This window comes from Odontesthes bonariensis, chromosome 9 (assembly GCF_027942865.1).
Source record: "Odontesthes bonariensis isolate fOdoBon6 chromosome 9, fOdoBon6.hap1, whole genome shotgun sequence".
Taxonomy (NCBI): Eukaryota; Metazoa; Chordata; class Actinopteri; order Atheriniformes; family Atherinopsidae; genus Odontesthes; species Odontesthes bonariensis.
In genome coordinates, this window is record NC_134514.1 from 20300471 (window position 1) to 20359034 (window position 58564).

The 58564-nt window shown below is 41.3% G+C and overlaps 3 protein-coding genes and 1 long non-coding RNA gene across 6 annotated transcripts; 2 read left to right on the plus strand and 2 right to left on the minus strand.

The window, feature by feature from the left end:
- The first annotated feature begins 1138 nt into the window (after window positions 1–1138).
- LOC142388384 (uncharacterized) lies at window positions 1139–5570 on the plus strand. Its single transcript, XM_075473559.1, has 2 exons — window positions 1139–1315; window positions 2786–5570. Exons 1-2 carry the CDS (start codon window positions 1262–1264, stop codon window positions 4031–4033), a joined length of 1302 nt encoding a protein of 433 aa, XP_075329674.1. The 5' UTR covers window positions 1139–1261; the 3' UTR covers window positions 4034–5570.
- A 4677-nt stretch (window positions 5571–10247) lies between these two features.
- Window positions 10248–13400, minus strand: trappc6bl (trafficking protein particle complex subunit 6B, like). 2 transcript variants are annotated; one of them, XM_075474426.1, is made up of 7 exons: window positions 13304–13400; window positions 12925–13021; window positions 12530–12597; window positions 12313–12430; window positions 12090–12173; window positions 11838–11931; window positions 10248–11649 (listed from the first exon to the last, which is right to left on the minus strand). In XM_075474426.1, exons 2-7 carry the CDS (start codon window positions 13018–13020, stop codon window positions 11618–11620), a joined length of 492 nt encoding a protein of 163 aa, XP_075330541.1. In that variant the 5' UTR covers window position 13021; window positions 13304–13400; the 3' UTR covers window positions 10248–11617. The 2 variants fall into 2 exon arrangements, with proteins under 2 accessions (XP_075330541.1, XP_075330542.1); XM_075474427.1 differs by having other exon boundaries at window positions 13245–13317.
- Window positions 13401–13675: 275 nt separating this feature from the next.
- On the plus strand, window positions 13676–15981 carry bloc1s3 (biogenesis of lysosomal organelles complex-1, subunit 3). 2 transcript variants are annotated; one of them, XM_075474429.1, is made up of 5 exons: window positions 13676–13738; window positions 13963–14094; window positions 14217–14403; window positions 14963–15063; window positions 15323–15981. In XM_075474429.1, the coding sequence occupies exons 2-5, from the start codon at window positions 14020–14022 to the stop codon at window positions 15506–15508; spliced, it is 549 nt and encodes a 182-aa protein (XP_075330544.1). In that variant the 5' UTR covers window positions 13676–13738; window positions 13963–14019; the 3' UTR covers window positions 15509–15981. The 2 variants fall into 2 exon arrangements, with proteins under 2 accessions (XP_075330544.1, XP_075330543.1); XM_075474428.1 differs by having other exon boundaries at window positions 13963–14078.
- A 19451-nt stretch (window positions 15982–35432) lies between these two features.
- On the minus strand, window positions 35433–50422 carry LOC142388861 (uncharacterized). Its single transcript, XR_012770333.1, has 3 exons — window positions 50333–50422; window positions 47907–49807; window positions 35433–36887 (listed from the first exon to the last, which is right to left on the minus strand). It is a non-coding gene; the product is annotated as an uncharacterized LOC142388861 (long non-coding RNA).
- Window positions 50423–58564: the final 8142 nt, after the last annotated feature.

Genomic DNA, 58564 nt, shown 5'->3' on the forward strand with positions numbered 1-58564 from the left:
AGGATTAAGGGAAAAAGGGACAACTCATTTACTAGAATAGAATAGAATAGAAGTACTTTATTCATCCCAGCTGGGAAATTACTTCGCAGTTACAGCATACAGACAAGTAAAAATAAAAAATAAAAATAAAAAAAAATATATATATATATATTTACTATGTATTTTGATAGAAAGGAAGATGCTCTCTTAGCTTTATACACATTAAAGTCTCAATATGTGCCAATTTCTTTAAAAGCTGTTTAATAATCAGAAGTTCAGCCCTTAAGAAGAGAGTTTGATTGTTTTTATATAATGCAGCCCAGGAACCAACCCAAAACAGGACAGGAGGAGTCATAATGCATACACGAAAAGGACTCAAGATAATCTTTGTAGCCTGAATAAATAATTAATTCTAAAGTGTTGTTTTTTTTCCACCTCTCTATGTGTTTTCTACACCAGTTTAATCCAATTTGGGGTGGTGTCGAGTTGGCACTGGGTTAAGGGCTGGGTACACCCTGGAGGGTCTGCCAGTCCATCACATAGTAAATGAGACAAACAAACCGTGCAGGCTCACACTCCTTCTTCGGGTAATTTAGCTTCACCCATCAACCTAAAATGCTTTTTTTTTTTTGGACGGCGGGAGAAAGCCAGAGAACCTGGAAGGAGCACGTAAACTCCTCACATGAAGGGGCGAAACCGGGAACCTTGTTGCTGCAACCTGAGGTCAGTCACCACTGAGTGCTCCTCATTTAGAAAGCAGATACACTCTCCTGTTCTCACAGGCCTCTGCTTACAGTCTGTGCGTGTTAGCAATGTGCTTCTTCCTGTTGTTTTTTTTGGTTGTTGGGTAGTATATTTGATGTCACTTTACTAAAGGAGAATCTGTGTTTCACCTGTGCTCTTATGTACTGTTCCTGTGTACTATCTTGGTTTTTCTCGTGTTTTTATGTTATTTGCATATTTACAAATGTCTCAGTAAGCAAAGCGCCTGCCTGTACCCCGCATAACTGTTTAAGTGCAGAATTCAAATAATTGCTAAGATAGTTTTGCCTCTGACTACAAACTGTCTGAATGCACAACTTTTGGTCGAAAAATCACAGAGGCGTGGGCGTGGCCAAAAGCGCTGTTAGGTTTTAAATCCACACGTGGTCTCGGTCTTGGGCTTGTTTAGGACCGCGTAAACAGCTAGAAACTTCTGGCCAAACTCATGCCAGCGAATTGCCCACGTCTGTCGCTGCAGGGGTAGAAGGGATCGGACGGAGGTTCTGCCAACTCAGCAAAAATGCCATCTCACCCCCTCAACCAGTTTGCTGACCTGGAGGAAATGATGTGCAAGGTAAACGAAAAGCGCAAAGAAAGTTGAGCGGAGCAAAAAGTTTGCTCGCAGGAGTCGGGAGGGTGGCGACGGAGGCGGGGGTGTGTGTGTGTGCGCGTTAACGGTTAGCTTGCTAGCTACTAACTCTTTGGAGTTAACTTTCTTGCCGTCACATTTTCGCGTCTCGCGTTGCGGATAATTATGTTGTGTGCTTTTAAACGGCCTTTGGAAGGCCTTTTTATTGTGTGTGTGTATCGGTCTCTCTCGGCGGTGATTCGCCAGTGAAGCTGGCAGCGCTGTAGCAGCTGGTGTTTTGGGTTTCGTCGCAACAAGGGCCTCTCGAACTGTCCACCAACTAGCTTGTTTAACGGTCTTAACGCTTCCGAGACGGCGGAGTTCAACCAGGTTTTTCACTGCTACACGTGACCAACGCGTTGCCAATAAAGTGGCCGATTAACTTTGGGTAACTCTGAGATGTTTGATAAATAAGTAGATTAAAAAAAAATGCTGATTAGACTTAAAAACGACGAAAGTTGTCAAACTGTTGTGTTTCACAGGAAGGCGTTCACCTCGCCGGAACCGTTCTGTGGACAAGCAATTTTTTTTTATTATTTAACCAGATAAAAGCCCATTGAGATCAGGATCTCTTTCACAAGGGTGACCTGGCCAAAACGGGTCAGCAGCATGAGACAATATCACTGCTGTGATCTCTGATATTTATTCAGGCATATTGAAGCATACAGGTCTGCCTATATGTCTTGAAAAGTTGACTCATCATTCACATAAACGGCTACATCTACACCTTTTCAGCCAAACTGATAACTTGTTAGGAGTGACAGACCAGAGGCAGGTTCAGAGCCCCAGAGCTCCTATATGGCCATATTATTATGTTACTGTAAACGTCCCACGAAGTCCTCCAGTGTGCTCAGCCTTTCTGTTAAGGACCACAGAGCAAGGCAGCCGGTTTATCTTCACAAATGAGTGTTTGTCCCGTTTTCCTGTTTTTCCTGTTTCCTGCAAACCACAGCTTTGCATTTGTTCATGCTGCTGCACCGGTGGTTGGTGATTGTGTACACTCTTCAGCCACGCCTGGTGTTTCGGAGCGCTCAACCGGTATTTGTCAACACTGGTGTCAATGTGACGTGGATGTACAGTGTTTGGAGCAGGATCTATGGACGGTGATTAAACGCCCAACAAAGTTTTTAAACGTGGGCGCAGACGCTGTTTGTGAAGTTGAAAACGCCGCTCACCAAACACTGACGGGAGATGTGAAAGCATCAAATGTTTTTGGCTTCGGCACAGGTTCTCTGCTCTGAATAGTAGGTCCTTATGACTATTAATTTGTGGCAAACTGTGATTTTTACAACGTTAAATAGAGGATGTGGGAACGTTGACAGAAGTCTGTGCGACTAGATGCAGAACGTGACGCATTTTTCAAGATATGTCATGGTGATTATCGTAAAATGGGTTTTGTCTTTCTTCTTTTTGCAGCGTTTACTGAAACTCGACCTCAGAGAGCAGAACAGGCCACCTCCATCCCTCAGTTCACCGATGGGAACGCCCGCTTACGTCGCTGAGCTTTGTAGAAACACCTCGTTTTCGCTCTCATCGCTGTCCTGCCTCCCCAGTGATCCTTCAGACAGCCAATATCTGACCTGCGGCCAATGGGGGCAACAAGCAGAAAGCCCACTAACCCCCCAGCTCGGCAATTCCACACAGTGGGGAAAGTCTGGCTTCCTTTCCCAGCGTTCTGTCAGCATGGTGGAAACGAGCAGCACACCACGAGCGAGTCTAGGCTGGCCCGGGACCGAAATGAAGACCTCCCTAAGTGACCTGAGCCCCACTGTACTTGATGCAAGCTCCGCCTCGTCCACCTCGTCGGTTTCCAGCTCCTCTTCTTCATCCCGCTATAAGACTGAACTGTGTCGCTCTTTCACCGAAAACGGCTTGTGCAAGTACGGAGGGAAGTGCCAGTTCGCCCACGGTCTGGACGAGCTGCGTGACCTGAACAGGCATCCGAAATACAAAACCGAGCCGTGCCGTACCTTTCATACCATCGGCTTCTGCCCTTACGGGATTCGCTGTCACTTTGTCCACAACAACGAGGAAGAAAAGAGACCCCCCATCACCCGCTCCTCTTCGTCGTTTTCCTCCTCGTCCAACATTCCTCTCCAGCCGCCTTCCTCCTCCCGCTCAAACAGACCTCCTCTGGTCAGACAGAGTTTCAGCTTCTCTGGCTTTCCCTCTGTCCCCCAGCCGGGCCTAAGCGCTCATGCTCCTCCCCCCGCTGCATCTTTCACACGTGCTCCATCAGCCTCACCTCCTTCGTGCGCTGACATCACCGACCTCCTCTCCCATGCCTTCCTTGAGATGGACACTGCCTTTGAGGCCTCACCTGCCCATCAATACCAGCCCCCCATGGGTCAGGCCACTCCAGCCGACCCACGGTCTCCATTCCTGCCGTCCCCCGACTCCGGTTATTCACCGTGCGGTCTGTCTCCGACAGGCTCACCCCCCCTCAGACAGAGTCCCGGTGATACTGGGGTCCTCCCAGGGCCTTTGGGCGCCCGATCCCTGTCCTGCACCTCTCTGTCAGACCAGGACCAGGATGGAGGCAGCTCCTCCAGCTCGCTCAGCGGGTCTGAATCCTGCGGGGCCAATAACGAAGCCAGTGGCAGACGCCTGGCGGTATTCAGTCAGCTCTCCGTTCCTGAGGATGCCAGCAGCTTCTGCCTTTAAGCTGCAGTGTGCTTCAACACATAAACACATTTTCATACACTCAAACTTTGCACACACATCCACAGTCAGTGCTCACTCCCTATACACATACGTACACTCCTCTCACCCAGCCTGGCCGACACGGGAGACGAAGAGAGACCGAATCCAAACACTTAAGAGATTCCCTGGATAGATTTTACCTGGTTACAGTGCCATAAGCCACAGTGATGTACATATCAGGGTGGTTGTTTAACGATGACAAAAGCCTTTTATTGTTTATCTAAATGGTACGCTGAATGATGGCAAAAGGTGATCAGGCCAACCGCAGCGCTCGTTCATCCATTGAAGATTCTGTCAGTTAAATAAAAAAAAACAAAAAAAAAACAAGTGTGCGACGAAGCCAAAGATTACTTTTGTAGCTCAAACCTTTTTTGATAACGGTGGAGCAAGCGGTCGTGGCCTGTGTTGTGGAGCTCCTCCATCACTTGTACACACTATTGTTTATAAGCTTGTGAAGTAGTTTATCCGTCATAATTGTGCAGTATGACGGCGTGTTTAGATCACTGGCCTTTATCCCGAATGTTAGGGTTTTTAAACGATGTGCCTGTAGTTTTATTTAACAGGTCGTGTTACATTGTTGAACCAAAAATCTGATTATGAGCTGGGGTGAGAGTCCTTTCTGTTGCTGCGGGTGTTTCTTTTGTTTGTTTGTTTTTAAGGAGACTGTTAATTGAATCTTTCTTGACGGTTTGTCGTGCATAATGGAGAACTACCAGCAGTTACATGTCAAATTACAGAATTTAAACTGTCTTGTTGTTTAAACTTAAAAAAAAAAAGGTGGATGGTGGACTTGATCACACTCTACATAGGCCATCTCCACAACACATCATTAAGTGAGTTGTGTGTGTGAGATGGCACTCAGAGTCAAAGATGCACAAAAGCCTAAATTAGATAGTCTGATCCAAAGTTTGCTTTTTTTTCTTTTCTTTTTTTTTCCATTTACAGTGCCGATGTGCAGTTTAAGCTACTTTTGACACAAACATTCCCAGTAGTTGTATATGTGGAGGGATATCCTGCCTTTGCGTGCTGGTGCACTGTTACATTTTCAACGAATGTCTGTGATTCTCAGCCCACCTCATTGCACCTATCTGTGATTCAGTATTCATACTTCCTGTTGCGCCTTTTGTACTGTTGACAGCTGACAACGTCCCCGTGAACCGTTGTCTGTTGCCTTACCGAACTAGATCCAGCGTACTGTAGGGTTAGGGGTACATATGCTTAGTGTTTTAGAAATGTTACTTGACAGGTTTGTGCGTTTACAGTGTAGTTGGTTAGAGGAACAGGGGATAGGCTGTTCCTAGTCTATTTAAAATTGCCTTTTCATCAGCATGTTTGAGGCCTGTTTAGTGGTAAAGGCGATAATCTTTAGTAAATTAATTTCTTTAATTTATTTTAACGTATTTATAGAAGACGACTTTGTTAATGCTTGCATCAAGTTTAATATATTTTGGTTTCTTTTTTTTGTTTTTTGTACTGGAAATAAAGTTCTTTTCTTTTTAAAAAAAAAAAAATATATATATAAATTGGTTTGTGTGATTTAATGGCCTTTTTAGCTACACAACCTCTAGACTTGGTGACGCAAATTGTAGTTAAGTTTCTTTCTGCATAAATGCGAGCACGTGCCGGCTGTCGTAGAGCCGCAACAGTTCGTACGAGGTTTTAGATGCAGTGTTTGCAGGAAGGAAGGAAGGAAGGAAATGAGCAGGAAACCAGTGAACTGTCTTTTCTTGTGTTCATTCTAGATGGGTGACTATTAACCTTTGAGACACAAAGTATGTACACACACTATATTTACTGACAATCTCACCAATTAATTATTTATTTTCCTCGACTTTTAGCCACATATTGCAAACAAAAGTAAAAGGGTTCTTTTTCTATTTATTGTCTGAGATTTCAGATAAAAAAAAAAATAAGGCATTTAATCCTGGGCTGGGTGCCCACTTCTCGCCTTTCTCACCCTCTGACGCCGTGCTCCTTCCCTCACTTGGTTCCTTCTCATTTCCTTTTTCCGCATTAAAGCTCCAACCAAGTTGAACCACACAACCGGTCATTATTTCACCAAATTCACTCAATGCGAACCCGTTACCTTCGAAACCTTGTTAGCTTTGGAAAATATATTAAAGGGAGAAAGGTCTGCCGAACAATCTTAAGAGTTTAAAAAAAAAAGAGTCCGGGACTTGAGGCTCCAGGAATCTTTCTTTCAAACGCACACAAGTGCTATTATCTTGTCACTTTTAACACAAAACGGGCGGGCTGTCTGGGAGTGATTAGTGACTGTGAAGGGGTTAAAGGCATGTGTGTGGTTGTGTGCGGCTTTGTGTCCTATAGACATTCTCCCACACTCTTGCCCTGTGGGACATATGAAAAGCAGGCAGATGGCTGTATTCAGGTCCACCGCGGGTCAACATATGGCCCCGGGAGACGAAGTTTGTGTTTGTGTGTGAGAGCCAGCATCTTGCCATGCTTAAGCAGGAAAAAGTTGAATGAATTGGCGAGATGATGATGGGGTGGGGGGTAAAAAGCGGTGAGAAAGAAACTGTTAGATAAAGGACAGTGGGAGAGCAGAAAAAGTGGGCAGCCTCCCGCAAGATCATACCAATTAAACAGAACATCTTGGCTACGTTGGTACATTTGTTGTAACTGCTCTTCGACATCACCATGTTGGCCTTTTTCCATCTCCGTGGCCCTTTCCGCTCAGCCGCAGTATTAATTCTTTCCTGGCCTGCTGCACAGCATCCCACTTCATCTCAAGCATTGCAAATGTTCCTTTAATCTGCTGCATGCAAAGTGCCGATCTGAAAAGGTTGGGATGTGGCGTAAACTGTCAATGAAAACAGATTGCAGTGATTTGGACACCTCATGAATAATGTACATCTGATTGACAATATTATACATGATGGGGGGGCAAACATCTGGGAACTGAGGTTTGTTTGTTTTTTTTATTTGCATTTTACACAGTGGTCCCATTTTATTTTTTTAGATGGGGGTTGTAATTGGAAAACTTATGAAGAAAAGAAACCTTAAAATAAATCTTAACAAAATGTAGATCTCGTTTTATACATTAAGGATGCTTATGGAGAGGATAAGGCTGGCCTTTTAAGTCAGTGAGAGTTCAGTGTCATAGTTGTATTTTACAGTTTATTTTTTGGGATAAACACAGTTTATCTGTTTTATTGAGGTTTTCAAAGATTACAAAATCAGTCATTGGCTCTTGCTGACTAACATAATGAAACGCGTAGGTTTTGTTACAAGCTGTGAGTTTAGAGGCTAGCTAGCTGTTAGCTACAGTAATTTCTATGTTATGGCTTCAGGGCCCTATGTTTACAGCTATAATTGGAACCAGTGACTGCAAACTGAAGATTGAAATAGCCTCTGGGTCTGTAAAATAAAATCTGTGCCAGCAGACCCAACTGCATGTTACAGGTTAGAATGTTAAAAAAAAAAAAGGCTTTGAGAAAGTGACCCTTCTTCTGGCCTGATTTCAATATTTTAGTCTCAGCTGGGAGTTTCACACCTTTGACCATAGTGTGATCCATCCAGCCAAAAGAGATAAGTTGGACTGATTATATAAATAACGCCCCTGAATTGGTACAAGCACTTTGACCCAAACTGTGGCGTTGAGACTGAATCATGCCCGAGTTTTTCCTCTAAATTCGGTTCATCATACATGATCGGTCATGAGTCCAAATGATGTTTACAGGCTCATTTTGAACTATTCTTGCTGGTTTGTGTCCCATTAGCATAAATAAATCATTTTCATTAATTAGCTAACAGAGATACAGATGGAAGTCTCGGACCAGATTCTAAGGGGTCAACTGTTTGTTTGTTGCGAGCTGCTTTTGGGAAACGTAACTGAGAGAAATTGTTTTGCTCCAACTATAAAAATCAAACTTTGCCTGTTGCAAGTTTTTCTTGTGCTCTCCGAACACCTCCTTTCTTTCCTCTCCATTGAGCACCCCCACCCCACTGTTCCACTTTGTGAGTGAATGACTTTGCAATGCATTCTAAAGAAAAGGAAAATCAGATGCTGCCTCATGCTGTTCATTGCCTCTTACTCTCACAACAAGAACCAGTCTCCTTATTCCTTTACTTGAGCAAATTTGAAGTATTGTGGTACAGTTGCACTCATTTGACCTTTACTCTGTCATTCCCTCAGTGTAACACCTTCTTTGTCTGTCACTGCTCCTACACTGCATCCTCCTCCCCCCGTCCTTCAGTAAAAAACTCTTTTTTTTTTTTTTCACCCATTGTCTACCAGCAGACTCCTATCGAGGCCCTTTATTTTCTGCATCTCATTTTCTTCCCCTCCACTCTCTCAATCTCCTCCTTTTAAAAACTTTGCTGCATTTCCTTTCGCCCCCTCCCAATATCTCTCTCCCTCTAATCCCTCTTCATGTTTTTCCCTCTTTTAAAAAAAAAAAAAAAAAATCCCTCCTGAGAGGATTGGGGCAAAGTGCCTCATGGGTTGCAACAAATGTACAGAATAGTGGGTTGTGGTTAGGTGCTGCACATCGATGCAGAGAACTAAATCTCCCTGATTGTTTTCTTCTTTCTCGCAGATGTTCAAACAACTCCACATCCGACTGTCTCCCACATAAACTGTGCCGACCAGAAAGGACATAGTCAGTGAACTTACAACCCGGGGATTTAATTACCTTCTCTTGAGCTTTTGAGCTCAGTCAAGCACTCTTGTCTTGAAGAGCATAACTCAACTCCCCAAATTTCAGACAATAGAGTTAAGAATACATTAATGGTGCTCCTGCAATGTAATCTTCTCCATCCATCAAGCAGGGAGGCTTTTAAAAAAGACTGAAAGAAAAAAGATCAAAATTGATGACGGAGGTTGAAGGGTCCAGACTTTCAGTCTGAATGGCTTCAGAACACCGATTCCTTCAGACTACATTATTCATCCAACAGAAACTCCTCTATTAGAGATTCCTAAATCCTCTCTACCAGTTGCCGATGCATCCTTTTTGTGAAAGCATCTTTAGCCTCCAAAATCAAACCCACGGTGACATCCTTTTATGCTAAAATGCAATTTTCCAGAGTTCAGTTGGAGCTTCCCATTCTGAATAAACCCTTCACATGTAACCTTTTTTGGGAAAGTCTTTTGATCCCGTCCTAATGTTTCCCACCACTTATTTTATCTAAACACATCTCCCTTTGCATCATCAGCTCTGCTGCGAGAATAAACAAAGTCGAGATTTACTGTAGAACTGCCTAAAGCCCCGTGCCACTTACTGCCAGTTTACGCTCAATTACCAATGTGATGTTCTTATTCATCGTTGGAACTTTATGGGGAACATTCAGCAGAATACCAAGACAAGAGTCGGCGTCGATGGTTGTTACAGAAGTAAGAATAAACAGGGTGACACTTTTCATGGTCTATTCCTGAGCCAGAGACAAATTCGGTGGTCAGTTGTTTTTGAAGGACTTTTAGCGTGCTAATTCCAGTTCCAAATCCGATGATGGCTTTGACTGATCCTGACTGACACTGTAAAAGCTACAGTTATGGCTTCGCTTTCCAGAACACAGTTTTCATGTGTCTAAAAAGTGCAACTCATCACCAAGATCACGATAAGGATCAGAATAATGGGAAATGATTATTGCGCTCACTTACACCGTGTCACGTAGTGCACAAAAAAAATAAAAGAAGAAAACGAGTAAAAAAAAAAAAAAAAAAACACTAAATCCTGTGAGAATTCAACGGAGATTTCAGTTCAGGGCGCCTCTCGTTCTTTTTTTCTGATGATCAAACTTACTTTTTGAAATCAGATTCACTGAAATGAAACAACATACACTGAAAAAAGCCAGCTTTCAAAAACAAGAAAAAAAGTTTTAAAAAATAGGTGTATTTTGCTTAAAAATAGCAAAATTATCTGCCAATGGAACAAGAAAATGTGGCTTGTCAAGACTTTTTAAAACAAGTAAATATAAGCTTGCACATGGGGTACACAAGAGCTTTTCTCATCCATGCTTATTTATATAATGTACAGCCTGAATTTCTCCACACAAGGTCCTTAAAAAAAAGAAAACCAGCGATTCAGGACACATTGATGATACCCCAGACTGAAAAAAATCCAATCAAATAGTGACAGCTTCACGTGTCCCTCTGGTGGCTTTAAAAGGGAATACGGATGACATCCGCGTGTGTAACATGAGTTCCACACAGGGCTGGTCTTTGTGATGGTATTGTAACCTTTTTATTTCATACAGAGAAACGTTAGGAAAGCAAAAATAAATAACACAAACACACATTGACAGCCTCACCGTTTTTTTGGGGGGAGAAAACATTTATACAAACAGAGATAGCATTGGTTTATGGAACATGAAATCATTTCAGTGGTTTGCAGCTCACTGTGAGAAAACTCCAAAAACGACTTGTCTACACAACAAAAGACACATTAGTGCCCTACAGGAAAAAAAAAAAAAAAAAAAAAGAGGATCATTTGTTAATTTAGTTCTGTGACTGGTGCACGATGGCCATTTAAAAAAAAAAAAAAGGAGCAGAGCGATACAGCAGGTAAAAGGGATTCCACTTCTACGTGTGCTGACGAGTTCAGCCCTGGAAACATATTAAACCTTCCTAACTTAATCAGCCGGAAATTCGCGAACCAAAGATGTAACAAATCTTCACTTATAGAATGAAATTGAAGTGACCTCCTGTATCCAGCTGCTAAACGTAGTCGAACAAAAGGCAGAGTGCAGCGTTGGGACTTGGACACGTCTTCTCCGGTCTAAGTTTAGAATACAGTGTGCTGCTAAGTGGAGTCTTCGAGGTTCTTCTTGAATTCAGCGTACGTCCATTTTAACATTCAAGTTTTAGTTTCTTCTCCCAACCAGGCGTTAGTATTTCTCCATTTTGTCCATGACAGGATTTCAACCACTTCTGTGTTGGTCGGACGGCCTTTTTATGTGTCTGCAGAGAAGCAGGTGCTTAAAAATTACATTTACCACAATTTTCAAAGGCTCACCTGTTCTTGTCTGGACAGAGGCAGAAAAGAAATGCAAAGTAAGTGGTACATTTGAAATATCATTCATAATCCTCCTTCATGCTCTGCCTCCGTTTTTTTTTTTAATTTAAACTTTTGTCCTCTCATTTCCACACGCTCGTTGTTAACCACTCAAACCCGTCCACTGGCAGAATAAACATTACAACACATAACTACAATAAATACCATGTGAACTTACTGTACATTCACATTTACATGATTATATTCCCATCTACTGACAGACATTACATCACTGAGGGCCAGGTTCGCCTTACATAGGTCAAACTAAAGCCGGGTGCTTCATACCATACATTACAGAACTCAAATGAGCAAAAACCTCAATCAAAACCAAGATGCAGAAGGGACAAACAAAAAAAAAAAAAAAGTCTGATTAGCCCTTTCCGGCCTGTCAGGGGCACCTGTGGATGCGAGTAGTCCGATTTCACCCAGCGCTCGAGTCAATCTGTCGCCACGCAGCTCAGTGGAAGAGCACAAACTACCATCCTCTGTTTTGGCACTGTCCATGAGAGCCACACTGGCAGAGAGCATCGGATCACAACTTCTGGATGACCACCTGGAACTTACCTGTTGAGACAAAAATATGAACGAAAAAAACAACATAAATAATTAGGAGAATTAGCCAATCCCACAAGCACCCACGCCTCACAAGTAACAACGGATTGGCAACTACTGGTAGCCAGTGAGCCTGCTATGGCATGTCATTCCTTCCCATAAGAAAAGAAATCTTGGACTGGTTTTCCAGTTTCACTTACAGGACGGCATGGCGGAGACCTCTGCTGTCACCACACTCTCCAGGCCGAGGTTAGATATGGCCCCTCTCACCACACCACACGAGAAAGCAAGGTACTGACACAAAGGGGGACACACAAGAGACAAATTAGCACCAAGTGCAAAGAGGTGAATTTCGGATTTCTTTGGCTGTATAACAGAATACAAATGATTCAGTCCATGCTTCTTCTAGCTCTCCACCCGACAGCAGAAGAGCGCAAGAGGCGGCTGCATACCTTGGGAGCCTGATCTAGGTACTGTTTTCCACTCGAGAGCTGAGTGAGGAGAACAAACTTGTTATCCTGAAGAACATAAGTACCCTGTGGAGGGAAAGCACAGAAGTAATAAGAGAGTCATCATTTAAAAGTTCCCTGTGGAGTCTTTGACCTCCAGGGGTTTTTTTCTAGATGTGTGACAACAGATTTCTCAGTGTCAGAGGAAGATATTTTTTATTTTTACCTGATGGTTTGTTCTGAGGTTGTCAACTTGCCTCCTGAACACCTTAGTCCAGAAGTCTTTACAGATAAACTTCATTACATCCAACTCATCCTTAAAGCTGGGGGAGTCCCTGGTCAACCTGCAGACATCAAGCCACAAACTTACAGTTAGGGAAAACGCACGTCTCACAGCATTTACCGTTTCCAGTCCAGTACTGCATGCAACTACCATCGACTACCTCTCGATGAGTCCTTGTCCGACCCTGAAGCCCATGCCTTCCAAGACAGAAATACACACAGCTCTGTCCTGAGGAGAAGAAATACAAGCGTCTCATTTTATTTTCTGCACAGACTTCAAATGCAAGCACAGCGTGTGGTGTAAAAGGTGTTTTGTTTAAGCTAAAACACTGCAATGTGCCAGGCAAGATGTATTCTGAAAACTGGATAGAGGAGAAACACATGCCAATTGTTATTACCTGACATTTATTGGAAACTACAAATATTAGTTAGCATGTTAGCGATGGATGGAGATGACAAGTGTTTTGATTCTAGGACACAGTCTGGCTCAAAGCTAAGGTTCTTTGGTATATCAGTGTAAAGCTTACTGAATAAAGCATATATTTGTTGAACACACCTTGTTGTCCATCTCTCCTTTACTGGATTGCTGCTCTTTGTAAACATGCGACACGATCTCCATATGGAGAAAGTCAAACAAGGACTCGTCAGCCATTCTGAAACACACGCAGAAGTTAAATAAAGCCCAGCACAACACGAATGTAAAGCTACAGAACACGAATCAACAGTAAAATATGAAAACTGTCACTTCTTAACGTAAGCTAGCCAAATATGGCTAGCGCCAGATAGCTAGCTTTGTTTCCTGGACACACAGAGCAAGCCTTACAACTTGGGTTTATTTCTCAGCATATTTAAGAAAACAAGGTAAAGCCAACGCACATGTCAAAAAAAAGATGCCATATCCCTATAAATTCAACGGGCCGTTATGACTATCATACCTGTTAAAATAGTTGTTATCGGAACAGCCTGCTTCTCCGGTAACACTCGATATTGACACCAGTTCACTCCCTGAAATCCACGCAGGCGGGGTTAAGAGGAGTTACCCATCTAGAATGGCCAACATGGATAGAGCATCTGAACAACAGCCAATGACATACAAAGTAAACATACATCCAGTGAAATTCCTGTTCTCAAGTATCAGACAGCAACACACCTTGTAGTTTAACATATCGCCTTCCCGTTAGACAGCTAATTAAATTTCAGCGTATGCCGGTTTATACTACAAACATTCTCTTGCGTGTAGGATTTGTTGGGAGCCAATTGGAGTACGTTACGTATTTGTCACATGACGCAAGGTCACAGATCGGATTGGTTTGCCCGGAAGCGACTTCCTTGTTGCTCATGTGATTTGTGTTTGTCTTAGTACAGGGAAGGTTTGGCACTTTTTGCATTCATTTCAGCGCATACATCATTATATTGTGTTTTACGTAAAGTATTACATGACAGTTTGTAGCTGAGTTAACTTAGAAAAGGAGAAAATAAGGACATATTGTGTTCCAAAGTGGCCTATCTGTGTCGCTGTTATTTACAGTCCAGAAATAGCGTGTGTGTGACTGACCGAGCTGTCGTTTCGTTTGTGTATGTTTGCGTTTTTCAGTCATGTCCACCAGATACCCGATAGTGGTGCAGGGCGAGGCGTCTGAAACGGACTCCGATGATGAAGTCTATATTACCTCACTGTCTGCTCCCCAGACTGCCGCCGTCGGAGCCAAGGTTGTCTTGTTTGCAAGTGTGTGTGTGTTTTAATAGAGTGAAAAAGATTTTTAAAAAATGACTCTATAAACACCAGGCACTTGACTGCACCCTTCTTGTCGTGAATACACCTTTGAATATGTTTGTGGATGCTCTCAGGTTCCAGGTGAGGCATCTGAAACAGACAGCGAGGGTGAGCTGGAGCAGGCGATCGGAGCATCTGTATTGAGCCAGGAGAACACGCAGATACTCAAGAGAGACCTGCCTCCTCTTATTGTGGTCAGAGACCACCCTGATATACAATCCATAGTGGAGGACAGACCAAGCCCTTCACACAGGCCACATGGTGAGGAATGCTGACAATGCAGACCCGTAGAGTTTCCATGAAATGGCAAAAAGTGCTATTTTACCATGTGGTGTTTACATGCTTTGTTAGGAAACTGAGGTTTAGGGAGTCAAACCTACCAAAAAAAAAAGAAAAAGTGAAATTTTTTGTCATGGTTGTGACAGGTACTGATGCGTCAGTGACAACGGGAGGGAAAAACTGACTTTAACATCAAATTTGATTTCATTGGGATTTTAACTTGGGGCAGCACAGTCAAAGCAAAGATCCACCTAGTAGCTTTTTGTTCCTTGCATTCAGTGGCGTTTCAGTATTTGCGGGCTCGTATGACTATATGAGTGACCGTACAAATGAATGAAGCCGACTCCATTCCACTAAAAATGGTAATTGATTAAAATGTGGACTTTTTGTTTTAACAGCAGGTTGCACAGACTTATGTTAAGGCTAACAAAAAAAAAAAAGTTCAGTCGCCACACCAGACTAGAGTTGAGAATTTTTCAAAATAAAGTGCATAACTGAAATCGGCGACCAGCCCAGTTGATTTCTGTCATTCTGTCTGCAGGTGAAACTCTTTTACAACAGAAGCTGCAGGAGTCTAATGGCCGACTGTATTCTGATGTGGGACAAATGATGCAGCACGTTTATGGCAGCGCCAGCAGGGAGGTATGTTGTGTTTATGTGAAGATATACTATGTAAGAATTATATGACGTATAAAAATGCTCTATTTGCGAACCCGACTACAGAAGCCACTAGTAATTCAAGTTTTTTTTTTTTAAAGTTGAGCTGTGTGTTTCACATTCAGGAAAATTATTTTTTTTTAATTCTGAAATAGTACTGTAAGATATGTCTTTTCACCTGAGTTGAAAGAGTAAATTCCCTTGTATCAGTAGTTTTATAGTTTGACTGCGTTTGCAAAAACAGGTGCGCAGTGCAACGGCTCAGCTGAACGCATCCCAGAGCGCCATCATCAACGCATCCCACAGCATCAGATTGATACTGGATGATCTGAAGGCTGTGTCCGAAAAGATGGACATCATCACCAGCTGTCAAATACTGCCCGATATTAACATCCACAATCCCAATAACTGTACCGCTCCTGTACCTTGAAGAAATACATAAAATACTCATTCAAACAAACGCAACATGGCGTTTTAAAGCTATGAGTATTCTTTCAAACCGCGTGTTAACCGTACTTATGGAACTACAAACTGCTCCATTGTATTTAAACAAAAAGTATATTTAACGGTCACTACTTGTGTGTTTGTCGATCACTGAGAGTCTGTGCATGTTACTTATAAATATTTGGGGATATTTCCGACACTGAGTTTAGGGAAAATATGCACATTTAGTCATCTCTTGCTTTTTGATTTTCCTGCCGTTCCTGTGTTAATTAATGTATCTTAACATTGTTTCATAAAACACAGTTGCCAGTTTTTTTTTTTTTAACACAAATTACTCTTTCAGGTTTGTTTGTTTTTTTGTTTTCTGGCCCTCTGTGATGGGTCAAGGAAGTACATTTGTGCAGGTTTCATGCTCTTGTTTATGTTTTTCACAAAAAAAGTAAAGAAAATTTAACTCTCGGAGGTCTGAATGGTGCCCTTGATTGCCACAATGCCCTCAAATGTGTGCATATGTGTCTTTTTAAATATGCTGTATATGATATATTTTGTAGTGTGTCCAGAATTTTACTTTGAATTATTTTGGATCGCATCCATAATCTACTGAGCTGACTGAACCTGCAAATAAACACAGTACTGATAGAGAAATGAGCCATGTTTAGTAGTCTGTCAAACTACATGAAATCAACAAAATACTCAGCATGGGTCTCATTTTGAGCAGGTAATGGAATCAGGCTGATACAGGTACAAACACGTACAAAGGACAGTTGCTTCAGACTGATAGAAAGTAACTTAATATCTGCAAAGAACAACCAACAACACCAAAAAGTTGTGCAAGAGGTCATAAACCCATCCCATTAGTACATGTGTTTGTAGACATGTTACACAGAGGTGTAGACGTGCACCAGCACCACTCCCAGCAGGTTGAGAAGGTCGCCCACGACACCCACCATCGCAAGCAGGTGGTCAGGGTCAATTTTGTATCTCTCCGACTTCGGACCCGCACTTTGAGGATTAGCCGCCTGAAAGAGAGAGATGCACCGCCTCTTTATTCAATGTGTCGATCCAATTTAAACCCAAAATCCGAGGATTGAGTTTAGTGACATATCTGCCACCTGATGGCGCCATTGCTGCATTCATCACAGAAGTCCGTCACGAGACCACAAAAACCTTACAACTCTGCTCTCTGTTTTTTCCTTAATTTGTCTTCTTTCTTTTTTCCAACATTAACACTCGCTTTCCAATCTGCACAAAATGTCATAGTCTGCCTGTGCTTGAGCAGGTGTAATATGTCTAATGTAACATTAGGTGTGAGACACTTTTAACTGATCTTAAAGTTACATGCTCAATTTATCCTGTCACTCTTTCTCATAAAAAAAATATGATGAAATTTGCTTTTAAAATTTTTAGGATGACTGACTCTGAAAGATATGAGGGAAAAAAAGTTAATGTGAAATATGATACACATCTGATTACCTCTCCACTGTTTCTCCTTCCTCTGTCGGTTCCAGTATGGGCTCCATTTGTAAGCCTGCAAACCTTCCAAACTTCAAAGCAGTAAAAGACACTTTCAACCGCAGTTGCGACGGTATGAAATCCACGGTACAAGCCGTTCCAAATAGTTTTAGGGAAGATTAGTGGCAACACTCGTCTCTTGGAGTTTAAATCTTCAGTGTGCTCTTCTGCTGGCGCTACTGAGGCTCACAAGTCTGTAATAAAATGAGAGAATGAAGGGATGCTGGTTTGTTTTATTGTGCATCTAACAGCACAGAGTGTTACACAAGGCCAAGAAGCTGCTGAGCTACCCAGCCACTGTGTCAGGTCATATATAGCTGGCTACTAATTCCTGTGTGTGTCGGTGTGCCCATTGGGGAATGTCACAGAAGGGGTGAGGAGGCCTTCTGTGTCACAAGTGACCTCGTATGGGTGTCTAATTATCGCTGTTGTAAGGTTGTGCCACTTAGTATTTGTGAGCAAGAAAAGAAATTAGTGACTGTCAAGTGAATCTAATCCACTTCTTCATCAGTGTTCACTGTTCAGTTTGTAGAAATCCAGCTAAAAAGAGCAGATTGACACACAGTGCAGCTCTGATTAGCATATGTCCTGTTTATAGCATACAGAGGAGCAGAGAGCCTTTATTTTAGAGATTTACTGACACCTCGTCATAGGCGGTGCTGAGGGACAGAAGTGAGGCTCAAGTCTTTGCAGGTCATGGGGAAACTCCCTCACTCTGTGTGGGGAACATCTGAACCTCAAATGTGGTGAGATATTTTTTCATTGCAGTACTGCTGTAAACTGTATGCAACACATTTCCCTGGCAACAGCGTGCATATAACAGCATGCATACATCTGCTGCGTGTTTATGCGACAACAGTGTTCCTTGCTGGTCAGTTTTTTCCTCTCACCTTCTGATGTGTTTTAAAACCTCCACTAAAAAACGTTTCAAGGCCCCTTGAATAATTACCCGTTGCCCCCTTTTGCCACACAGAAACCCGGGGTGGATGGTGAGAAGTGGAGGAGGGGTTTAAAGAAGCAATTAATCAGCTGATCAGGGACTCTTAATGGGATGCAAATTGCATCAGCATATTAAGTCTGTAGCGACATGAAAATCTGCAATCTTCATTTGAGGAACAAGGTTTGCAGCTAAACAAGCATTTCTCGCACCCCTTAGATATTTGGCGTGTGCATGTGTGACGTGTGTGTTAATGTGTGTGCATCCATCAGTCCCAGCTGTGCTGACTGAGCTCCAGGCTTCGAGGGCTTAATGAGTGAACGAGGGCAAACACTGAAAACACCATTAAAACTGCAGCCTGGATCTCGTCACTGACAAAGAAAATCAACTCTACTCCAATTTATCTAACCAGAAATGTCTCATTGAGATTAAAAAAAATTTGCCAAGGCGGCCGCAGCGCAGTGTAACAGGCTACAGATGAACAAACAAGAAACAATTGCATGAAATTTAAATGAAAGATAAAAGAGCAGAACAAAATCATGAAATGATTATATCGTGCCAACATCCTCTTAACACACCAAAGTCTTTGTATGTAGCATAGAACAATGCTACAATAGTATTAGAAATGGGAAAATGTCATTCTCTTCTCTCGACAGCAAACAAAAATCGAAATCTAAAATGTTATCATCAGGAACAAACCAATCGGACAGCAGAAAGAGGTGTGGTTGAAATCTTCAGAGATTGCCATGAATATCTTGGCATGTTGCATTATAGCTTGGCAAACCCCTTCGCTGATGATCTCACACACCACATAAACAACATGGACAGGAGCTCACATATATGGGTCATATATAGGTGGCTCCGGAGTTCCTGAGTGTGTGTGTGTTTGTGTGTCCATTGGTGAATGTTACAGAGAGTGTGAGGAACGCTCACAGTCCAATCCAATTCAATTCAATTCAAACCAAGATATGCAGGAAGTAGAAAGGTTTTTAAAGAAAAGAGAGACCCAGTGAGCCCGTTTTCCTCAGTTAGATGGTCACGGAGTCATCTCTTGTCTTAAGTCTGGCAAAAACGGCAACAGAGAGGCCTCAGGGCGAGGAGGTTGTGGTGCATGAGGGCCCTTTAAGATGAAAAGGACCTTTGATGTTGATTGGGACCTGTCCATAAAACAGAACTGTTAGCTATCGACCTATATTCAATCTCCATTTTATGTCTTAAGTTCAGCTCAACTTTGTGATAATTTACCCAGAAATGATCTGTTTGATGAGTTTGACACCAAGCATGTCTCAAAGACATAAAGATGTGGATGACCTAGAATTTTCTGCTTCTAAATTCAGACAGAACTGAAGTTGTTTTTCTTTGGACCTGAATGTTACAGGAAGAAACTTGTCTAGCTGTATACTTACTCTAGATGGCATTTCCTTGGCTTCTGGTACTACAGTGAGGAACCTTGGAGTTATATTTCACCAGGATCTGCCCTATGACTCGCATGTAAAACAGGTTTCAGGGACTGCCGACTTTCACCTTCATGATATTGCCAAAAATAGGAACATCTTGTCTCAGAGTGCTGCAGAAAAAAATTCTTCTCCTCACATATAAAGCTCTTAATGACCGAGCTCCATTATTTCTTAAAGATCTCACGGTGAAATGTTTCCCAAACAGAGAACTTTCGCTCTCAGACTGCAGGTTTACTTGTGGTTCCCAGAGTTTCTAAAAGTAGAATGGGAGGCAGAGCCTTCGGTCATCGGGCCCCTCTCTGTGGAACTGGGTGCTAATTTGGGTTCAGGAAGCAGACACCCTCTCTACCTTTAAGATTAGGCTTAAAATCTTCCTATTTGATAAAGCTTATAGTTCGTGATGGCTCAGGTTACCTTAAAACATCCCATAGTTATGCTTTTCTAAGCCTAAACTGGGTAACCTCCCATGATGCGCCTTTCCTGAAATGAGCAAAAAGGACCTGTCAGTGATGTCAAATGCCATGTACTCGTAGAGTAATTATACTTGGAATTATTTTTTCCTATTCTTTTTTCTGCCACACATAGTTTTCTCATTGAATTCATGTATTTTGTAATATAGTAAGAAAAGAGTTGATTTACTGATACGTGTTAATACTGCTCCAGTTACTGGTAATGAGTGACTGACAGTGACTGATTTGACCAAAGATTACAGTGCTATGACGACCTCACAATTAAATTAAATTGAGTTGGTTTATATTACTTGCCACTGCTTCAGCTGAAAGAGATGACAAAGTATAAATGCACATGAGTGTGTGTAATACAAACCTTTAAAACACGACCGCGCTCATAAACATGATTTCTGCAACCACGGTAACTTTGCATAATTCTGCAAATCATGGACACAATGTAACAGAATGTCAATTACTGGCATTTGTTGTGCTCTACACGTAAATCCCCTCATACAGTTGAAGTACCGCACAGATCAACAAAGGCAAATAGTCTGATTAGGTACTCGGAATAAACCCGAGGGGCTCAAATTCACCGGAAGAATAACAATAGTGCGGATTTTTTTACAGTCTTAACGATGACGTGCATGTCGAATCTCCCACCTTTAGGGGACTTGTCAACCTTGTAATCGAGAAAATGGAGAAGACTGTGCACACAATGGGCCTCCGTTACAAAAGGCTGTTTTCAGAAACTGCACACAAGTAATTAAATTCAGTGAGGTCAGGCTGGATTTCTGCCTGCGTCACAGACAGTTTTTTTTCCATTCAAATGTGCAGATGAATGTAATCAACTCCCGTGATCCCAAATGCCATTGTATCAATTATCAAACTATCTGTTTTGGGATCATTTTGAATGAGAGACTCTCCGAGGTAAATATACCATAACGAATGAGTAAACAATTCAATGACTTACTACATTCGGTTTTTTGTTATTGTGAAATTTCTCCCAGTGAGTAATGCACTTCAGTTTGTGAGCAAACTGTAAGATATATTGTGGCAGCAAGAAATGTGTATAGATTTAGTACATTATAGATAGATTCGGCGTAAGTGATGGTTTATGTTTGACTTTCCTGGCTGTAAATACTGTTTCCTTCAGCCGGTTTCTTACTGTCTGAACACAAACACTGACTGTTGGTTCTGCAAAATTCTTTTGTTGTGCATTTTCTTTGGGGTTAGGGTTAGGGTTAAGCATATTGGTTTGGGTTTTTCTGTCTTAAGACACTTTGATGTCTTCTTTGATCAACTTGTTTGCCTCCCTTTAACAGCCTCCCCATTTTTGTTTGTACTTGCTCCAAATTTGAGACACAGCTGACTGGGAACAACCAATATCTTCTACTATACTCCGAGTTGCATGACCTTCTTGAAAGAGTTTCATAATCCTTTCCATTGTTTCCACTGACTTCCACTAATTTACCAAATGAATTTATTAGCCAAAGACTCATTTTAATAGATAGACTTGTCTAAGTATTTGCTTTAGAAATGCCAGTCACCAGGTGATTCCATAATATGTCCCCCATGTCATGTAAGGAAACATGAAACATTTTTTTGTTTTGTATGTTTTACAAAGCCAGAATGGAAATACATGAATAAATAAAATACTTTTGTGTCATTTCTGTGATTTATTAGCAAAATAAAAAAGGTTATTGAACATCATCCAACATTTGTAATTCCATACATGTTGTAGAAAAAATGAGCAGGAACTTAACAAAAAAAGAAAAGAAGAAAAAGATAAAAGAAGAAAAAATGTGTGACACATTGAACATTCTCCTTTAAGGCTGCTTGCGCTTCCGGGGGGAATTGTTACACTCAACAGGCAAGTAGGACATTATATTATTGTCTACATAAAACATCTTTTCTTGTTCTAGTGACAGTGGCTTGAGGCTCGCAGTAAAGGAAGGGGTTCGTGCTTGAGCTGGCAAACAAACTAAATGCTAAAATAGGACCAAGGCAAACAATGCACCAGGGCACCGAAGAGAGGGAGCATAACTATCTGTGCTACTGAGAGAACAAAGGGCAGAGAGAGCAAAAAAGAGAGGAAAAACACACTGCATTATCAAATCAGAATAGATCATGCTTTTGAGGTGTTTTAGGTGATCTGTGCCAGTGTGAGCGCGCAGAGAGCAGCACCCATATTAGCTCGGTCAAAGGCAGTCTCATGGGATGCCTGAGGACAGACTGTTAGTTTATATGGCTGGCTGAACATCCCTGCACACCACGGCCCAGGTCTGCCAAAGCAACAGCTTGAGAAGAGCTCCACTGTGGCTGATGACCTTGTTTTCTGCCACATTCAAGACAGCATGGAAATAGAATGCATTTCACTGACAAACCAAAATTATAAAGAAGGAGAAAAAAAACCCAGAGGAGCTTAAGGGAACAACAGCACCAAGCAAATCAAGTTTAATCTGGTTGATCAAAAGAGAAAATCTTGAACGCCTAGGGAGCTATTTGAGACTGCTGTTTGTAGACTTGAGCTCGGCTTTTAACACCATCATTCCAAGAGTGCCCACCAAACTAATAGACAGGATTTTCTGTTCTCAGACAGATAAAGTAGGCCCCATCTATTCTATGGCTAAGCACCAGTTCCCTACAGGGCTGTGTACTGAGCCTCCCACTTTAGACCCTTTACACACATCACCGCACCTCCACCCACTCACACAATGCTATTGTCAAGTTTGCAGGCGACTCATCTCTGCTGAGTCTCATCTCAAGGGGAGGAGAAAAAGCGTTCAGGGATGAAGTCTAGGGATGGCGTTTTGCTGCTGCTTTGGGACAGTCTCAGAAATATGCGGAACAATCTGAGATGTAAGGTGCTCTCGGTTGAGTTGTTGCTGTTTTTGGTCCTTCAATTCTGCCAACTTTGAGCACAATGGGTCTCTTTCGCTTCCCATTTATTTTCCTAAATTGTCATTCTACAGAAAAACCCTAACAGAATTCGGAGTCATGTTGTGCTCTTTAAGTTAGAATTGTTTGCACCGATGTTCTTATAATTTTCATTTTTAATTCCATGTCCTCGTAGATTTAAAGCTCATTATTAGCAAAGAAGCATAGGCAAATGCCCTGCAAATCTCCATATAGCGACACGAGCTAAAAGCCACAAATAATACACACACAAAAAAAAAAACATGTGAGTAGTCAAGATTGGCCAAATAAAGATCTATATGTTATGGCCTCTCACTGAAACCCAATATTATTTTAACCTGATTGCACATTAGGTTAAATAACGACATATAATGCCCCTTTTTTTATAAGCAGACACAATTTACCGAGATGTTAATGAAATGTCTGTGACATGTTTTGGCCAAAATATCACAGAAAGACCCTGCAGCAGCTTTTTTTTCTTCCATTATTTTCCACCACCGTTAAATCAGATCATTTAGGGGCATGGAGCAACCCACTTGACTCCTTCCTGCCCCTCTTTTCCTAAGGGTCTGCCTCTAATTAGATTTCTATTGCTCTATTAGTATGAGATACAGTAGTATGCAGTAAATGGCCTGAGAGCTCAGATCACACACCAAACCGATAGTGATACTTGAGTGGCAATTTTACTCTCAAACGCTTGTATTTTCTTCACCTGCGGTTGGTTCCTGTCCCTCTAGTATAGGCACAATCTCCTCTTCAGTCATGGCTAAAGTTGGTAAAACATGCACTGCAGAATGTAATAGCCGATAACTCACCACATCAGCCTTTGGTGATAGATCTACAGGCACACTGACTTTTCGATGGCATGTTTAACATAAATTACATGGAATTAAATGTGAATGTAATGTTTATTTGAACATAATAGTTTGTAAAATAGTGAACATATTTATTAAAAGAATAGCTGAAACTGTTCACCCGATTGGATTAAGTGGGTGTAGAAGATGGCTTGATGGATGGATTGATGGTATACTTACTTTTACAATGTGTAAAATAGAGGGTAGAGAAGAATGCTATGACTTGAGATAATCTGAAGCTTTTACTTGATAGAAAATAAGTTCAAAACAAAGGTCAAATGTTATCAAATGTGAAAACTGCGATATGGTATTGTTTTTTGATCACTTTGAATTTAATGAACGCAACATGTTTAAAAAGGTTTGAGATGTCTCAGACTCCCCTAGCTTTAACAACATTCTGGAAGTGTGTGGAAACCGAGGAAAAGACTTGACCGAGGTGTCAGGTGTGGACTAAAGGCATGCCTGTGCATATTATGTGCATCTTTTAATGACAATTGTAGGATTTTGACTAAGATTGTCTGTTTCATAAACATAATCCCTTTTTCAGCATCTGGCTGGCAAGTCTCTCTGAGATGCATATTTTATACCCAGTCATGTGACTGATCCGTCGCCTGTATTTAGTTGTAAAATGTTCTACCAGGGAATTTCTTTTTTAATACAATGAATAATGAAACCATTTGTATGTTATCATATCAATTATTGTTTATATGTTTGCTTTGTTGAAATATTTTCAAACTATCATTAAAAGCTACTGCATCTGATTTTCATTCCGTCTCTCTTTACAGTTTTGCTCCAGTTTGGTGACATGACAATAAAGTTAAAATGAATACCCTACTGTTGCCTTATGAATTCCAAGTTACGTCCCAGATCTTCACTAAGACGTAAAACAGTATTCATGTGGCTCCAGAAGATAGAAACATGTAGGCACTGTTATTTATGACACGCCTGATATATGTGCGCCTGATTAAATTGTAATTTGTCATTCAGCGTATGCAAATACATAGCATCACACAACCGAAACAAAGATGCTTGAAAATGAGCCTCGGATTTGATATTTATGTTTATCCAGTTATCCAGACCTCTTCCCTTGCGTGGTGAGGATTAGAAACAGCTCCAACATACGAAGGAGGAACAGGACTCTACACACAGGTATGAGATATGGAAATGTCATGTTTACGTACTTCTGTCCTGAATTCCCTGAGCATTTGAAAAGTGTTTGGAGTCTTATCGGTTTTGAAAAATTGTCAGTGTCTGTGAGCACCAGAAGTGTGCCACTTTGTTCTGTCTCCAGGTCTCAGGTAAGCTGAATATAATGGGAGAGACGGGACAGTGTCATCACATCTAATGTCTGACGGTCACATTTAAGAGGTATGGCTGCACAGACAGTGGCTTTTTCTAATCTTTTTATTGATGTTCTGTTATCGTATTTTAGTTAGTATGTCTTTGCATGTTCAATTCATTGTTTCATTTGTTAGTACTGGCCCTTTAAGAGAAACAGGAAGTGCAAGCACATGGCAGTAAAACAGCTAGTCCAGCTGACCATTTTCATCTAAAGACATCTGCCTACATCTCATGCCTTATGAAGCATCGTCGGTATGTAATATCATCATGTGTTCTTTTGTTGAATTATAGTGAATTATTTGTCATTTTTAAGAGTTGTTTGTGGATTGGAGGACAATATTATTTCTGTGAATGTGGGTACGTAAAATGGCAACTTAGCTGATTCACAGATTCATTTTAAGTTTATCTCATGTTTATAAGATAGTAAACAGTGTGAGTGAGAACACATTTAAACTCAACAAGTTACTTTTTTGATAGATTTAACAATAAATAAGCAGTTCATTTGTAAGCATGAAGAAGTTAAAAGGTTAAAGAGAGAGTAATTTGATTTCTGATAAAAGTATGGTACAGTGTATTACCAAGACTATATACTGTATAAGAAGTACATTTTATAAGCATGTTTCTTTTTTGTCTGTTCTCAGTTTCACCCTTTTTCAAGTCAATAAACCTGTGGACAAACTGATCACGGTCTTCAGAGTCTTGATGAACGAAAGGTGTTTATCTTACTGCCGAGTTATATTCGGAACATATAACGAGGGCGGCACAGTGAAACGACGTCTTCAGCGCAGAAGATAAAGCAGTTTATGCTGGAAACTGAAAATGGAAAAGAAAGAAGGCACATTACGGACCAGATCCTACGCCTCATGTTCTTCAAAAAGGACCAAGGCTTCTTCCACCGGAGCTGCTGCCGCTGCGGCTCGTGCAAAAGCTGAGGCAGCCAAGGCACGCCTACCTTATGCAAAGAAGGAAATGGCCCTGAAGGTGGAAAAAGCACAACTAGAAGCAACGATGAACATGTTATCATTAGAGCAAGAAACGGCTGCAGCTGTAGCTGAAGCAGAGGTCTTAGAGGCAGCTGTCGATGGAGGCGATCGAAGCCACTTGAAGCTTCAATCAGACCAACTATCTGCTACCTCCTATGACCCCATGGAGCGCACCAAAGAATATGTTGCTGAACAGGCCAAAGAGGAAAACAGAGTACAGTTTGCACCAGCACTGCATCAGCTCTATCAAGATGAGAATAGACAGTTACATGCAAAACCAGCATCAGCGTACCCTAACAAAACCTCGCACTGCAAAACAGAGCACAGGCAAGCCGACGCTGACTTTTACCCTGCAACACCTAACCAAGCAGTAACAGCCCAGCAGCTACAGCCTGCTCCAGATACGTGTCACTACTCTAGTAGTATACAAGATGATTGTCGCACACGTGGAGAAAACTACGGTCCTCCTCTTTCCTTCATGCCCAGCCACACATCTCAACATGCCCATCAAGACCAAGCAAACATGACTGACTTTGTCAGATATTTGGCTCGACGGGAACTAGTCACTACAGGCTTGATCCAATTCAATGACCAACCATATAGCTACAAAGCATGGAAACGGTCCTTTGGGAGTACCGTCAAAGGTCTAGATTTGACGTCCAGTGAGGAAATGGACTTACTGGTTAAGTGGCTAGGGAAAGAGTCAGCTGAGCACGCTAAACGGATCAGGGCCGTCCATATTAATTTCCCAGATAGAGGACTCAGGATGATATGGGATAGACTGGATACATTTTACGGAGCTCCCGAAGTGATCGAAGAGGCACTTTTCCAACGTATCAATAGCTTTCCAAAAATCTCCAACAGGGATTATCCAAAACTCCATGAGTTAAGCGATCTCCTCATGGAACTGGAGGCAGCAAAAATAGATGGAGATCTCCCGGGCCTACAATACCTAGACACATCACGGGGAATAAATCCTTTAGTCCAAAAGTTGCCATTCAACTTACAGGAGAAGTGGCTCTCGCTCGGATCCAGCTACAAACTACAGTATCAAGTCTCTTTCCCTCCCTTTGGAGTTTTCGTTGACTTCGTCAGGCAACAAGCTATAACACGAAACGATCCAAGCTTCAAGTTCACAGGCCAAGCGGATGTCCCTTTAAAAGGAGACAAGACTGCGTGGAAACTAAGTAAACAAAAGGAAGTCTCAGTGCACAAGACAGATGTACGTCCTCCTTTTGCCTCAGACAGACTTGACGTTAAAGCTAATGATTCCGAGAGACAGTGCCCAATCCATAAAAAGCCTCATCTACTCTCTAAGTGCCGGACTTTCCGTGAAAAGCCTTTAGAGGAGCGTAAAGCATTCCTGAAGGAGAACGGGATTTGTTTTAAATGTTGCACATCCACACGACACATGGCTAAGGACTGCAAATACGCAACATCATGCCTTGAGTGTCAGAGTGAAAGACACATCTCTGCCCTCCATCCAGGACCAGCACCGTGGACTCAAGAATCCTCTCTTTCTACGGAGCATGGCGGGGAGCAAGATTCCACACCATCTTCAGAAGTCACTATCAGCTGCACCAAAGTCTGTGGTGGTGATCAGAGTGATAGATCCTGCTCAAAGATTTGCCTTGTCAACATCCATCCTGCAGGCAATCGCAATAGAGCTTTGAAAGTCTACGCAATCATCGATGAGCATAGTAATAAATCCTTAGCTCGTTCTGAGTTCTTCGACGACTTCAATGTTCAAGGTCCCACCTCTTCATACTCTCTCCGGACCTGCTCTGGACTGACGGAGAGTACAGGAAGAAGAGCTTCAGGGTTCCAAATTGAATCAGTGGATGGGAAAGTCAGTCTCCCCTTACCAAGTCTCTTGGAATGCAACGACATCCCCAACAACAGAAATGAGATTCCGACACCCAGTGCTGCGTCTAACCACCCTCACCTGCGAGCAGTGGCTCACCTCATCCCAGAGCTCGATCCTAGGGCTCCCATCATGCTTCTCCTCGGAAGAGACATCATTTCGGTCCACAAAGTGCGCAGGCAAGTGGATGGCCCACGTGATGCACCTTACGCCCAGAAACTTGACCTGGGATGGGTGATAGTTGGAAATGTGTGCTTGGGAGGTGTTCACAAACCCACCACAGTGAATACATTCTACACCAGCACCACAGAACAGAAACGCCCCTCCATCTTTGAGCCATGTCCAAATGTCTTCCATGTGAAGGAGAGGTACAATCATTTCCAACGTCCTGACCATCCTAAAGCACACCCTACAGGGAAGCTCAATTTCATTGAAAAGGTCGAGGAGTTAGGCTGCACAGTGTTTCAGCAGACCAAGGATGATAACAAAGTGGCTCCATCTATCAATGACATCTCATTCCTGCGAATAATGGAACAAAGCTTAGAGAAGGATGAGAAAAACAGCTGGATAGCTCCACTACCGTTCAAAACTCCAAGGCCTCGTCTCCCAGACAACAAAGTCCAAGCTTTGAATCGACTGTCATCTCTGAGACGCAGTCTAGAAAGGAAGCCAGTGATGAAGGAGCACTTTTTCACATTTATGGAGAAAGTGTTCCAGAACAATCACGCTGAAGTGGCACCTCCACTCAAAAGAGACGAAGAACGATGGTATTTGCCATTCTTCGGTGTATATCATCCAAGAAAACCAGGGAACATCCGTGTAGTGTTCGACTCCAGTGCTCAGCACAACGGAGTATCTTTGAATGACGTATTGTTAACTGGACCCGACCTCAACAATACCCTCCTTGGAGTGCTCATCAGATTCCGCAAAGAAGCTGTGGCTATAACAGCAGACATCCAGCAGATGTATCACTGCTTCCTTGTTAGAGAAGAAGATCGCAACGTTTTGAGGTTTTTGTGGTTTAGAGACAATGACCCATCGAAAGACATTGTCGAATACCGCATGAGGGTTCATGTCTTTGGGAATTGTCCCTCCCCAGCAGTAGCCATATACTGTTTAAGGCAGTCTGTACGAGATGCAGAGCCTGATGTCAAGCAGTTTGTTAACCGCAACTTCTACGTGGACGATGGCTTGAAGTCTCTCTCTACAGTTGAAGCAGCAGTGGACTTGCTCAAGAGGACGCAAGACGTGCTGTCAGACTCCAACTTGCGTCTACACAAAATTGCCTCAAACAAAAGAGAAGTCATGGAAGCTTTCACACCTCAGGACCATGCCAACGACTTCAAAGACTTGGACTTCGATTCTGACGCACTTCCTGTGCAGCGTAGTCTGGGTCTCAATTGGGACCTTACGTCAGACACCTTTACCTTTAAGATTTCTGATGAGGAGAAGCCTTTCACTCGTCGAGGCATCTTATCTACTGTGAACAGTATCTATGATCCTCTGGGATTTGTCGCCCCAGTTACTATACAAGGAAAGGCAATCCTGCGAGAGCTTACACAGGATAATGGTGACTGGGATTCACCCCTTCCTCAAGGGATGGAGGAGATGTGGATCAAATGGCGATCCTCATTGAAAGATCTCGGTAGTCTCCAGGTTCCGAGAGCCTACACAGAAGTCTCTCCCACAAAGGTGTCACATAGAGAGCTAATTGTCTTTTGTGATGCATCAACAAAGGCAGTTGCAGCTGTCGCTTACCTCAAACTAACAGACAGCAATGGAGCCATCCACGTGGGTTTCGTCATGGGCAAGGCTAAGCTCACTCCGGTCCCTGAGCATACAGTCCCGAGACTTGAGCTTTGTGCTGCAGTGTTGGCGGTGGAGCTTGCTGAGCTCATCTCTTCGGAGATCGACATGAGATTGGACAATATTGTCTTTTACAGTGATAGCAAAGTAGTCTTAGGCTACATCAGTAATGATGCCAGACGCTTTTACGTCTACGTCAGTAATCGAGTCCTGCGGATAAGGAGCTTCTCCTCTCCTCAACAATGGCAGTATGTACCGACAGATGTAAACCCTGCAGACATTGCCACGAGGTCTGTCACTGCCGCTCATCTCTCAGGTACCAGCTGGATTTGCGGACCAGCTTTTCTGAAACAAATTCAGCACACCAATCATGAGAAATGCAGCTTTGAGCTGGTGAACCCTTCTTTGGATGCAGAGATCAGGCCTCAGGTTTCCACAATGAAAACGACCACGTTGAGCAAACAACTAGGGTCTCAGCGCTTCTCCAAGTTTTCTAGCTGGAAATCATTGATTCACGCCATTGCTCGTCTCACTCATATCGCTCGTCTCTTCCGGAAGACTTCTGCAACTCAAGTTAGTAGCTGCAAAGGCTGGCATTACTGCCACACAGCAATATCAGTCGAGGATCTCTCAAGAGCTAAGGCATCAATCATCCGTGCAGTTCAAGAAGAGATGTACGCTCAAGAGTACGCCTGTGTAATAAAGGGGGAAAAGCTCTCTAAAGACAGTCCTCTCAAGACCTTAGATCCCTTCATTGATGCCAACAGCCTCTTAAGAGTGGGGGGTCGTATCAGAGAAGCAGAACTCCCGTCAGAGGAGAAAAACCCCATCATCATCCCTGGCAAGCACCATATAGCAACACTTCTGGTCAGGTATTATCACGAGAAAACACAACACCAGGGGCGATTGTTCACAGAAGGTGCCTTACGAGCTGCTGGCTTCTGGATTGTTGGTGGAAAAAGGCGAGTGAGTAGTGTTATCTACGGCTGCGTCACATGCCGCAAACTTCGGGGCACACTTCTGACGCAAAAGATGGTTGATCTTCCAGCAGATCGCCTTTCAACTGAACCTCCATTCACTAACGTTGGCCTGGATGTTTTTGGCCCATGGACTGTGTCCTCACGCCGAACTAGAGGCGGCCTCGCTCAGAGCAAACGGTGGGCGGTGTTATTCACCTGTATGAGCGTAAGAGCTGTCCACATTGAGCTCATCGAGTCTCTTGATACGTCGAGTTTCATTAACGCCCTCAGGCGTTTTCATGCCATCAGGGGCCCAGTTAAACTCATCCGCTCTGATCGAGGAACCAACTTCGTAAGTGCGTGCAAGGAGCTTAAGATCCCTTCAAACATTGATGATACTTCTGTCAAGAAGTTTTTGCTGGATCAAGGCTGCAAGTGGGTGTTCAATGCTCCTCATGCCTCTCACATGGGAGGTTCATGGGAGAGAATGATTGGCATAGCGAAAAAAATATTGGACTCGATGTTCTTGCAACTTGGGACATCAAAGCTGAGTCACGAAGCACTCTCCACACTGATGGCAGAGGTAGTCGCTATCATCAATGCCAGACCTCTTGTACCAGTGTCGACTGATCCAGACGAGCCATTCTTACTGACACCGGCAACGCTCCTAACTCAAAAAGTGAGTCCATCTTCTGCCCCAGTAGGTGACTGGGTCAAAGGCCTTCACAAACACCAGTGGCGCCAAGTCCAGCATCTAGCTCAAACTTTCTGGGACAAGTGGAAAAAACAATACCTTTCTTCACTTCAGCCACGAAGGAAGTGGCAGGATCCCCAGCCCGACTTGCAGCCGGGAAGCATCGTGCTCCTCAAAGACGGCCAACAGAAAAGAAATATATGGCCTCTGGGATTGATCACTCAAGTCTTTCCTAGCAAAGATGGTAGAGTACGCAAGGTGGAAGTCAAAGTTTCCAGGAAAGAGGGAACTAAAGTATTTCTGCGACCTGTTACTGAGACAGTTTTGCTCCTAGCTCCTGAGAAGAAGCCATGATAGCCTCTATGGACTGTTGGTAGTGGCGGTTTAATCCCGCCAGGCGGGGAGTGTTCTGTTATCGTATTTTAGTTAGTATGTCTTTGCATGTTCAATTCATTGTTTCATTTGTTAGTACTGGCCCTTTAAGAGAAACAGGAAGTGCAAGCACATGGCAGTAAAACAGCTAGTCCAGCTGACCATTTTCATCTAAAGACATCTGCCTACATCTCATGCCTTATGAAGCATCGTCGGTATGTAATATCATCATGTGTTCTTTTGTTGAATTATAGTGAATTATTTGTCATTTTTAAGAGTTGTTTGTGGATTGGAGGACAATATTATTTCTGTGAATGTGGGTACGTAAAATGGCAACTTAGCTGATTCACAGATTCATTTTAAGTTTATCTTATGTTTATAAGATAGTAAACAGTGTGAGTGAGAACACATTTAAACTCAACAAGTTACTTTTTTGATAGATTTAACAATAAATAAGCAGTTCATTTGTAAGCATGAAGAAGTTAAAAGGTTAAAGAGAGAGTAATTTGATTTCTGATAAAAGTATGGTACAGTGTATTACCAAGACTATATACTGTATAAGAAGTACATTTTATAAGCATGTTTCTTTTTTGTCTGTTCTCAGTTTCACCCTTTTTCAAGTCAATAAACCTGTGGACAAACTGATCACGGTCTTCAGAGTCTTGATGAACGAAAGGTGTTTATCTTACTGCCGAGTTATATTCGGAACATATAACGAGGGCGGCACAATTGACATTCCTATAACTTTACATCTAAGCCATATAAATCTTACATGAAAGCACACCAGATCTTAAAACATATTTTCAAATATTATTCTTAATAATCATATCAAACTTTTTCTTCGTCAGCTTCTCCGGAAACCAACTTACTAATGTGAGTTCTTGTTGAACAAATTCTTTGTTTTCGACAGTACAACTTATATCAGCTGCTGACGCGAACAACTGGGTATTAATTCCAGACATTTTGCATCATAAATCTAGAGTTTGTTCGACCAGCAGCGGCTTCTGTCTGCAAATGAGCATGTAATGCAAAAAATATTCAGACTGGATCGTTTCCTCTATCGGAAACCTGTTTACTTACCACTTGTCCTGTTTCTCAAGGAGATCATTTGAAGTGGAATGAAAAGTGACAGGTGAAATAAACATGGCCTTCTCAAAGCCTTTTCCTCTGGAAAGAGCTACAAATGCAGAACATGCTGTAAAAAAAAAAGGATCTGTTATTACCAAATGGAGGGCAAAAAGTCCATCCCTCCCATGCTGTATTTTTATTTTCCCCCAGGCACTTATTTCATTTATCAATCAGCGCTTATCATTTCATACATAAATCAAGATCGTTCAGGGTTGTTGCTCCCAAAACAATCTTTAATTATTGCAGGAAGCTTCCATATTACTTTTTTTCTCTCAAAGTGTACGATGCCTTAAAAATCAATTCAGCTAACAGATTCAAGACAATGGGTCTTAGTCTTGACTGAACAGACTAAACAGCACGCTCCAGAATCAGAAGCATTTTTTTCCCCAATTTCAGTCTCATTTTGAACGTCATGGTTTCTAATATTTTCAATTAACTGGGACTGACAAACTTTTTCACACTTAGATAACATCAACAATGAGTGAAGGGTTGAGTTGCATTGTTAAAAAAAAAAAGAAGAAGAAGCAGATGCTGTATGTGTGTGTGCGAAGGCTGTCTGTTGGGACGGCAGATGGTCAGGATTCACCCTCCAGGCTCTCTCCTCAAATTGGTCCACATAGCAGTAAGTCTGTCACATCAAAACTGCTCCCAAGTAAAATCTTGAACTGCAGTGCGAGTACGGCTCAGGCACAGCAGCCATGGCGTTAGGTCAGTTTCAGTTTAAAGTGATCAAAATGTAGACTAATATCACGCTCAATGCTAGCTTTAAATCCGCAATGATTCCATTTCGTGAGATGTTTTTTTTCAATTAGTGTCGGTTAGTGTTATACTTATCTGTGGCTTCATTAGATTGACCAATCAGCCTCGAGGTTATCGTGTGCCAAACGGGAAACACATATGAATCTTTTTGGCACAGAAAGCTAAAAGCTTCCATGTTGGTCCAGCACAAGGAAATAAAAATTTAAAATCTCTTAGTATGTTTATGTCAGTCCATTAAGTTACTCTTTATACATTCATAAACAAGATTCCAACCATGATTTATGTGCTTGCCCACTTTTTAATTAAAGAAAATTCAGTGTTCTTATCTTTATCTTTAAAAGATATTAGAAGTGTTAACCAATGGCTATATTAATGGTTAATTGGTTCCAAACATTAGAAACATTCAGCAATGGATGGGATTATTCAGATTTGTCAGATTTATTTGTGTGTAAAAGTGAGCTTTTATAGCAAAGTGGATAAACTACCAATAGTTAAACTTATCAATATTTTCTGAATTATCTTTAAAGCACCAGTAAGTAATTAACCATCAATTAAGAAAATGAAATACAATCTATAAAGCAAATAGATGGGCATTTGGGTTCCTAATAACAATACAATGCTGTAAAAGGTTTCCTTTTGCATAAATGGGTAACAGCTTACCTTGTGTGCTTTGCCAACCTCAAGTGAACTTCTCAAGGTAGCACATGAAGAAATTGTTTCCAGTACTGTGTCAAAGAGTCTTCAGAAGGGTTTCTCCATAGCTGCAGCTTCCACTGTGAGACTTTAAAGACGGCATAAATTTAGCCTTGTGATGGGAGATGCAAGCGGCCAGTGTGTGAACACTTTTATTCCTAAAAGAATAAAGAACTCATTTCAGTTTTACCTCTTGTAGGGAATTACTATTTAAATTCATCATCATAGCTGGGCCATCGGCACAATTGGCTTCGTTTAAAACAGGGCAATAAACAATACCTGTCAGATGATTAGACAGGTTGTGAGGCCAAACTTACCTGAACCTTAAAGATTTTCAAATAGTGTTTGCTGGAAACGTGTTTAGCTTCATACCAAACACTTTCCAAGGTAACGTTTGTGGCTTTTGTATTTGCTTGGAAACCAAAGAAAACACTCAATGAGAAACTGGCACTAAAACTAAAGAGCACACAATGTTGCAAGAATTCAAATCAATAGTTATCAAAACACTTCTGCACACCGGCCAACATTTAAAGTTGCACAAGGTTGAGTGATGAGTCAGAGTTAGAATATGTAAAAGAATTGCAGGCTTATGTGCTACTCTGTCTTCTCTGGTGTAAGCCTGTTGGTGGAAATGACGACAATAAAGTGTAGATTCAGCCAAGTCCTTCCCGCTTGCTTGTCAGAGGCGTGTAGCGCTGCTCCTCCATTTCAGACAAAGTGCTTAAAACTAAAATTAGATTCATACTGACATGTAGCTCTAGTAGGCGTCTTATGGCCACATTGCAGGGAGATCTTTGTGCCCTCGTGAGTTTTGACACAGATGGTGACGTTCTTTATAAAGCTGTTCTGTCCCTCTTTTTTAGACAACGCACACCGTTCCTCTTTGATTTGTCTCGATTTGCGTGACTTTGTCTCGATTTTAAGCTTTGCTCTCTCAGACGCTGCCCGGCTCCCACATCCAACCAAAGAAACATGACACCAGAAAGCACACCACTGCTCTGTGGCACCGACCGTACACGGCGGGATCTTTGCTGATGCGCGAAGATTCTGCACAGGCTGAAACATTAAAACAATCGAGCTTCATGTCTCTGTGTTTTTAGTGTCAATAAGCATGTAGACCAAATAGAATCGTGACAAAGATGGCAGCATTTACTTCAGTTGATTTGTTCAAAGTTTATGGACAGTATTTCATTTAGCTGATATTAGCTTTAGTAAACATCTCATAGTACACACAAGGAGCTCTGTTTTATAAAACCACTGACAACATGTCACAAATTTACACATAGAAGTGCATTATGTATAGTGCAGTCTTGCAAAAATTTCTTCAAATCTGGATATTCTACTTTTACCATAAAATTGTCTCATCAACTTCATCGTCTTTCCATTAATGTTTTACCATCAGGCTTAGGAGCCCAAACCATAGAGCTTGCTGTGTAAACTAAATATAAACCATAAACCAAGGTGAGCCCAAATTACAATATATACATGTGTGGAAAAAAATACATACAAAGTTGAAAGAAGACTGTCACACCATGCTGCTAGGTACGGGTGCCAGTAGTTATCTTATCATTTGCCACATGAAAAGGAACTTGGACATGAAGAAACTCCATTAGATAGAAGTGTATATATAGACAAAGACGAGCAGCAGGAGGTTAAGTACGATGCCGATGACTCCGAGCACAGCCAGGAATCTTTCCTCCTGTGTGCTCAGATATGGACACATCAGTTCCATTTAAAAACTTACCAACAAAACTAATATTTAGTCGTGATTGTCTGTACAACTGTACTGTTTAAGTAGATGTGTGTATGCTCATTAGGCCTCTGTTGATAACTGTGTTTATTTACTTTGCCTTTTTGGGTCCAGAATGATAGTTTTAGTGTTATACTACAACCTCCGGACCTACAAATTTACCCCAAATGGCTCAAAAGCATTTGTCGGACCACTTTGATAAGTTAAGCTGGCAGTGATGTTGTCTAAAATCTCACGAAAAGCACAGTATGACACAGTTAAAAATGCACCATGGTGAAATACGCTCACACTACCACATTAAAGACTGGTATGAGCACCACTTTAGCTGTCTTAGAAGTCACTGGAATGTTATCCAACAATCAGCGATAAATGGGAATGCAGATACATGACCGTTACTGTCAGCAGGTATTTTAAAATGTGAATATACGTTGAAAAAAAGTACAGTTCAATGTGAACAGTGCAGGAAGTCCAGATGAATCCATTTGTGCTCCTGTTCTGCCTTTCTGGTAGCAGAGTGATGCAGGTGCAGGTAAATGTTGTCAGTATCAACCATACTGCCAATGATCCTCAAAATGCAGCGCTTATTGTGAATAACCAAAGTACTTTAAGTGTGTAAATACTTTGAGAGGGAGACTGGCAGTGTGAGGGCAAGGTGAGTCCCAAAGTCTCTTGTTCGAGTCTTGAAGAAGACCTTAGGTGACTGAGGTGTAGATGTAGACAAATATGACCACTAAAAGATTGAGGATGGTTCCGATGATGCCCAGCACGGCTAAAATTCGCTCCTCGCGGTCATTGGTATTGTCATCCTCTCTTGCATGAGCGCTGCAGACATAGCGGCTGCCGGGGACCATGGTTACCATCACAGAACCCCACCCCCACAGGGCGCGACGCCTTTGGGGACAGCAGGATGGCAGAGAGGGGGTAAGAGGCGGCAGTGAAAGGATGCACAAAGTTGAAATTGAAGAGGAAAGAGGCAGGTGGATGTAGGAGAGAGAAGAGAAAATAAACCGGTTAATTATTAACATCTTCCCCAAAACGCAATATCACACATCAACTTTTCCTACATGCATTTGGACATTCAATGTGAGTCTAAAGCTGAAAAAAAAAAAAAAAAAAATCTGTAGGAAAGTACGTGGATTTAAGCACTATTTGCACAAAAGCTGATATTGATTTAATTTGGCCCATTCTTCTAGCTCTTTCTGTTCTCTTTTTGCCCATTTTGGGAAGCATTATATTTGTTTTATTTCACGGCCCCATTTTCCATCCCATTTACTGCATGGCAATTCAAAATTCAACACACAACGTTTAACGTATAATTTATTCAATTTAAAAGAGTCATTATTGCAGGTTTTTCACATTTTCTTTAACCTCAAACTACTCCTCTCACGTATTCCCCATCTCCTCCTGTATCAGTACTCTGTATCAAGTATTACAGAGTACTGTATTCCATACCGATTGAGCAGAAACGTCAGTCAGACACCGAGGGGAATGTGGAGTAAGAGGTCTAAACACCTGGAAAAATGAATCAAAGATGAGTTATTTTGGAGTTAAGCCCTAATGTTCAGCTCAAAATCCAACTTGTTCCGAGTGTACATATATGGGAGTCTCCAATCACAAAGTAACAAAAAACAGTCTGGTTGAAATACTAAACATGTTTTGTTCTATTCAGTGTAATAACGGAACTTGTCTGTCTTTGCTTTATGTTAACCAAAGTAGCAACTTCCTTATACATAGCTGCCACTTGTTGGTTGGTAGATACATTCCTATCAACATTTAAACCCTGACACATTCGGGACCCTGTCCAAGTTCTTTTATGTAAAGAATGACCATGAAAATTAAACTAAATATGTAGTGTCATGGCTGGTTGCAAATTCACATCTCATGTTTGCAGATCTTGTGATTGTGTATGTATGTATGTATCGTCCATCCGCCCCTCTCTGAACTCCTAATGAGCACTGTGCCCCTTGTGAACAAATGTGCTTTGTTGAATAATGGTTCCAGGGCTTGCAGTCAGCATCTAGTATTTATGCACAGCTGCTGTGCCAGTTATGGACATAGAAGGACATCTTATCTGGCTGACAGTTAAGGGTACCCAGTGCAATGAAAGGACAATGCTAAGGACTTACAACCAAGTAATGAAGAAAGTATGTGAGGAGTTGGAAGTAAAAGAGTGTTGGTTTAATAATGGTCCGCTGTTGTATAACTTTTGATATGACTGTGCATAAACTAAACTGTGCACCTAACTGCATACAGCTTTCTTGAGATGTTTGGAAATATAGTGCTTTGGACGGACCAAAGCCTTCTTCGGTACATTCGGGGGTTAACTGACATTTGTGCGAACCCTTAAATTTCTCCCTTTTCGTAATCCAGTGATTTTGATAAAACACTTTCAAGCATTTTGTAACCAATATATTTTACACCTGCATATCCCCACCTCCTTTAACACATCTTCAGCTGATAAGTGGTGTCTTGATTTCTGTTCAACTTCCTCAAAACCCATAGTCTGTGAAATTCATTACGTTCCTCTGCCTATTTTATCCTTCGTCACAAAGCATTAATGCTGATGTGGGATCAGTGGTGTATGTTGAAAATAAATGAGGGTGGGTGCTGAAGAGGGAATTATCTGTGTTCTTCTGAGACAGATTGAGAGCACACATGGGGAGAGGGTGAAGACAGCGCAATGATGTGCAATGTGAGATATCCTCTAGTGAACCACCCATAATTAAGCGCACTGGTCATTTATGCGCCCCATCCGATAAAATCTGTCAAAAACTCACTTCCCTTCCAATTAAAGCATATATAAATATAGAGCATAGAAAGTTCATCCTTCAAAAGCTTCCTCCTCCCTGGTGTGCGTCTTTTTCCTTTCCTCATTCCTGACTCCACCTGTTGTTCTCTTTTCATGTTGTTGGTTGGTAAACATCTCAACATCTAGCAGCTGTTCTAGCACCCCAGGGGGCTGTGTGCGTGCGTGCGTGTGTCTGCAGTTGTGCATTTGTACGTGGCAAGAGACATGACAAAATCTTTTTGATGCAGCTTAGCCATTCAGCAGTGTAACGTGATTATTTCCAACCCACTTAGGCTGCATGGGACACCTCACAAATCGCAGCCATAAAGGGAAGGGAAAAGGGAAAGAAAGTGATATAGATAGAAGGGAACAGACATTAGCTATGATATGAGGGGCTGGCTATGACCCCGGAAAACCGTTAATGACTAATGCAAATAGAAATTTGGACACAAATAGGGACCGATGTGAGAAAACGACCGGTCACTTGTTAAGAGTTTGTCCGATTTGATGTTTTTAATGTACAGTGAGCAGTTATCAAGTGGTATTTCAAATGCTTCTCTGACACAAAGCACAAAGAGTTTAATAAAAATGACATGGCAATTTTTTGCCATTGGAAATGTAGTACTTCCTTAAAAAAGGAACTCAACCTAATCTGAATACTCGTGGATAATTCAAAATCTACACTGTAAAATGTTGCTCCGAACAACAGAAAACTGGAAGCAGCCACAATATTGTGAGTTCCATAAACCAAGTTCAAAGCAAATCTAATCTACTTTTCATATTCAGCATTTACAGTTAGTCAAATCAAGCTTTGTTCTGGGCTGGCACAATGTACAGTAATGCCTGTAACTGCGACATGTGGGATGCTGTCTATGTTTTTGTGAATCAAAGGCGTTTCTTTTTTCAATTGCCATGATATCAAGTAATTCTTGATAATTCAACAATAATCCATTTTTTTAAGGTTAATTGTCGGTTAATTGTGGATGCTTACTATTATTAAGATAATTCTCTTTACGTGTAATCTTAAAGAGATCTTTAAATCTTAATCTTATTAACCAAACTAGCCAGAAGCACAATGTTCAGAAACTCAGAAAACAGCCGCCAATACATGTATAGTGCAACAGGGTGTTACATGCAATTGTTAAATGTGATAAGTGGATTATCCAACAATTCTTCCCAATCATCTTAAGTCTTGTCATTGTCCTTTTACTACAAATATGGCTGCTGCTCTAAATCCTCCTTTAATGAATGTTATGCCAACAGTTCAGTGGACATTCTTTTACGCTCAGTGCAGCTTGTAATGCTTAAGTCACTTTAACTTTGTTTTGGGTAATGATCTATGAATCAATGATAAATACATCTGAAATTGTACTTTGATTATCTAAAATGAATTTCCATTTGCTGGCTGTTTCTGTGTTTTTTTTCAAATCTATTTGGAGACTGAAAGTGGTGTCATGTATCTGTTTTATCTGTTTTCTTTAGTTCTTTAGTTTTTCTTGCGTGTGTGACGATTTATATCAATTCTTCTGAGTATTTACAGGACTTTGTATTATACTTCTACATACTACATGACTGTAGACATATATATATATATGTGAACATGCATTTGCGACACATCCAAACTGTATACTGTGCATGTAAGACTGCTATAATGTCCCCTCCAGTCACAAGCTAAGAGACTGGACTGCTGCTGCTTCTCATATATATCAAGAAATTAGAAGAGCACACTGTCTTTCTCTTGTGCTTTCGCCCTCCTCTCCTCTTCTTCCTCCTTTCAAGAGCGCCCATCAAAATGAATTGCAGTAACTCAAGCGTTTATTCGGTTCTAATTAATATTTGAATATATCTGGTGCGTTCAAATCTCAACCACTCATCTTCATTACTGTAACAAAGAGCAGAAGCAATCATATGAGATTGTCTGCCTCTACCTTGTTCATTTTTCACTCTCATCGACGATACTAATCCACCATAAAATGATAAGAGCTCCTTTGTTTCAAAAAAGAGGTTTTAGATCACATCGACTCTTTCAGCAAATAGAAACAGTTGGTGGCGTATTCTTTTTAAAAATTAAACCTCTTGTTTAAGCCTTTTAACCTGAGGGGCTGGTTAAAACGTTTTCCTTGCTCTACAAATGACATAAACTCTGTATTCCCAATTAGTTTATTCCTTTTTAACCCAAAGAGAATTTTACTTTAGGACAATGTAGTATTACAATCATAATTGGAATCTACTCATTGCATATTGTTGCCTGTATTTTGCAAATTGCAATTACTCTACACTTGTTTTGGGCCATGAGGACACTGTGCAGTGCTGTGCAAATTCACCATTGGCTTTCACACTGACTGAGCAAATGAAGGCAGACTGGACTACGAAAACTCAGACACATTATTCGTCACAGTTGGTGCAGATAGTCATTCTGCTTATCTCACTGTCAGATTTATTTATCTGAGATATGAACTCCCCACACATGGTCCATCCACAGTTCAATGTGTATTATTGTGAGAAAGTTGATACAAAAGTTATCTCATGGAAACATCCTGAATGGATATGGACACTTGTCCATTGCACTTATTATTGAGTTATGTGAGCTAGATATGAATAATCAGTGTCTTACCTGCAGTAGAGAGCAGTCAGAGCGTTCTCAGCTGGGCAAATCAATAATAAATTCTGAGGGGGGAACTAAGCTAGGAGCTGCTCAAAATGGGGCCATAAAGGAGGCACATGTTGCTATAAAAGCCCCCAAAACACAAACCACATCCTTTAAACATTTTTTTTCGGTTCAAGCAAACACTGTATACAATGAATTTCACAACGCATCACTATTACATCAGACAGACTGACTTTGTCACTGTTTTATAACCAAAGAACATCCATGTTGCTATGCATCATTATTTCCACAGAGGCTAACCAATGTAACCAGCCCCAAATATTTAAAATTTAAAATTTAAATTTTTTAAAAAATGAATGTAAAGCCTGGAAAAGCACAAAAAAAACAACAACTTTCAAATATTTTCTAAAGTAATGCTCAGCATTAATCTATCCGACAAGTCCACACAACTCCTGTCGGTTGAGAAAAAAAGGGAAAAAGTAAACAACTGTCTTTTACAAAAGTCCCTCAAAGTAAGATTCATCTATAGCATATGCTCATGAAACACTTTGATGTTGAGCTTTTTAAGAAGCTGTTCTGTGGCCCCATTCTGAGTAACTCTTAGTTCCCAAATATAATTCCTCCCTGATTCTCCAAAACAAAGCCCTCTAATACTGAGCGCAGACTGAGCGCAGGTTGTGTGAAGCACTAATGCCCATTAGTGCTTCACACAACCCCAAGAAGAAAAATATCTCTTTGAGTTCTGTCGTGACCTCAGCATGCTTCATGAATAAAATAGTATACTTTATGCATTATTACTGATCTAAGTTAGGGGAGCTTATTTGAGCATGTTGCACAGCGTACACAGAGTACGGTGAGCAGTGCATGAGAGGCCTACTTCAGTCATTAATACTTTGCTGTAATGCAGTTCTTTGTCAGTTTTTGGGATTCCTATGGGAGTTTTGAACTGAACCGTTAACTGCAGTCTTGCAAGTATTGAACAAATTTCAGTCTTTTGCAAGTAGTGGGAAGGTGGGTGAGTTGCGGATTGGTGGAGAGACATGATATACATTTTTTATCAATTGCGTCTGCTCCAGTAAGTCCTGTGGGCCTGAGGTGGCAAACCTCACACACACAAAAACAGGGCTCCCAAGTTTTAAAGTTTGCTTGGAGTCACAAATCACAAATCTTCACTTTTACACTAAATTCTACTATATTCTAAAATAAATTGTTTTAGGTATGCAAAGTCTTAACAAACAAAAAAACAGACAAATTAAATTAAGAAAAAAAAACATAACTCCAAATGGGCCCCTTGAGCAGTCCCTCTCTGTGTGTGTTTGTTTATGAGTGTTGTAAGTGTTTGTGGCAGATTTTGATGCTTGATGACTGATATTGGGGGCTCCCATTTAAAGCACTGTGGCTCAATGTCAGTCATTTTCACAGTCATGATGGATGACAGAGTTCCCTTCAGAGCCAACGTGTTCCTGGGCCTGGTTTTATAAAGCCCCACCATGGAAAAAACCCTCTCTGCAAATTAACCACGGAAGCCTAATTACACTCCTACATATTTTTCATTTTTCATTAAGTTGCTCATGTCAAAGGGTGTGTGCTGAATATTTAGGCCTACTACTCCAACAAACACTTTAATCGGCAGGTATTGGTCTTCCACAAGGAGTAGGAAAATTATAGTAACTTATAAAAGATTAAAATAAATGAAGATATGACCTGTGCTGATGATCCTGACGGTTCTCTTCCACCTCCAGCTCATCTACAACTTCTGCACGCATTCAGAGCATAATAGGTTATGTCCGCTGTGCATTCATGGAACGCGTGCTTGCAGCTGAAAGCTATTTCAGACCTCACCCGGCAACAAAAAATTCTGTTTTCTGATTGGCTGAGAAATTCTATTTTGTGATTTGCCGACGATGGGTTGCTAAATCAAGACAGCTGTACCAGAGCTATAGTTCTGAGCTGTACGAGCGCACAGTAACCTGCCATTGACTCGTTTATGGTATCAGCCATTAGAATTTCTGTGCGACGAAGTTGATCATTTCTCAGCGTGAGAAACGGCATGTGTGGCGTGTGAGCGTGTGAACTTGTTGCAATGCGTGTGTTTCACGCTCATTGAGAGCCCTGCAAAAAAAACTCTCTTCAAAGTACATTTCTGAACAGTTTTCTGAAATGTATTTATCCTTTATTTCATATCTTTTTTTATGTAGAGTTTTCTGTTTTGTCGTTGTGAAATGTAGCTCTTTTGTCTGTGGGATCATATTTTTGTGAAATGTTTCCTTTTATGTGCTCTATTTCCGGTTTTGTTGTATTTTGTAAAATGTTTGCGTTGTGTTGTGTTTTATGTTTTGCTAAACTTATTTATTTATTTGGTTGTTTTGTTTTTGTCAAAAATTTTGTTCTGAGTTTTAGGGCTAGACTCCATAATTGCCCTGGGCCATACTGTGAAAAGTTGAGCCCAGAGGACAGCTAATTATAAATTGAACAACAACATCTGTTTTGCATCTTTGAGAGCCACACCAGAAACTACAACACATCAGCATGTTTGTTAAAAAAAACAAAAAAACTTTGGGGGGGACCCATATATGAGCTTGCTTATCAAAATTACGGAGTAGTCAGCAACGTTTTTTTCTGAAAGTCCAAAACACGAATATGCTTTAGAAAATTCTGCACAGGGACATGTTTGTATTCAAAAACCTCTGCCTGTCGCAAAAGTGTAACTAACTTGGACTTAAATTTCAGGCTTCAAGAGTGGAGGCAAGAGGAAGAGGAACAAAGAAAACAGCGGTAAAAGACAAATATCTTATGCCAAAAGGTGAATTTGTGCATTGGCGGTCAATTCTACCAACAGAGTAGCTAATACGCACGCTAAGGAATGTCCCACATGAGTGTAGCATCATGCATAAATGTAAATGTTAGCTGCAAATAGCTCTTTAAATTCACTTATACAGCGCACATGATTAAGTTAACAACTCTGACAGCCTCACAACACTGATGTAATGTAGGCCGTTGGATGACATTAGGCTCACATGATGTTAAAGGTGGGGTAGGGGTTCTTTTTCTGGAACATTTTTTTACATATTGCTTGAAATACTCTTCACACCCCCATTGCAACTAATTAATTAAAAGTTTTGACACAAATATGAAAAGTTTTAGTGGCCTCTAGAACGTACAATCTAGGAAAAACACTATCCAATCATACTGAACGGACCGTTCACAATGATTGGATACTGATGCCGTCTATCAAACTGCAATCTGCTCCTCCCTCCCCCTCCTTCCCCCTGTGCGCGTACCCTGCTCCGTGAACGAATTACGCGTCCAGAAGCTTGGCAGGAAGCTAAACTAGAGCTAGCTTGGCTAGCACCTAGCATTATTAAACGTATAGTTAGCATATACTAAATACTAAATACGGCAACGATCGATGCTTGCTGTCAGAACAGCGCTCGTGCACCTTCGTGCTCGTGTTGGGACTTTTTACCGGTGTTTTTTCAAAATGCACCTTCGCTGGACTCAAAATCCAGGATCTCCTACCCTACCTTTAAGCTAGGATGATGAATAGCTGTGGCTAAATATTTGTGACTGTGGACTATGCTAGCATTATTGTTTCTCTAAACCAGTAGAGATAGAATGATATTAGCTGAAGCTGGCTGACCTAATAAAAGTATTCGGTTTCCATTTTTTTTTTCTCTTAAAGGGATTTGCTTACATTTCTAAGTGGAAGAGATGTCTGCAAACAGGAAGGCAGATGATTTTATCCCAATGTACTGCTGGCAGTTACTTTTTTAAATGTCTTTTCAATTAGTTTTGCATAAGATGGTCACACACATCCGCTTCAACTGACAGGGTCACCACGGTAAAACAGGGGCCTACCAATAAGGAGATACAGATAGATGTGGACGTTCTAACTTTCTGCACCTTTGGGATCTGATCCATCCAGTTAGGCTTCAGATCCATATTCAAATGCTGCACTATAGACAGGAAACACAAGTAGCTATAATCCAAAGGGATAGATAAAGGGATAGGAGGGAAGGGGGATGCACACGTGGATTATTGTATGATGGGGAGGAGATGAAGGGATTGAAGGCTGAAAAAAACACTTGTGGCTACATGTATGTGTGCGATTCTCCAATGGTCTTGTCTTAATCTCTATCTGGTACTTTACCAAAGTGAACTAACTCACTTCCACATGCTACAAATAAATTCATACGTACACACTTCCTTTCATGTGTATCGGAACTTTTGATCGGCATACCTACTGCATTTCTTCTGTAACAGAGAATTAGACCATTTCCACACACACATTCTTCCCTCATGTTTGAGCAGATGCAGTATTGAATGTCATGACACTTGAACCCATATGGAAACCAAATAATGAACTCAACACATTCAGAGGTTTTTCATACTAAATGTTATACCTGCTGATATATCCTGATATCTGCTTGTTTTTATTTTCCAATCATTTAGAGCCATTAATGTTTTATTAATGGCCGTATAATACGGCAGGAGCAGATATTCCATTAGAATATCTGCTTTTGGAGAAAAGTTGATGCATTTAAACCTGTAAACATGATTGTTGGGTCTTAAATGTAGTTGTTAAACTCTAATAAAGTAGGCTACGTACTGAATACTCTGTTGTTTTTAATCACTTTTTGAATAAAATAGTGAAATGCATGCTGAAGGAGAGGAGAAAAGTAAGAAATGAAGCTGAGAAATTCATTTGAAGTAGTTCATTTTTGGATTCTGATCTACATCTGAGCTTTGAATTTGAACTCTCAAAAAAAATATCTCAAACCAAGTTTTCTCATTTATTTTAGTTATGTCTGTTTCCTAACCCTGAATTTCATCTGAGACATCGAGCAATCCACTTTACTTGTGGTCTCTGTGAGCGCGATTGGTTTTGTCGGAAACAATTGTTTTATGCTGATAGATTACAGTTATATAAAGTTACTTAAGTCTTGACTTACATGCAAAAATGTCAATTTGATTCTTAATTTAAAAGAATAGCAAAGTAAAAGAAGCAGCTGTTGTAATTCCATCTTTAACAATAGTTTCTGTCAGTGAAGATTTATGATAACCTCTCTGTAAACTCACTGACATTTTATGATGAGGTACACGCCGAGGTACACAGTGAGATTACTTTTAAACAAAACAATATACCAACAATGACTGCTGGGATAGGCTCAACAGTTGGATTAAGCGTTTATAGAAAATGGATGGATGGATAGAATAAACCAAAAATGTCAAACGCAATAAAAAATAAATTGAGTTCCACATGGCTGTATCAATAACCTGTACATCCAAGACTGATCTGGGAGATAAGGAAGTATTGACCTGAGTAATCGACTGCTGCTGTAATTGACTTCACCGAAAGCCTCCCTCTACACAGACTCTTTATTTAGTCTTTGCCAAGACAAACACGTACATGAGCACAATAAGAGCTCGTATGAGCCATGCCCAAGCTGCGGAGAGCAAGCATCTTTTGCCGTGCCTTTCTCCCACACACAAACACACACTAAACTGATTTACATAGAGGCGGTGTAGGAGCCAGATCCTTATGACACTAGAATGTTCCACAGCCTCATTACGAGCTTGGCTGGCCAGCGCTGCTAGAATTTGAAGGCCAGTGGCTATCAAGCAGCTGTCACTTCCTCTCAGCCACAGTCCTTTTTTCTCCATGTTGGTGCATGTGTGTTTTTATAGTGTGACATGTGGGCTTGTGTGTGAGAAAAAGCCAGAGACGGAGGAGGAAAGAGACACAACTCTGCAAACTGTAAGACGGTGACTTCATGACAGCAGAAGAAGAGAGAAGTTGAATCGGTGAGAGGGAGAAAGTGCGAGAGAAATACCACCGAGGGCGACCGCGACAAGAAAAGCAACTCCGATTTTCAAAGTTTGATGCTGTGAATTTGTCATAAACTACTCACACTCACATATACTGTATTACCATGAATACCAGCTACAGAAATCTCTATTCTTCACCTTAACTTTGAGGTTTTCATTCAATTTTAGTTTGTTCCAAGCAGAGCAAGCTATGCATGTGAGTTCTGAGGTTATTACTTGCTCTGATGTGGGTGCTTTTACTCATCAGACTGCCAAGGGATGAGGGTACTTATCTACAATGCATGAAGGGCTGCATCATTTATTCATCTATTGATTAGTGAACATTTCAATGAATCCTCAGACAGTGACACTGTATTGGTAAACATGATGGAGGTTCAGTTTTTATTGAGCTTCGAGGCTGGATTCCATGTGACTCATGGACACCATCATTCAGCTGTCTGAAATGTTTGGTGAAAGAAAATGTGTCAAACTTGACCTTAATGTCATGAGGATTTGGTCAGATCACATGACCTACATCCAATAGCCTGAACTACCCTGATACTCCCGAACCCTGTGTCTTCTGAGTGGCCTTATGACCAGCATCCTGAGGGAGCGATGCTCACTGGTCAACTCACACACACACACACACACCTATGCAGGGACGCTAATGGAAAAGTGTATCATTCACAGATACGTGTGTACTCACCACACATTGCACCAGGGGGGCAGCCAAAAATTCCTTTGTATCTTCTCTTTATCCGAGCATGTTTTCAATATTTTTCTCTCCTTCGTCCTGCCGGTTTCCTTAATCCCCTTCTTCTTGTCCTCTTCCTCCTCCTCTTCCTCCCCCTCCTTTTCCCCTGTCGTACCACTGCTGTTCAGGTCCAGTTCTGTCGCTGGTGGTGGGGGGGATCCAAGCGGCACGCGCACACAAAGCTGATCTCACATCCCCACGCTTCCCCAGATAAACACACAGCTGTTCTATCAGCTAGATGAAGACAGGGGGATTGTGTTTTCTTTCGTTACTGTTTTGAGGAATCGGTGATTGAAGTCCGAGAGAAGGGAGCCTCTAACTCTAGCTCCTAACTGAATGCCTTTGTGGCATTATTGAGTACACATCTTGCTCTCAGATGAATGAACGTTTTCTGTTGTAGCTCATCAAAGAATCTCTGCACATGTTTCCTGAAGAGTTCCTCCCACAGGCCATTCTCTGTAATGAGGCAATTTTCTCAGACAACAAACAGCTTCAGTTACTCCAGGAGAAAATAATTAGGATATGAGTGTCTGTTGTGTTGGTTCATCTCATATGGCAAAAACATCTGCTCTTCCAGAAATGTTGTACAGTTGGTAAAAAAAAAACAACCTCCAGGAACAGGTCTGGCTAATGTGTAGATCTTGTCTCAATTCACAACGTCCGTACTTCCACACCCTCGATCACAACTTGTTCGCTCCTCTGTAAAAATCCTTTAGAATAGATAATCAGCTGCGCTTCTTCAGTTTTCCCTCAGTGGTAGGAGGGAAAAGTTATTTCCAGAGTGGCCTGTCATCATGAATATTTAACAGGAACCTCTCGGTGTGTTTCTGTCACAGTTAAGGTTTCCATGTCCCAGTCGTGCGTTAGATCTCTTCAGGTTTGCAGTTTTTTTTTTTTTCAGCTGTTGCTCGGGTCTCTTTCATAGATTTTAGAATTTATTTTGATCTGGCCTCATTTCTTCCAAACTTTTCCAGTTTTTTCCATCTCCCCTGGTAAGCCTCCCTAAAATTTCCTCCCCCATATGCAAAGTCCAGTCATGCTCAGCTTCTGAAGCACGAGACAGTCACTCGGGAGCTCGAGCAGTTGGTCATTAAGCTGGACGTTCTGACCTTTGCAGCTCCTCGTCTACAGTTCGCCCCGCAGCAAACCTTCCCTCAACCAGCCTCGGTCATACTAAACACATAACTTTATGAAACTCACCCCCTTCTTGCCTTACTCTCGCTCTCTGCCGAGCTGATTCACTTGGCCTATATCTTACTCACTGCTTTCTAGTGTGGCAGCTTCTGTCCTCATCCTGCCCTTCGTCTGTCTAATGACAGCTCAGTTCTGGTCAAGTCCTTCTCTATTTTTTCCCTATAACCTTCTCCTTGTTCCTCTGTCTCGCTCTACCTCTCCTCTTGCATGCAGAATACACTTTATTCTCGCTGCTGTGCTCTGAGTCATACTGCCCCCTCTCTCCTCTCTTATTCTTCCAGAAGCTTGCTAATGTTCGTCTTCTCCAACAACCAGTTAGGATTCCTTCAGTATTTCATTTTTATCCCAGGCACCAGAGTAATGCCTTTGCATCCTGCCGGGGTTAACAGGAGGTCAGCCCTTGAATAGGTACTCAAGCAGAAAGGTGAAACGGAAAGCGAGAGGCACACTTTGCCCGACAGAGGCAGAAGTTTGCCTTTAAATGCATGTTTTTTGTCCATGCTCTTTATTGTCTTAGTTGGATTACAGGTGGTTTATTCTCTCCTCCTCTTACTGGAGATATGTCTTTTCACTTGTTGTGGTCTCTGATGCAACATTGCTTCCTTTTTCCCTCTCTTCAAATCCCACAGCTGGTTCTTCAAGGAGCAGCTTGTGACCGTCTGGAGAAAACAATGGAAAGTACAAAACCACTGTAACTGGTCCCTGAACACAATCTCTGAAAGACACTCCAAGAGGGAAACAGAGAAATTGAAGACGAAGGATGTGGAAGAAAAAAAAGATGCCCTCAGGAACCATGGAAGTGACAGCAGAGGAGTTGCTAAGGGAGAGAGGAAGCAAGGGTGGAGGAGGGCGCTTGTGTGTGGGTGGAATGGAGAGAAGATTGTAGGATGGATATGGAGTGAAGGAAAAGGGGGAGCTTGGTGGGTAATGAGGGAAGGAGAGGATGTGTGGACAGAGGCATGTGTATGGATGAAGGGAGGGTAAGAAAGATAGGCATATGCATGAGAATATGGATGAATGAGTGGTTTGGCAGGTTGGCTGTGCTCTTCAGTGACATCCAGCAAATCTTTCAAGCGTCTGTCATTGAAGAAAAGGCCCCTCCAAGTCCCTGTTAGTCAAAACTATTAGTAGTCAAATGATTGTCCATTAGTATTTCATTCATTTATAGCTATTCAGTGTTTTACCTGTATGGGAATCCTGTCGTGCTCTCTGACAATGCACTGCTCCTTTTTAATTTCTACCTCTCTCATCGCTCTCTGTCTGCTGCTGCTGCCTCAGTCTGTGCTATCACTAAAATGCAGCATCCCTCTTCCCTCCCTCCTACACCTCTTCTCTGTCTCTCCCACTCTGTTTCCCTCATTTCCCTCCCTCTGCCGCCCCCCCATGCTCCCTTTCTCTTCATATTTCTCCTCCTCTGTCTCCCCTCTATCTCAAATGTTCTCTCCTCCCTTCTTCTGTCTCTACCCCCGACCCTACGCTCTGTCTCTGCTTTTCCCCATACTCCATCACCACCTCCCCAACTCCATCTCATTCACCATGCTACGCTTGCCCTCCCCCACCACGACCCCCCTCCCTCTCTGAGAGAAGCTTCGAGAACACAGTGGACTCTGAGAGAAGAAGGCTCTCAGGATAGGGAAGCCATTCATAACTCTACCACATGAATAATACACCCATCTATCTCATCTATATGCATATATGGGAAACCTGCACACAGACTCCCCCCCCTCTGTATGGCTGACTAAAAAACATACAGCGAGGATTCTGTAAGGGCATTCATACCTGAGCAACATCCATAATTCAGCTACACATGCCCAAACACACACTGAAAGTACTGATACTGAACGAGAGTTTTCTGTAGACTCGGACACAAATCAACGAAAGGACCTAAAAGAAATTATATCATATTAAGTTGGTTGCAGTTATCAGGGTTTCTGCATTGACCTCTCTTGAGTGAGGTCTTGTCTTCGTAGAAATCACTGACTGAGATCTGAGTAAACCGAGAATACACAAACAGTTGGGTTTTTAATGTCTCCACTGAAACCAGGATGTTATCACTCACACTTTGTGCTGGAAAAAGTAAGTGGACTTAAGAATCTGCTTCATCAATCTGCAATCAAACGTTTTCTGTAGCTTCTTCTGGTACTTGTACAACAATGAGGAGGGATTTTTTTTGTACCCTTCCCCTCTACACATCTGTTTCGACCCTGCAATATTTTTGAGACCTCTTCACTGCTAAACAGCTCTTTTTCAGGTGATGCCCCAGCCTGTCAGTTAGCTATAATGCTATTTATCTGACGAAGCAATTAGACAACATGATACATTCTTTTGATGTTATTTTTCTTCCATTCTGTTTCTGATTTACTTGTGTGCTTTGGGTCATTGTCTTCGTGCGTCACTCAATCTCTGCTAAACTTCAGGTCCGGAAGCTGTCAGATTTTTTGATGGTTTTAAATTCATTATTACATAAATGACTGCAAGGCACCCGGCACCAGCAAGCCTAAACCATGACACTGCCTTCACCGTGCTTCACAGTGGAGATAAGGTTTGGTGTTGGTGGGCAATTCCCTTTTCTCCAAGCACATTATTGTGTATTTTGTCATATTCAACCATTGCTTCAATATTCCATGGAAAATTGTCCCGAAAGTGTTGAGAAACATTCATTTGGTCTTTTTTTTTTTTTAAATAAAGGTATGCAGCAGAGTATTTTTGGAGAGCTTTCTTTCGTGTTGTCCTTCCTTTAAGAAAATTGTCACACATGACGGTTGTCCTTTATAAAGGAAATTCTGTTTGACTCAACCCAACTGAGTCAGTGAGCAAATAAATTAAATATCAGCCCAATTTGCTTTGTGTGACAAAAACAAAAGAAAAAAAGGTGAGGAACAAATAGAGGAACAAAAAGAACAGAAATAAAGAGTGTACGTTAGAATGAGAGTGCTTACTAATATAGACCTATGTCCAGACGCCCTGTACTGATAATTTGTGCATACGTGTGTCAACTATATTATGTACTTATATCTCATCATTCTTGTGTGTGTGTGTGTGTGTGTGTGTGTGTGTGTGTTTGCGTGTATTTATTCATTTGTATGTATGCGTGTGCACACGTACGCAAGCAGCTGGTTACAGCTGTCCTTTTGGCCTCTAGCATCACCCAGTGCCACCATCTGTGTTGCCAGCCAGACAGGAAGTGTGCATGTCTGCATAAATATGTGTGAGTGTATATATATATATATATATATATATATATATATATATATATATATATATTTGTCGTGAACTTGTGAATCCTTTTTTTTTTGGAGTGACTAAAAACAGTCACAAGATGCTGGGCTTTGAATTCACAACATGATGTGAGATTTTTTCCATTGCTGTTTCTAGACAGCAGTTGAAGACTCATCCAGCCCTCTTCAGTTGAAGACTGTCCCCATTCGGTCATTGCACCAGAGGCTTAATGTGAACCATAATTCTGTTTTGTAATATTGATGTAACACAAGAAGAAGTCAATTTGTCTGAAAGTGCAGTTTGTTTCTACTGTGATCAACCTTATGTGGAAGAGTTTTGGCATTGAAACCATAGTGACAAAGGTCCTTTTCAACCCAAACCATTAATGGTTCCCTTAAAGTGGACATGACATCAAAGAGTGTTTGTAACCCACACCATATACTTTTAATCCCAACTGTAATCATTCGCAGATGAGAGCAATATAAAAAAATCTAAGGAATCACAGATGGAACAGTAAAAGGACTGTGAGAGTGTCAAACTTGCAATCTGTTGCATGATAATCAGTAAAGTAAAGCCACCCATCACCCCTCCTTGTCCTTATGAGTGTCATGTGTGTACATAGTACATAGTAACCGGTGAATGAAACAGTCCAAATGTTTTGTGAAACACTCTTTGCCCTAAGAGAATATTATTTTCAGAATTTTCACTCTATTTTTCACAATTATGAATTAATTAATTAACAAAGTTAATGCATAAGGGTAGACAGAGAAAATATTTGAAAATAAAACAGGATGGGATCCATTATCCTGATCCAAAAGCCATTAGCATGACAAAATAACACGGTTCCAGTATCTTATGTTAAGTAGAGCTGCACCAACATATGCAGCAGTTTTTAAAAAAGTTGATCATTTACAGATGATGTGATAGTATGATAGAAGGATGTCTGCTGTACATGTGTCAAAATTTTGTAATGTAGGCCATGTTCAGAAGCACACCAGGGTCCCACATGACGGGCAGTGAAAATGTTGGATAAGGTACAGTGGAGCAGAATGACAGGGTGCATAATACTACTAAATACTTCAAAAGATGGTGCAATTCTGGTCCAGGCGTTAACATAATGTAAAATTAATTTTATATATTACTTTGAAATCAGATAAGAGACAGAATTATGGGCAGAGCAGACATTGATTGGTAATAAAAGGCAGCAGTCGGGCACATTTTTGCTCATTCTGCAGCTTTCGGAGCTCTGATCAGACCTAAGTGCGATCCCTTTTTCTATCTATTTTAACTTTTGATTTCTATTCACACTCAGGTTACCAAACCCATATAGATGTCTCTCTGTCTGTAATAAGGCTCTATTTGTAACAGCTGGGCAGATTTACGCACAGAGATGAGTCAGAGAGCGAGTGATGGAAACAAGAGAAAGAGCTAAATTAGAAACAAAAGACGCAGGGTGAGCATGTGTGTGTGTGTGCTTCTGTACTTGCACAGCTATTCCAATGAGCACAAATCTGAGATTTTGAACCAGCAAGGTGAGAACTTTCTGTGGGAGTCCGGTCCAACTCTTTCACAGCTCTGTTCGAAGGCTGAGTTTTAGAATTACTAACAGAATCAGATAAAGGTTGGGAACTCCGTTGGGATGGTTAGTATGAGAGCATTGGACTAAAGAGTGCTTTATGTCAATGAATGTCCTCACAAAGATAGATAGTCAAAACACCAGGTTTGTTTGTGCGCTCATGTGCAAACACTTGTGTGTACTTGCATCTTTTTATGTATCTTTACAACTGCTGTGTGAAACCTCAGGCTACCTAATTCAGTTTTTCCACCTCATTTCTTAGGGTCATTCGGGATATAATGGTCTTGTATAACAATCTAAAACAGCCTGCATCAGATTTAGATAAGAAAAAGCAAGCATAAATGAAAAGTTATCATAAAGGAGCAACAAAACGTTTTTGATCTTATCATGAACATGATTTTGCCTCTCTAAATGTATCTAAGATTTGAAGTTGATCAAAAGGAGAAAACAATAGGTCACAGTCTAGAATAAGCTCGTACTGCACAATCTTATTTACTTTATACCCTCTTCATTCCCCTATAAGTGATTAACTGTAAAGTATTAGAACATCCCATCCATTTATTTCCAGTCAAATGGGGTTCAGGAATATCCATCCTCCTAAAAAGACAGATCCATTAGAGATAATGAATGTCACTGTTAAATCGTCTGCTGGCAAAGATTATTGTCACTTTCATACCATCATTTGCCGCTCTTCCTCTCTCCATTTCTCCCTGCTGTCTTCTCCTTCTAATGTATCTCTTTAATTGGCTCCTTAATTTACAGTTTAACAGTTCTGACATGAATGAACTAATGCGGAAGTCAGAGCTGCCATGAAGGGATCCTGCAAAACGATACACTCCCTGACACACAGCTAATGATAACAGAGAGATCATTATCGTCTTTACACGCTACACGTGTGAATTCCCGTAAATGTCGAATTCCTGCGTGAATGTGCATCGCCGTGTTTGGTTTCAGACACGTGCACTATTCTCTGCAATGTAACTTTGGGTTAGCAGACAAATATGCGCACAAGGCTGCGTGGCGCGCCCTTGTGTTTATGTTTGGGACACACAGTCTGTTCATCACTAGAGCGCGCTTTATTTAATCCATATATTTCCATGGACCTGAGTCTCGGCACAGTGTTGCATCTACTCATTTTGTCCTTTGAGGTCTGCCTCTGAGATTAAAATATGCTTGCAAGAGCCGAGATGTATCAACAATGCAGCTCTGAGCACGGTTTTGTTCTCTGGAGCTGCTCAGTCAATACAGCTGCACACAGCTGCTCAGGTGTGAATGGTTGTGTACAATTGTGCATTTAAGAGATTCTTTCCCGAGGCCATAGATGAAAGTGTGTTCAGTAACCTTGCTTGGGTAAATAAGAGAATACAGTGTTTCTCCTGAGGCTCTAGCCAGCGCAGTAGAGAACATTGCAAACAGATGGGACTGGAAAGCCTGAGGCTTGTTTTGATTGTAAGCTTGGAAATAGAAAAATCAATGAACGGTTCCGAAAACTCACTGATTTAAAGTCAGTAAGCAAAAGCAAAATAATAATCACTTCCAACTCACGCTGTGAAGGTTCAGCTCTCCCGCAGTGTTCCTGTGGTAAATATTCATTTGATCGTGTTGTATGTTTAATTTCTTATATTAGATATAAGATACATTTCACGGCCACTGTGATATTTCGCACATTTCTTCACCACCACAATAGACGCAAACAGCCACTGTCAGGGACCACAAGTCATTGTGCAGAGAGCAGAAGAGAGTGGTGATGTGAGGAAATAGTAAGCTGGAGACACAATGCGCTTAACGTGCCATCTCCGTGCTTGTTTACTGCATGTCGACACTGCTCTGATGTCTGCTGTTGCTTTCTTGGCTGTGTGGCTCCATTCTGTTCTCCTTCACTCATGAGCTCGTTCATCAGGCGATGGACTGAATGAGATTGAATTGATTGAACGGCCTTTAAAATCTCTTTTTCCAGAGATGCAACTGTGCAAACTCATTAAAAGAGTATATGGGGAAATGTAACGGTATCGTGCAGTTTTCTCTCCACAGCTTTCGCTGGTGATGAGATGGTGCACGGCTGCCTCCCTGTGGTCTGGGAGCAGAAGCTAAATGGATTTCAGTTCGACTGTGGCACTGAGACAAAGCGGTTACATCAAATCAAATTGAACCCTTTTTTGTGTAGTGACTTCTTCCGCGTGGTTCTACAAACATTTATTTGATGCTCATAAACCTTCCTGAGTTTAAATCACAGAACTACAGTTAATAGCATAAACTGAATAGTATGAATGGAAAAAGTGAAAAAGATCCATTATTGTCCGAGTAAAATCATTGTTAATTCAAATCATTACAAATGTTCTTCAGTAAGTGAAATGTTTAGCTTTAAAATGTTTTTAAATGAGAACTTGTAAATAAATCAGATTAGACTAACATTTTTGAAGAGCTGCAGTGTGTTGCACCAAATGAACTTCTTCGTTGTGTAACAAGGTGAAAAGCCCACAGTACACGGAGGAAAAGAGACATGCATTAAGAGTGAGTTACAGTTCTACTACATTTATACATCATTTTCTAAATCCAGCCTGATGCATAAACAAGAACCAGATTTTCATTATTGGGAGTCATCATTTTTAGTCTTTAAACATCAAGCTTTACATTGTGGTGCTAAATGGATTCCCCCTTTTCCACCACTTTATGATGTTTCTGTGCCATTCTGACCTCTGAATTTGACTTAAAAGAAGTGTAAAGGGACGGTCGGTCATGTACAGAGGCTACAGTCCTCGCTGCAGCTGGCCTCGGTTCGACTCCCGCACCGAGCGGCCCTGTGCTGCGTGTCTTTCCCCTCTCTCTGCCCCCTGCTTCCTGTCTCTCTCAAACTGTCCTAAAATTAAAGGCATAAAAAGCCCAAAAAAATACTTAAAAAAAAAAAAAAGAAGTGTAAGAAGTTACGCTGTAGATTTAACTATACTCTAAAATATAAGGGTGGTGCTGGAAAGTGAGGCATTCCATCTCACTGAACTGTGATCAATTTAGACCTATGTTGTATTTTTCCTTTTTTTCCAAACAGCATTTTTTTAAAAGAACGCTGGACAGCTGGACCCCCTGACCCTCAAAACACATTCTGTTGCAGACATCAAGATGTTATAGAATAGCTACTACTCCAAGGAATTTTCAGCAGAACAGTGTTTCTCACAGACAATACTTACATTTAGATTGCCTTTATTTCTATTTGAGCATTGATAGAATGTGATGGCTTAGAACAAGAGTGGTAAACCCAGAACTAATCTTACTGTTTGTTACTTTCTATTTGGTCACATAATGTGCGATTAGATCTGTAGAGGGCATGGGTAACACGTTACTGACACAGTAAGTCAGAAACTTATGACAGTCAGCTTGTACTGGTTGGTGAAAACCTAATCACATTCTCCTGTTGTCACATATTTCCTGTTGTGAGAAAAATAATGAACAGTATAGACCTTCCATAACTGGAAGAACTGAGCCTGCGACACCATGGTGTGAGGGAGAGACAAAAAGGAAAGAAAGAAATGTTTTCCAGTGTGTCATCTTTTTTTTGGCTCATTAGATTATATATATATAGATATATATATATATCTATATATATATAGATATATATATATAAATACGCAAAGAATAACAGAGAATCAGAGGAAAGTCATTTTGCATTCAACTTTATTCATATCACAGACACCCTGTGCCATCAAACCATTTTAAGCAAGATAAATTGGAAACATTTTATTTAATTGACTGTACGGAATGTCCAGCATTTTCCCTTTTCCCAACTACATTCATAAGATTTAGAGAATTAATCTGATAAAATTATACGATACAAAATGCATGTCTTCTCACAGGGTTGTGTTCTGTCTTCATGAGATCAACTTAGTCTTGGTACGATTACACTATTTGATTCTCTTCCAACCATCATGTGAAATTCTGATGGGATCAGGCCCTTCAGTGTACATTCGTGAGAGAATGAGCGTGAGCTACAAATATTTCTGTGGATTCTGTTTTTGTGTGTAGAATTATAGCTCCATCAGTATCTTACATTTTAGGCAAGTTACTTAGGGAACACAATGTTGGCGTTCTCAGGGCTCTCAAGTCTCACGCAATGAGCGTGAGACACACGCATTTCAACAAGTTCACACGCTCACACGCCACACATGCCATTTCTCACGCTGAGAAATGATCAACTTCGTCGCACAGAAATTATAATGGCCTATACTATAAACGAGTCAATGGCAGGTGCGCTCGTACAGCTCAGAAGCTGTCTTGATTTAGCAACCCATCGGAAAATCACAAAATAGAATTTCTCAGCCAATCACAAAACAGAATTTCTTGTTGCCGGGTGAGGTCTGAAATAGCTTTCAGCTGCAAGCACGCGTCCCATGAATGCACAGCGGACATAACCTATTATGCTCTGAATGCGTGCAGAAGTTGTAGACGAGCTGGAGGTGGAAGAGAACCGTCAGGATCATCAGCAGGTCATATCTTCATTTATTTTAATCTTTTGTTAGTTACTATAGTTTTCCTACTCCTTGTAAAAGACCAATACCTGCCGATTAAAGTGTTCGTTGGAGTAGTAGATCTAAATATTCAGCACACACTCTTTGACATGGGCAACTTAATG

Excerpts from the sequence above, each read along its gene's own strand:
- bloc1s3 (XM_075474428.1), top strand. The coding sequence starts at position 13,965 with ATGTCCACCAGATACCCGATAGTGGTGCAGGGCGAGGCGTCTGAAACG. Across the intron at positions 14,079-14,216 it reads CTGCCGCCGTCGGAGCCAAG|GTTCCAGGTGAGGCATCTGA; the intron begins GTTGTCTTGTTT and ends GGATGCTCTCAG. Across the intron at positions 14,404-14,962 it reads CCCTTCACACAGGCCACATG|GTGAAACTCTTTTACAACAG; the intron begins GTGAGGAATGCT and ends TTCTGTCTGCAG.
- trappc6bl (XM_075474426.1), bottom strand. The coding sequence starts at position 13,020 with ATGGCTGACGAGTCCTTGTTTGACTTTCTCCATATGGAGATCGTGTCG. Across the intron at positions 12,174-12,312 it reads ACCTCAGAACAAACCATCAG|GGTACTTATGTTCTTCAGGA; the intron begins GTAAAAATAAAA and ends TTCCCTCCACAG. Across the intron at positions 11,650-11,837 it reads GGTCTCCGCCATGCCGTCCT|GTAAGTTCCAGGTGGTCATC; the intron begins GTAAGTGAAACT and ends TTGTCTCAACAG.
- LOC142388384 (XM_075473559.1), top strand. The coding sequence starts at position 1,262 with ATGCCATCTCACCCCCTCAACCAGTTTGCTGACCTGGAGGAAATGATG. Across the intron at positions 1,316-2,785 it reads TGGAGGAAATGATGTGCAAG|CGTTTACTGAAACTCGACCT; the intron begins GTAAACGAAAAG and ends TTCTTTTTGCAG.